Source organism: Aegilops tauschii, chromosome 4, assembly GCF_002575655.3.
Source record: "Aegilops tauschii subsp. strangulata cultivar AL8/78 chromosome 4, Aet v6.0, whole genome shotgun sequence".
Lineage (NCBI taxonomy): Eukaryota > Viridiplantae > Streptophyta > Magnoliopsida > Poales > Poaceae > Aegilops > Aegilops tauschii.
In genome coordinates, this window is record NC_053038.3 from 179,059,800 (window position 1) to 179,131,888 (window position 72,089).

Here is a 72,089-nt window from a genome sequence, read left to right on the forward strand (position 1 = left end):
ACAGGCAACATAGGATAACAGGAGTGCCATGCTGAAATTTGAAACTATTCAGCGTTCGTTTGGCCATTGTATATATTAATTAAGTTTTCTAGGCATTTAATGTAGTCCATAATTCAAATTTGAACTACAAGCACATGCTCCAGTGAAGCAAAATGGGTGGGAAATCGTACATGTGTCATTGGGTGCATGTTTAGGTCTCATTTATGGAATGGGAATGAATTACAAACTTCTCGTCGTCCTGAAACATTGAAAATCTCTGTGTTTAGATCCCAGTAAATCGAAAACTCACCCAAAAAAACATGAAACTTGGCATGGTTTCATGACATGGCACATATATGCCGTGGTAAAAAAATCGTCCAGTTTGAGACAAGGCGCACACATTAATAGCCAACGAAGTCCTTTTGAAAAAATAGCTAACACGTTATATCACAAACGGTTGTATTATATGAACCGTCTGTTCCCGTGACCATTTAAGTGCGGCCACTACTCTGCCAAAATTTAACCATACTCGGTGGTGTGCGTGCAACTGTTTGATTAGACGGGCCGAGCGCGAGAAGTTCGCCGTGCAGGCTCAAGGGGACGCGTGCGAGCAGTCCACAACGTTGGCTAGATGGGACGCGTGCATCCTGTCCACCTCACAGGCTCAACGAGACACGTGCGAGTAGCAAGGCCACCCATGCTCACCGGGAAGCGGGCTTTTTGACCTCCATCCACCAGCCGCCCGCCTCGCTCACAACTTCTCCCTTAATGGCGGCCGAGCCGCTGTTTAACACGCGGTTAATTAAAGCACCTGGATGGAGGGTGTTTGCTTGTGATCCCATGGCAGCATTTGCTTTGTTCGTGTTTTCAACTTGTATTCCGGCCTAATTTAAATTGCCACATAGGGCAACGGATAATACAACGACAAATAAAATGGCAACAGGTAATACGACGACAAATTTACAATGGCGCGGATAATAGTTGTCTTACATATTCCGGATAATTTAAAATGCCACATGCGGCAAAGCCCGGAAGATATGGGGGCAAGAGAAGAAGGAAATCGTAGACTACGATCCGGGTCGCTACTGTCTCTACTCGTCGATGGATCGCTGGGCGACGACATCCTCCAGCTCTTTCTTGAATTCCTCATGACTTTGCTTGAAAGCAGCCACGGATTCCTCCACCTCCTGCTCACGCTCGATCTGGAGCTTCGTCAAGTCACCCATCAGTTCCTCGATGACCGCTATCAGCGTCATCCCCGAGGCACGGCTCTGCTCATGCAGCATCTTCCAGCCGGCGGCCTCCTCCTCCTTCTCGGTGAGCGCCTTCAGGTGCTTCGCATTGTCACCTATGAGTTGCCCGACGAGGCCGGTCGCCTTGTCAACCGAGGCATCGCTGATCTCGAGCAGCTTCATCAAGCCGTCGACCAGCTCCTACTGCTTAATGAGGCCAGCGAGAATGTCGTCGTCACCGTCCAAGGACTTCAGCAACCCCATCTCTTCGCGATCACCGACACGACGAGTGCGCTTGTGAGAGCTCGTTCGAGGGCTCCACGGCGCGTCGGGACATCTCTGTTGCGGCTGCCGCTTCGCGGTGGGACCTCTCTAGTGCTTCCGCGGCCTTGGTCTTTGCTGCCTGGTTATATGTCCACCCAAAACTCCTCCTACCGGTCATGGCGGAAGGACTTCACAGGAAAGACTCATTTTGTGGGTGATGAGGAGAGGAACTGTGAACTAATTTTCGAGTGGGTAGTTTCTATAGCCCGGTGCTAAGTGTGAACAGATTTGCAATTACTTATTTCTTTGTAATCTGCAATGGGACGAGAAACGAGGTCAAAATTTATTGATGGTTCTGGGCCTACAAAGCCCGTTTCTGTTGTTTCTAGCTCATTGCAAACAGTTCTTTTGGATCAACCGTATGCCACACATCGGAAGCCCGGAATGTGGGCCCGCATTCTCAGATGTACGTGTGCATGTCTGCCCACTATCACACATTGTCAAGATATCACCATCGTGTCCTATGGATGCACCGTCGCGCCTTCCACGGGGTGCCAGAAGGTTGACCATGTGATTGCTCACCGTTGAGGCGGCCACAACGCACTCTGCACGCGTCCATCAGTGCGTTTTGCTCGCCATTGAGGCGGCCGCGGCGTGCTCCGCTCTGGCGTCCCTGCACGCGCTTTGCTCACCGTTGAGGCAAATTTACAATGGCAACGGTTAATAATTGTCGTACATATTCAGGATAATTTAAAATGCCACATGCGGCAAGGCCCAAAACACTCACGACCTACATATGCATACAATTATAATAAAATATAAGCTAAAAGGCTGAGCTGGCGGCCTTCCGACGACGGTCTTCTCGGGCTCCATGATCTGCAAAGCACCCTTGTAGCCGTCCATTTGAAGTGTCCCGACCCGCCTCCGCCTACGGAGCTGCTGGCGCTGGGAGGCTCTTGGGGCTGCTGGGCCTCTTCCGGAAGAGCTTGACAGCGTGCAATCGTGCGCATGATATCTCCGCAGAACCACTCCATTTCCATGTCTCTGGCCTGGTAGCAAATTCCGTCCATCACCTGCATCCTCAAGATATCATATTGGCGATGTTCTACTTCGTCGGGGACGTCAACTCGGCCAAGGATGTGCTCAAGCCTGGCCACCACATCATCGGGATTGAGGTTGACATAGCCACCGCGGGCAATGATGAAGCCATAGGCTGCCTATGTCTTGACTGAATCGCAAGGTCCTCTGCCCATTCCTTGCAGGGCACCAGGCTCTCGATGAGCACTGGACACAGCGGCTCTTCTGGGGGTCGTCGATCATGCCGCTGAGCAGCTCTGGATCTTTTGCATGGTGGATGGCAAACTGCTCATCACACCTCCTCTGCAATATGTTGATTGTGTGCCCAAGGACTGTCACACCGATATCGCTACCGATGGGCCATGGTGCCTGCACCGGCCAATGAAGCTCTTGCTCCCGGACCTGCTCCGGCTCGTTCTCCTCGCCGAAGATGTAACGTAGGTAGGGGTCAACATCGAAGCTTTGGTCGTTGCTTGGCATGCTTGGAATAACTAATGGTAGATGGGTGAGAACTAGATCTGCACAGGGTGTCGCGATGATGCGTTGCCGCTTGGGTTATACGCAACAAGCCATTAGCTGGTGCGGGAAACCGATGAGGGAAGAGGCGTGGATTTTACAATTCACCCATGTGGAGCGCAGGAAGCATTTGCTGGAGCGCGGGAAGACTAAGTGGAGCACACACACAACCCGAATACCGTATGCAGTGCCACGTGTTATTTATAACACACGTGTTAACAAAAGGAAATGTATGTGTGACTTACTAATCATCGCACACGAGTACTCGCAGATGCATCGTGTGCGATACTCCTAGCCACCGCAAGCAACCAGTTTGCATTTTTCAAAGTTTTTTGTACGAACAGAATCACATACGAACCAACTACAGTAACCGTTTGTGTTATAATTTCTCATCGCAAACAGTTCATCCGAGTGGGCTGTTTGCTGCGTATCACACACATCTTGTTTACACGAATTGTTTGTGTTCTTTTGGCTCATCTCTGCCGCATATCACACACATCTTGTTAAGTTGAACTGTTTTGTTCTCTTCCCTAATCGAAAACAGTTCCTCTGAGTGAACCGTATGCCGTATATCACACACACCTTGATTTGGCTGACCGTTTCTATTGCATTCCCTAATAGCACACAGTTCATCGGAGCGAACTGTATGCCGTATATCGCACACACATTTATATGGTTGCACGTTTCTGTTGTTCTGCCTCATCACAAACAGTTCTTTTGGATCAATCGTATGCCCCGCATCACACACGTAACTAAAATCTGAACCGTGTTTGATGTCTCCGCCATCGCAAACGTTTTACATCTTTTTGATGGTTTTTTACATCCCCGTTTGCGATTAATGCATCGCACACAGTTTAGTCAAAGGGTCTCTGATCGTAATGTCGCGTTAGCAGCATCCTGCAGTAGTGTCATCTTTTTCATCCAATGAACTCACAGTGTCATCAATTTCTTCTTCCATAGATTTCTGGAAAATTTTATTCTCTTCTTGGACAGCGGAGAATTTCCCAATGAACTCATTGATATCAGCATTATATTCATAATTCTCATAGCAATATTTAAGTATAGCATAATTTTTAGGTCTGTAAACAGCATCATCATAATTTTCACGCTTTTCAAACAAAGATTCAATTTCATAAGCACCCTTAAAAGCAACAAATTCTTCTATTTGTTCCACGTCATAGTAATCATACATACCATTTGCATAATAAGCCAAGGTTTCATTATCATTAAATTTACATGAAAAGGGAAGGTGTGGAGCCTTCATCCTAGAGCAACAAGTATAATCATATCTCAAGCATAAATTCCGAGCATACCAATGTAACATATGAATTTGATCCCATATGAGTTTCCCTTTTTGAGTCAAGCAATAATCCCTAAAGTATTCACGTTGATCCAACGTGTCTCCCATTATCAAGTTGAATGGGGTTTTCTCAGGATTATCAATGTAGTGTTTAATATTTTCCACATAATGAGCATCGAGGGTTTTAGGAGGTTCCTCATGTCCATGAGTAGAAAGCACACCTAATTTTTTTGGAATTTTGTGTTCAATATCCATAACTAAAGATAGAGAACAACTTTGAACAACAAATAAAATCTACTTAGTGATAAAGAAAACAAGCACACACGAGAATATTTACCCCACACTATTGGTCCCCGGCAGTGGCCCCAGAAAAAGGTCTTGATAACCCACAAGTATAGGGGATCAATTGTAGCCTTTCTCGATAAGTAAGAGTGTCGAACCCAATGAGGAGCTAAAGGTAGGACAAATATTCCCTCAAGTTCTATCGACCATCGATACAACTCTACGCACGCTTAACGTTTGCTTTACCGACAAGTATGAAACAAGAAGTACTTTGTAGGTGTGATAATAAAGAACACATAAATAAAATATAGGGGATGTTTAGGTAAAAAAACAACTAAGTTAGTTTTAGTAGAGAGCCTTTTGTCACACAAGAAAGTTATCTGTCCCTAGGAAATCGATAACTAGACTGGTAATCATTATTGCAATTTTATATGAGGGAGAGGCACAAGCTAACATACTTTCTATACTTGGATCATATGAACTAACGATTGGAACTCTAGCAAGCATCTGCAACTACTAAAGATCATTAAGGTAAAACCCAACCATAGAATTAAAGTATCAAGTCCTCTTTACTCCCATACGCAAACAACCTACTTACATGGGTTTGTGCTTCTGTCACTCACGCCACCCACCATAAGAAAATCATGAACATATTGGAAACCCTACACCGGGGATCCCTCATGCTTGCGCGACACAGAGAGCACCATAGGACAACCCCAATTAATAAAACATACAACTCAAACCAATCGCAATCATCAATCAACCCATAGGTCAAAATTGATCTACTCAAACATCATAGGATAGCCATACATCATTGGGAAATAATATATAGCGTTGAGCACCATGTTTAAGTAGAGATTATAGCGGGGAGAATAGGTGTTACACCACTGCATAGATGGGGATTGAGTTGGTGATGACGGCAGTGAAGTTGTTGGTGTAGATCGCCGTCACGATGATGGCCCCGGCGGCGTTCCGACGCCACCAGGAGAGAGGGGGAGAGAGCCCCCCTCCTTCTTCTTCTTCCTTGGCCTCCCCCTAGATGGGAGGAGGGTTTCCCCTCTGGTCCATGTCCTCCACGGTGGCGAAGGGGCGGGAGCCCCTCTGAGATTGGATCTCTCTCTCTGTTTCCTTCTGTTTCTGCACTCCTCTTTTCTGGCCTTTACCGTTTCTTAAATTCCCAGAGATCCGTAACTCGGATTGGGCTGAAATTTTAACACGATTTTTATCCGGATATTAGCTTTCTTGTGGCCGAAGAAGGGCACCAACTTCCTTACGAGGTGGCCACAACCCTCCCAGGTGCGCCCAGGATAGGGGGCACGCCCCTAGGCAGTGGGCACTGGAACTGGCACTGGGCACTCGATCAATATGTTAGTCCAAAAAATAATATAAAAAGTTGCCAAAAGTATATGAAAGTTGTAGAATATTAGCATGAAACAATAAAAAATTATAGATACGACAGAGACGTATCACACTCCTCCATTGCTCCAATTAGTTTTTTCTTTAGTGGATTATATTTTGAATAATTAGCTACTCTTGGTGCTGTTGTAGATGAGCTTGCATGTTGAATTTTTAGAGTTCTAACTAGTTTGAATGCTCAATATAGCCTCTATGCATGCTTATGAGTAGTTGCTATCAATCCTGTGAAGTTTTGTTGACAATTTTTTTGATAGGAATAAGATGAGTTTCTTTAGGAAGTTTGGCTCCAAGAAAAGTGCCAAGGGAGTCATTGGGGAATCATCGGACAACGACCTCCATACTCGAAGAAGGGCGGAGGTGCCGCCGTGCGAATGGCCGCATAACCCCTTTGTGGATGGAGCCGGAATCCATCAATAATTCGCACAATTTGCTGCTAATGCTGGGCTCACTGACTTCATCGCAGTTGAGTGTGAATAATACCATCTCCTTACAAATTCCTTTGTGCAAAATTTTCATTTTCTTAGTAGGAATAACCCCCCTAAGGTGAAGTTTAATTTATATGTTGAAACCTGTCAGATACCACTTATTGATTTTTATGATATATGCTTGATCCCTTCTGACGGGGAAATAAGAGAACCTAGGCCTGTAGATTTTGAGGGCCTTCATCGTACACTGTCAGTGGGAGATGAGAGAGGAGTATCAAGTGTTACCGCCACTAGCTTGCAGTTTCCTTCTGTGCATTATTTTGCTTTATTTATCGCGAAGTGCTTAATTGCTAGAGAGAAGGTCGGTGCACTCAGTGCCCCTAACTTTGCTATTTTACGCCATGCACTATACAGCGATAACACCATTAGCCTCGGGGCTACCGTTGCACGTCGCCTACACCTTAACAAAACCAATGGCAAAATTCATGGCGGTATTTATGCTACTCATTTAGCGAGTCATTTTAACGTTCAGATCCGCCAACATGATTATCTTTTACCCAAGGTTTATTTAGATTACCAGGCGATGACGGATCACCAGTTCACTGATATCAATAAGTCTATTATTAATATTCCTTACAACCTGGTTTTCAGCGTGGATTCCCATGATATTGTTCCATTGCCTGCACCTGCTTTGTTTGATTCTATTGCCAGAGGCAGATATAGGATCATGCCTGAGGACATTATTGCCTACTAGAACGCCCAGGGAGAGGCAGAGGAGGAGCCGCAGGAGTGGGATGCTCAGGTGCCCAATCCACATCACTTCAACATGGGACCATATGGCTACTACGAGTGGTGATTACCAAGCTAGGCCCAAAGCCTCAGCTTGGGGGAGTATGTATAACCACCGACATTACATTCACGTTCACACATTTCATTCCAGTTGTCGGAGTTCACACTTTTTCATTGTAGTATCCGTGCTAGATTTATTTTCTCGCTTTCTTCTTGTGTGTTTGAAAAACTTTGAGAAAACCCAAAAATATTTCCTGCTTCTTTTCGGTTTTTCTTTCTAGTTTCATTAGTTGTAGTATTAAAAAGAAAACCCAAAAAGATTTCTCGCTTCTTATTTTGCTTGTTGGGAGCTTTCCCGTGTAAATAGTTTTTCTTGTTTTTGTTTTTCCTTCTGTAATTTGCTTTCCTCAAGAAAAACTAAAAAGTCCAAAAATATTTCAATGTGTTTCTCTAAATTTCCTTTCTTTTTATTGAGTCATACCTAGGAGAAGACCGCGATGAAAATGTTGAGTGAATCTCATATGCATTATTGTTGATCTAACAAAGATCCCAAATTGCTTCGTCTTTACCTTTTGAATAAAATATTTCTAGATTCTAGCTTAGTCCACGACACTCTTGCACTATTAATATTTTCATATCATTCGGTCCTGCAAGTGAAAGGCAATAATGACGATATTTGATGAATTGGCTGTGGCAGAGAGAAACGGGTATGAACTCAACTTGTTCTGTTTTTGTAAGTATGTTTAACCTATTATCCATGATTCAACATGTTATGATCAAACATGTTTGCAATGACAATTAGAGATTATAGTTTCTCATGCCATGCTTAAGTAGCTAGGAGTGGATAATGATTTATCTTGGATGTCAACATTGTGTTAAAATGATTGTGATATAGTATGATGATATGGTATCCTCCTCTGAATGTTTCAAGTGGCTTGACTTGGAACATGCTCATGCATGTAGTTGAATCAAAACCAACATAGCCTCTATAATATTTATTTTCATGGTGTTCATATCCTACTCATGCTAGTATCCAATGTTCAATATGCATAATGCATGTTCATGACCGTTTTTGCTCTCTAGCTGGCCGATTCCCAACCTATTTGCTAGCTTTCGCCTGTACTAAGTGGGAATACTGCTTGTGCATCAAAATCCTAAAACCAAGTTATTCCAGATGAGTCCACTATATCTACCTATATGCGGTATTACCCTACCGTTCTAAGTAAATTTGCATGTGCCACCTCTACAAACTTCAAATAAATATTTGTTTTTGTGTGCCTGGATTGTTTATAGAATGACAGGGGGTAGTCAGTATCTTCTATGCTAAGCGGGTTATTCTCATGATGAGTGTTTATTCACTTGTCCTTGCACGAGAGGGGCAGTAATAGGGATGCCCAATCCTGAAATCAAAAATTGCAAATAATTAAACAAAAATCCCCCAGGATTGTTGTTGGTATGGACGGTACCCGTGGATTTGGCTAGTCGTGGAGTGTGTTTGTTGGTTGAGGGGGAGTAAACCTTTTCTTTTATCGCTTGGGAACCACCACTAATGTGTTTAGCATGGAAGATATTGATAACTCTCAGTCATGACATAAACAGGAAGGGTGCATTTCCAAAATTTCATTTACCTCTGTCTTAAAATCTGAGCTCTGGCATCGCTGCAAATCCGTGCTTCCCTCTGTGAAGGGAATATCTATTTAATTTTATGTTGAGTCATCACCTTCTCAAATAAGCGCCAAATTTTGAGAGCACTATTGTCATCCTCATGCATTGTGTATAGTTAATGTTCGATGCATCATGACTGGATCTTTTCCAGCAGACGATGTTTAGTCACTGCTTGAACTTTGGAGGTGCTCTGCATTTATGTTTTGCAGTCTCAGAAAGGGCTAGCGAGATAACACTATTGTCATACTATATTACGATTGTTTTGACAAAGTGTTGGAATTTGATATATCTTATTATTGCTCGCTAGTTGATTATGCCATTGATACGATTTAATATAATTTTTAAGAGTTATTGCTGACATGGTTAGTCATGATCTTTGCTGAAAACCTGGGTGCCACTTAGGCTTATTTATGTAAAGAAGAACAAAAGAGTTTGTAAAAGTTTTTCTTTTTCACTTTCGGTTTGTCAACTGAATTGCTTGACGACAAGTAAGGGTTTAAGATTGGGGGAGTTGATACGTCTCCATCGTATCTACTTTTCCTAACGCTTTTGCTCTTGTTTTGGACTCTAATTTGCATGATTTGAAAGAAACTAACCCGGACTAACGCTGTTTTCAGCAGAACTACCATGATATTGTTTTTGTGCAGAAATAAAAGTTCCCGGAATGGAACATAACTTTTTGGAGAATTATTTCAGAATATATAAAAAATACTGGAGCCAAGAACCACCGGAGGGGGGCCTGTTGGGGATATAACTACTGGGTATGACCCGCCCAGGAGGGGCCGGGTCATGCCACTGGCGGCTCAAGATGAAGAGGCCCATAAAGATGTGAAAATAGCGGTTCATATAGCAAGCTTATTGAAGGCCTAAGACCCGGGGATGACTTGAGGCCCACGGTTGTGAGCCGTTGTATATTTAACTTGTACTGTAAGGCAAGCTTAGTTAGATACCGAGCCGGACACGTTTTGTATGAGCCAGCCGGGACTCTGTAAGCCGCTGGGCATCAACCGGTATATAAAGGAGTGACCCGGCGGCGGGTTAACTCAAGAAACAACTGATCGAGAACTAGGTCAAGCGTATCCGCTCCCTGGTAATTGAAACCAAGCAATACAACCTAAAGCAGGAGTAGGCTTTTACCTCGTTGAGAGGGGCCGAACCTGGGTAAACTCTCTGTGTCCTTTGTCCCGTTTAACCCCTTCAAGCTAACCTAGTTGCGATGGCTCCACACCTAAGTCTTTTTGCTAGGGCATCTGCCGTGTTAAGTCCACGATAGTTGGCGCCCACCGTGGGGCCAGCGCACGGTGGTTTCGACTTCTTGAAGGGCAGATTCACAGGGATCAAGGGATACGCCGTCGACCGGATGACCAAAAGCCGTTGTGGCAAGCTCTACATCGACGATGTTGGCTGGGGCCCCGAGGCCGGCTCAATTGAGTACGGGTACCAGGTCCCCTTCGGCGGAATCCACGTCTTCATTGGCAAGATCGGCGAGTCGGGGCCTGAGCCGGACACCTGCACCGACATCGTCGAGACGGCTCAGCGTGCACGACCCGCCAAGGTTCAACCCGCTATGAAGCACGCTTTCGTGGGTTTTATTCAAGGAGTGGATCTTGAGGAAGGATCTGTGTCCGGTGGAGAGACGGCCATCTACTCTGGTGATGAGTCCTCAACCGGCGAGACCGATTCCATGTATCAATTGCAAGATGGTGGGCTTGGGGGCTGTTCTGATGGCGATAGTATTCCGGACCCCTATGAGCCGCCGAACCGGGTATCGATCTTCATGGCTGGTACACAACCAGTGCTCAATTCGACAACTGCTGCGGCCATGACTTCTAGTTCAACAGCAGCGGCCATGACTTCCAGTTCAACAGCTGCGGCGACGACTGGAGCAAGTGGCTATGCGCGCCCGCCGGTCAGGTTCTGACCGAGCTTTTGCGTGCTTTGTCTACTTTAATGGGGGCATAGGTAACCCCGAAGACTCAAGCACGGCATAAAGTGGATGTCGCGAAACTGCGAGATGAGATAGCTCAAGCCAAGGAAGAACTTGCTGCTGAGAACGCTAGGATGGCGGCAGAGCGAGCCGCCTTGGACGCATAGTCACAACGGATTCAGGCAGAGTCGTTCCGGCTCACCTTGGATCAGAAAGCTTCGAACACTGTTATGAGGAGAAGGCACCAAACCCGTCTAGCCACAGAGTTTGAGGCTAGGAACCTTTTCAACACACCTAGAGCAGGAACCAGTGACCCGCCCATGGTAAACCGGGTTGTTGCGGCACCTGCGATCAGAGCACCGGTTCAGCCACGTGCTGCAGACCCGCCTCGTTTGAACTTGACCCCGCCTCAGCAAGTGCCAACACTGTCGGGTCAGTATTCTAACCCTCTAGACAATATGGTCGCTGCGGCTACACGATTGGCGGCTCTCCCTGTTGAAGGCGTGTCACCAGCTGCGATGGAGATACAGAGAGCCGGTGAGCTTCTTCAGACAGCAGTGGCACAACAGGCGGCTTATTCATACAGCCGCGATCGGATTCATTCAACCCCTCGTCAAAGGCGAAGCTACAATTGGCATATTGAGTCGCCAGCGGTTTCAAGCAGTGAGCGGTACCGTAACCAGCCCCATAGGCATGACCCGCGCGTGCAGATAACAATGCTCAAGCTTTGGTGGACCAGGGCAGGGCATGTCGAGAGGCTGAGCTGGCGGCTCAGTTGGCGTCTCAACAACAATCTCCGGTTTACCCATCGGTATCTATGGAGTAACCTCTAGAACCCTTGGTGTGCCGTGCTTAGTGCCGGCTTTGCGTAATGAGCGCTTGCCCAAGGATTTGAAGGGCCCCAGTAAGGTGCCTAATTACATGGCGGATCAGCCCCCAGATTCCTAGATTGAGAGCTATGAGATGGCCATGGAGATTTTGGATGTTAGTGATGTTGCGTGTGCTAAATACTTCACCATGATGTTGGATGGGCCGGCACGCACATGGCTGAAAGGATTGCCCCCTAACTCCATCAGGTCATGGGCTGAATTGAAGACGCGTTTTATCCAAAATTTCAAAGACATGTGCAAGCAGCCTATGTAAATTCCATATTTAGACTCTTGCGTCCAGGGTGAGGGCGAGTCAACAACCAATTGGGTGCGCCGGATCTTGACCGTTATCCACTCATCGCACAGTATCAACGTTGGTTCAGCCGTCCTGATGTTGGAAAAGAATTGTCGGATCCTTCCTCTTAAGCAGAAGCTGGGGCGGCTTAAGCGTCACTACAATGATATGGGAGAGCTCATGGAGGCTCTCGTCAAATACGCTGACTCTGATAGTACTAAGGACCCTGAGTCTGATGAGGAGAAGGCTGGCAAGGGAAAGAAGAACGACAATGCCAAGGGGCTGCAGCACAATACAGCGGGTCAAGGTAACAACGGTAAGCGCAAAGCTGATAGCAGTTCAGACTTTGTGGCTAACACCAATCCGCAGAATAATAATCGGCTGCGCAAGGGGAAGTCATCAGTGCCCCAATTTGGTGGGCCAAAGTTCAACCTAGAAGCAATGATGAATCAGCCTTGCCCAAAGCACGGTATGCAAGAGAAGCCGGCCAACCATCTGTCGAAGGATTGCTTCATCATGAGGGAGTATAGAAATTCCAGTTTTTTCCAGAACAATCATGCCCCGCATGGCGGGTCAGGATCCGTCTCTCATGGACCTGGCTTTGGAGGTGCTCCGGTTTTCAGGGCCAAGGCAGTCAAGGTGGTTTTAATCAGCAATCTAGTCAAGGGAATCAGCAGCAACAGTCTGGTTATCAGAGTAATCCAAAGCAGCTGAATAGTGGTCAATACCATGTGTTCACCATGAGCTTATGCAAACGAGACTAGAAGATTGATAAGCGGGCAGTAAACGCAGTTGAGCCAGCAGTTCCTCGGTACTTGTGATGGTCTGAACATCCTACTGTATGCAGCCGTGAGGATCACCCGCCCCGGGTTGACAATCCGGGTCAATTGGCTTTGGTGGTTGCGCCTCGGGTTGGAGGGTACAAGTTTACTAAGGTGCTCATGGATGGAGGCAGCAGCATCAATACCCTCTACTATGATACTTCTCGCTGAATGAATTTGACTGACAAAGATCTTAAGCCGTCTTCTACTTTTTTCATGGGGTGGTACCTGGTAAGTCGGCGTACCCGATGGGTAAGATAGCTATCGAAGTGGCCTTTGATGATGATCACGATTACAGAGCCGAGACATTGACTTTTGAAGTAGTCAAGATCAAGAGCCCTTATCACGCCTAAATTGGGCGGATGGCTTATGCTAAATTTATGGCAAGGCCTTGTTATGTTTATCTGCAGCTTAAAATGCCGGGTCATAAGGGTACCATCACAGTGCATGGAAACAGGAAGCTAGCCTTGGAATGTGAAGAGCGTGATGCTGCTTATGCTGAGTCTATTTGTGCAACAGAGGAGTTGAAGTTCTACAAAGATAACATTGACCCGGCAGATATGACACCTTTGAAGAAGCCAACCACAGAGAACGACCCCCTTTTTGAAGTTTAAGTTGGCAGATTACACTAAGCTAGTTGAGTTTGTTCCTGGCGATTCATCCAAGCAGTTCAGTATCACTGCTAATATGGATCAGAAACAGGAAAGCGCACTCATCGAGTTCATCCGTGAGAACCGGGACATCTTTGCATGGAAACCTTCACACATGTCAGGTGTACCGAGGGAACTCACTGAGCACACTCTCAATATTGATCCAAAGTTTAAGCCGGTCAAGCAATTCCTTCGTCGTTTTAATGAAGAGAGGCATAAGGCCATTGGTGAAGAAGTGGCCCGGCTCTTGGCGGCTGGGTTCATCATTGAAGTTTTTCATCCTGAGTGGTTGGCTAACCCGGTGCTAGTACTTAAGAAGAATGGCACTTGGCGTATGTGTGTGGATTACACAGACCTTAACAAGGCATGTTCGGCTGACCCTTTTGCTCTCCCTCGTATTGATCACATCATCGATGCTAAGGCGGGTTGTGAGCGTTTGGGTTTTCTGGATGCTTACTCTGGTTATCATCAGACAAGATGGTAGTTAAGGACCAGGACAAGACAACTTTCATCACTCCCTTTGGAGCCATCTTCTATGTGTCTATGCCTTTTGGGCTCAAAAGTGCCTGATACGACTCCAACGTATCTATAATTTTGATTGTTCCATGCTATTATATTATCCACCTAGGATGCTTTATATGCATTTATATGCTATTTTATATGATTTTTCGGACTAACCTATTAACCTAGAGCCCAGTGCCAGTTTCTGTATTTTCCTTGTTTTTGAGTATTGTAGAAAAGGAATACCAAACGGAGTCCAATTGACCTGAAACTTGATGGAGATTATTTTCGGACCAGAAGAAGCCCACGGAGTATCGGAGATGGGCCAGAAGAGTCCCGAGGCACCCACGAGGGTGGGGGCGCGCCCCCCTACCTCGTGGCCGCCTCGGAGACCCCCCCTGACTTGTTCCCGACGCCAAAACCTCTTATATATACCCAAACTTCCAGAACATAACCTAGATTCGAAGTTTCGCCGCCGCAAGCCTCTGTAGCCACCGAAAACCAATCTAGACCTGTTCCGGCACCCTGCCGGAGGGGGGATCCCTCCCAGGTGGCCATCTTCATCATCCCGACGCTCTCCATGATGAGGAGGGAGTAGATCACCCTCGGGGCTCAGGGTATGTACCAGTAGCTATGTGTTTGATCTCTCTCTCTCTCATGTTCTTGATTTGGCACGATCTTGATGTAGTGTGAGCTTTGCTATTATAGTTGGATCTTATGATGTTTCTCCCCCTCTACTCTCTTGTAATGGATTGAGTTTCCCTTTTAAGTTATCTTATCGGATTGAGTCTTTAAGGATTTGAGAACACTTTATGTATGTCTTGCATGTGCTTATCTGTGGCGACAATGGGATATTCACGTGATCTACTTGATGTATGTTTTGGTGATCAACTTGCGGGTTCAGTGACCTTGTGAACTTATGCATAGGGGTTGGCACACGTTTTCGTCTTGACTCTTCGGTAGAAACTTTGGGGCACTCTTTGAAGTTCTTTGTATTGGTTGAATAGATGAATCTAAGATTGCGTGATGCATATCGTATAATCATACTCGTGGATACTTGAGGTGACATTGGAGTATCTAGGTGACATTAGGGTTTTGGTTGATTTGTGTCTTAAGGTGTTATTCTAGTACGAACTCTAGGATAGATCGAACGGAAAGAATAGCTTCGTGTTATTTTACTACAGACTCTTGAATAGATCAATCAGAAAGGATAACTTTGAGGTGGTTTCGTACCCTACAATAATCTATTCGTTTGTTCTCTGCTATTAGTGACTTTTGAGTGACTCTTTGTTGCATGTTGAGGGATAGTTATATGATCCAATTATGTTATTATTGTTGAGAGAACTTGCACTAGTGAAAGTATGAACCCTAGGCCTTGTTTCAACGCATTGCAATATCGTTTTCGCTCATTTTTATCACTTGTTACCTTGCTGTTTTTATAATTTCATATTACAAAAACCTTTATCTACCATCCATATTGCACTTGTATCACCATCTCTTCACCAAACTAGTGCACCTATACAATTTACCATCGTATTGGGTGTGTTGGGGACACAAGAGACTCTTTGTTATTTGGTTGCAGGTTGTTTGAGAGAGACCATCTTCATCCTACGCCTCCCACGGATTGATAACCTTAGGTCATCCACTTGAGGGAAATTTGCTACTGTCCTACAAACCTCTGCACTTGGAGGCCCAACAACGTCTACAAGAAGAAGGTTGTGTAGTAGACGTCAAGCAGTTTTTGGCGCCGTTGCCGGGGAGGTGAGTGCTTGAAGGTATATCTTTAGATCTTGCAATCGAATCTTTTTGTTTCTTGTTTTATCACTAGTTTAGTCTATAAAAGAAAACTACAAAAAAATGGAATTGAGGGTGCCTCATATGCTTCATCTTTTTAATATCTTTCGTGAAAATGATGGGAAGGAAAATTGTGCTCAAGTACTAGAAGAAGAATTACAGAGAATGCTTGGCATAAAATTTGTGAATGATGAGCATGATTGCAATGTTGTTAGTATGAATTCTTTGAATACCCATGATGCTAATGATATGCAAATCCACAAGCTTGGGGATGCTATGTTTGACGAAGATGATATTTTTTGTCCCCCAAGTTTTGATGAGAAAATTTACTATGATGATAGGATGCCTTCTATTTATGATGATTATATTGATGAAAGTGGATTTGGAGAGGTCATGACTTTATTTAGTGATGAATCGACTATTTCAAAAGAGGTTCCAATTTATTATGAGAATAAAGTTGCTATCTATGATGATTATTGTGATGACATGTATGCTATAAAGAATAATTATAACCATGAAACTTGTCATCATGATTTTAGTTTTCAATTGGATTATGCCTCACATGATAATTATTTTGTTGAGTTTGCTCCCACTATTATTCATGAGAAGAAATTTGCTTATGTGGAGAGTAATAAAAATTCTATGGTTGTAGTTCATGAAAAGAATGCTTTATGTGAGGGTTATATTGTTGAATTTATTCATGATGCTACTGAAAATTATTATGAGGGAGGAACATATGCTTGTAGGAATTGCAATAATAGCAAGTTTCCTCTATATATGCTTAAAGTTTTAAAGTTATGCTTGTTTTGCCTTCCTATGCTAGTTGATTATTGTTCTCATAAATTTTTTGTTCACAAAATCCCTATGCATAGGAAGTGGGTTAGACTTAAATGTGCTAGTCATATTCTTCATGATGCTCTCTTTACGTTTCAATTCTTATCTTTTATGTGAGCATCATTGAAATCATCATGCCTAGCTAGGGGCGTTAAACGTTAGCGCTTGTTGGGAGGCAAACCAATTTATTTTTGTCCTTTGCTTTTGCTCCTGTTTAGTAATAAATAATTCATCTAGCCTCTGTTTGGATGTGTTTTTATGTTTTAATTACTGTTTCTGCCAAGTAGAACCAATAGGATCTTCTTGGGTGATAGTTGTTTGATCTTGCTGAAAAAGATAGAAACTTTGGTCTCATGAAAATAATTGTTAAAATTCACCAGAACGTGATAAAATGCTAATTCCTTTTGCAGAAGATCAATATGCAAATTATCCGGGTTGTCCTAGTTTTTCAGAATTTTTGGAGTTCCAGAAGTATTCGAACAAATTAGATTTCTACAGACTGTACTGTTTTTGACAGATTCTGTTTTCTATGTGTTGTTTGCTTATTTTGATGAATCTATGAGTAGTATCAGAGGGTATGAACCATAGAGAAGTTGGAATACAGTAGATATTACACAAATATGAATTTAGAATGAGTTCACTACAGTACCTAAGTGGTGATTTATTTTCTTATACTAACGGAGCTTCTGAGTTTTCTGTTAAGTTTTGTGTTGTGAAGTTTTCAAGTTTTGGGTAAAGATTCGATGGACTATGGAATAAGGAGTGGCAAGAGCCTAAGCTTGGGGATGCCCAAGGCACCCCAAGGTAATATTCAAGGACAACCAAGAGCCTAAGCTTGGGGATGCCACGGATGGCATCCCCTCTTTCGTCTTCGTTCATGGGTAACTTTACTTGGAGCTATATTTTTATTCACCACATGATATGTGTTTTGCTTGGAGCGTCATTTTATTTTATTTTGTTTTGCTTGATGTTTGAATAAAATACCAAGATCTGAAATTCTTAAATGTTAGAGAGTCTTCACATAGTTACATAATTATTCAGCTACTCATTGATCTTCACTTATATTTTTCGGAGTAGTTTGTCGTTTGCTCTCGTGCTTCACTAATATCTTTTTAGAGCACGGTGGTGGTTTTATTTTATAGAAATTATTGATCTCTCATGCTTCACTTATATTATTTTGAGAGTCTTTTAGAACGGCATGGTAATTTGCTTTGGTTATGAAATTAGTCCTAATATGATGGGCATTCAAGATGGGTATAATAAAAACTTTCATATAAAGTGCATTGAATACTATGAGAAGTTTGATACTCGATAATTGTTTTGAGATATGAAGATGGTGATATTAGAGTCGTGCTAGTTGAGTAATTGTGAAATTGAGAAATACTTGTGTTGAGGTTTGCAAGTCCCGTAGCATGCACGTATGGTAACCGTTGTGTGACAAATTTGAAGCATGAGGTGTTCTTTGATTGTCATCCTTATGAGTGGCGGTCGGGGACGAGCGATAGTCTTTTCCTATCAATCTATCCCCCTAGGAGCATGCACATAGTACTTGGTTTTGATGACCTGTAGATTTTTGCAATAAGTATGTGAGTTCTTTATAACTAATGTTGAGTCCATGGATTATACGCACTCTCACCCTTCCATCATTGCTAGCCTCTTCGGTACCGTGCATTGCCCTTTCTCACCTCGAGAGTTGGCGCAAACTTCACCGGTGCATCCAAACCCCGTGATATGATACGCTCTATCACACATAAGCCTCCTTATATCTTCCTCAAAACAACCACCATACCTACGCATTATGGCATTTCCATAGCCATTCCGAGATATATTGCCATGCAACTTTCCACTGCTCCGTTTATGATGACACGCTTCATCATTGTCATATTGCCTAGCATGATCATGTAGTTGACATCGTATTTGTGGCAAAGCCGCCATTCATAATTTTTCATACATGTCACTCTTGATTCATTGCCCATCCCGGTACACCGTCGGAGGAATTCATATAGAGTCATACTTTGTTCTAGTATCGAGTTGTAATCTCTGAGTTGTAAATAAATAGAAGTGTGATGATCATCATTAATAGAGCATTGTCCCGAAAAAAAAGAAAAAAAGGGAAAGGCAAAAAAAGGCCAAATAAAAAAAGAAAAAAGGGAAAGGCCAAAAAAAGAGAAAAAGAAAGTCCAAATAAAAAAAGATAAAAGAGACAATGCTACTATCCTTTTTCCACATTTGTGCTTCAAAGTAGCACCATGATCTTCATGATAGAGAGTCTCTTATTTTGTCACTTTCATATACTAGTGGGAATTTTTCATTATAGAACTTGGCTTGTATATTCCAACAATGGGCTTCCTCAAATGCCCTAGGTCTTCGTGAGCAAGCAAGATGGATGCACACCCACTTAGTTTCTTTTGTTGAGCTTTCATACATTTATAGCTCTAGTGCATCCGTTGCATGGCAATCCCTACTCCTTGCATTGACATCAATTGATGGGCATCTCCATAGCCTGTTGATTAGCGACGTTAATGTGAGACTTTCTCCTTTTTTGTCTTCTCCACACAACCCCCATCATCATATTCTATTCCACCCATAGTGCTATGTCCACGGCTCACGCTCATGTATTGCGTGAAAGTTGAAGAAAGTTTGAGAATACTAAAGGATGAAACAATTGCTTGGCTTGTCATCGGGGTTGTGCATGATGAGAGAATTTTGTTTGACGACGATTGAGCATGGCCAAACTATATGATTTTGTAGGGATGAGCTTTCTTTGGCCATGTTATTTTGATAAGACATAATTGCTTGGTTAGTATGCTTGAAGTATTATTATTTTATGTCAATATTAAACTTTTGTCTTGAATCTTATGGATCTGAATATTCTTGCCACAATAAAGAAGATTTCATTGATAAATATGTTAGGTAGCATTCCACATCAAAAAATCTGTTTTTATCATTTACCTACTCGAGGACGAGCAGGAATTAAGCTTGGGGACGCTTGATACGTCGCCAACGTATCTATAATTTTTTATTGTTCCATGCTATTATATTATCCACCTAGGATGTTTTATATGCATTTATATGCTATTTTATATGATTTTTGGGACTAACCTATTAACCTAGAGCCCAGTGCCAGTTTCTGTTTTTCCTTGTTTTTGAGTATTGCAGAAAAGGAATACCAAACGGAGTCCAATTGACCTAAAACTTGACGGAGATTATTTTTGGACCAGAAGAAGCCCACAGAGTATCGGAGATGGGCCAGAAGAGTCCTGAGGAACCCACGAGGGTGGGGGTGCGCCCTACCCCCAGGGCGCGCCCCCTACCTCGTGGCCGCCTCGGAGACCCCCTGACTTGTTCCCGACGCCAAAACCTCTTATATATACCCAAACTTCCAGAACATAACCTAGATCAGGAGTTCCGCTCCCGCAAGCCTCTGTAGCCACCGAAAACCAATCTAGACCCGTTCCGGCACCCTGCCGGAGGGGGGGATCCCTCTCCGGTGGCCATCTTCATCATCCCAGCGCTCTCCATGACGAGGAGGGAGTAGTTCACCCTCGGGGCTCAGGGTATGTACCAGTAGCTATGTGTTTGATCTCTCTCTCTCTCTCTCATGTTCTTGATTTGGCACGATCTTGATGTATCGCGAGCTTTGCTATTATAGTTGGATTTATGATGTTTCTCCCCCTCTACTCTCTTGTAATGGATTGAGTTTTCCCTTTGAAGTTATCTTATAGGATTGAGTCTTTAAGGATTTGAGAACACTTGATGTATGTCTTGCATGTGCTTATCTGTGGTGACAATCGGATATTCACGTGATCTACTTGATGTATGTTTTGGTGATCAACTTGCGGGTTCAGTGACCTTGTGAACTTATGCATAGGGGTTGGCACACGTTTTCGTCTTGACTCTCCGGTAGAAACTTTGGGGCACTCTTTGAAGTTCTTTGTGTTGGTTGAATAGACGAATCTGAGATTGCGTGATGCATATCGTATAATCATACCCGTGGATACTTGGGGTGACATTGGAGTATCTAGGTGACATTAGGGTTTTGGTTGATTTGTGTCTTAAGGTGTTATTCTAGTACGAACTCTAGGATTGATTGAACGGAAAGAATAGCTTCGTGTTATTTTACTACGGACTCTTGAATAGATCGATCAGAAAGGATAACTTTGAGGTGGTTTCGTACCCTAAAATAATCTCTTCGTTTGTTCTCCGCTATTAGTGACTTTTGAGTGACTCTTTGTTGCATGTTGAGGGATAGTTATATGATCCAATTATGTTATTATTGTTGAGAGAACTTGCACTAGTGAAAGTATGAACCCTAGGCCTTGTTTCAACGCATTGCAATATCATTTTCGCTCACTTTTATCGCTTGTTACCTTGTTGTTTTTGTAATTTCAGATTACAAAAACCTTTATCTATCATCCATATTGCACTTGTATCACCATCTCTTCGCCGAACTAGTGCACCTATACAATTTACCATTGTATTGGGTGTGTTGGGGACACAAGAGACTCTTTATTATTTGGTTGCAGGGTTGTTTGAGAGAGACCATGTTCATCCTACGCCTCCCACGGATTGATAAACCTTAGGTCATCCATTTGAGGGAAATATGCTATTGTCCTACAAACCTCTGCACTTGGAGGCCCAACAACGTCTACAAGAAGAAGGATGTGTAGTAGACATCAGTGCCCAGGCGACTTATCAGCGGTGCGTTCAGAATTTCCTTCATGACCAGATTAGACACATTTGTTCATGCTTATGTGGATGATATTGTTCTGAAATCCAGGAAGAAGGAGACCTTCATAGATGATTTGAAAGAAAGATTTGACAATCTCCGGTTCTACAACATGATGCTTAACCCGGCCAAGTGTGTTTTTGGTGTGCCAGTAGGCAAGCTCTTGGGTTTTTTTTGTTTCCGAAAGAAGCATTGAAGACAACTCAGAGAAAATCAAGGCTATCACTTCTTTGGCTAAGCCGGCGTGTATTAATGACGTCCAGCATCTGGCAGGTTGTATTGCGGCTTTAAGCCGGTTTATAAGCCGTTTGGGCGAAAAGGCTATCCCTCTGTATCAGATGATGAAGAAAACATATCACTTTGTCTGGAGTGATGCTGCCAATCAGGCATTTGACGCATTGAAAAGTAGTTGGCTGAGCCGCCAATCCTTGCAGCTCCTATTGGTAAGGTGTCACGACCGGATTTTCGGGATATTAATTTCCCAGAAAACGGCCTTTGTGCTCACCAGCCCCAAGATTACTGTTAGCTGATGAGGCACCAACTTGATACAAGAATTCCAAGCAAGGTACAAAAATATGTAGTACAAGACCATTGTGGCCTAGGAGTACAACACTTGGTTTCTAGTGGCTGATGGCGGAAGCGGTTTGTGGTTCATCTGCGTCTATGGGACTCCATTTCCCACAAGAACAGCTGACCAGGATAACTCCTATCTTCGCGAGGCTGCTATCGTCGACACGAAGGTTCCGGGGCTGTCACCGCGATACTTATCTCCATGCGCGAAATCTGGCCAAGACAATAGCCAGGGACAAGCCAGTGAGTACGTTTGAATGTACTCGCAAACGTAAAGAACACGGGTATAATATAACGAGGGATAATCATACTCCGAAACATTTTATGATGATAAGTCTGCCATGAAGTAAACGAAAATCTGCGATGCACGCGTGCGGTTAAAAACATGAGTGTGCAATACGGGAGTGAAGATGGAATGCACTGAGCGAGTGTCTGAAAAGACTCCTCGAAAGGTTGCAAATAAAATGACAATGCCGCAGTCGGGCGTCTGAACGACACCGCATAAAGGGCTTATACAAGAAAAATGAATATCAAACATGCCACAGTCGGGCGTCTGAGCGACACCACATAAAGGGCTTATACAAGAAAAATAAATATCAAACATGCCACAGTCGGGCGTCTGAGCGACACCACATAAAGGGCTTATAAATGACGAATAAATATCAATATGCCACAGTCGGGCGTCTGAGCGACACCACATAAAGGGCTTATAAAAGATAAATAAATATCAAACATGCCACGGTCGGGCGTCTGAGCGACACCACATAAAGGGCTTAAAAAGATAAATAAATATCAAACATGCCACAGTCGGGCGTCTGAGCGACACCACATAAAGGACTTATAAAAGATAAATCACAGTGAATATCCAGGAGGTAGAACCATCCCAGGGATACTCAAAAAAATACATAATGTAAATGGTTAGTCCATAATAATAATAAAACATGATCCTCAGATGTCACAGGTCATAAACAAAATCTAGTCTAGCCGTTTCTCCATCCGAAGACCGTCACTGAGTTCTAGCTAATTCGTTCTCCATCCGAATACCGTTACTATGATCTAGTTAGCCGTGTCTCCATCCGAAAACTGTCACTAGATTCTAGTTAAATCGTTCTCCATCCGAATACCGTTACTAGATTCCACTCAGACTGTGGTCCTTACTCATGAACATGGCTATCCAAAAAGATATGACCTCTGCAGAGGGTGTACTCTTTACCCACGAGTAACGGATTTATTTAGCCCATCGGGACTAATTCCGCCTACGGCCTTTTAATTGAAAACACGCCCGACCTGCACACACCAGCTTAACTCACCGGTGTCTGGAATCACCCACGACACCTGCCAAGCAAAACTCTAAGTGGGGAGGCTACAACCTCGACGTAGCATGGGATCAAATTTATATTCGCGCGCTCTAAGGGGTGCCCCCCCTCTCGGTCCCAACCGGAAACACCCATGCCCCCGGACCAAGTGGCATGCCTACCGGAGGCCTCCGGTATCTTCCACTATGGCCTCTCTTGTAACGCCCACGATGCGGCTATATCTCCCACGTGTCGAGGCACGACTTAGAGGCATAACCGCATAGTGGTTTTGTCGCAAGAAGGGTCATCTTCACACAATCCCATGTAATGAACAAGAATGGGATAAAGAGTTGGCTTACAATCGCCACTTCACACAGTACATAAATATCATTCATACATCATCCAAAATACAATCATATAGACCGACTACGGTAAAAATCCAGATGAAAATAAGACAACCCCAAATGCTAGATCCCCGATCGTCCCAACTGGGCTCCACTACTGATCATCAGGAAAAGACACATAGTAACGACCACGTTCCTCGTCGAACTCCCACTTGAGATCGACGCCATCATCTGCACTGGCATCGTCGGCACCTGCAACTGTTTTGGTAGAATCTGTGAGTCACGGGGACTCAGCAATCTCACACCCGCGAGATCAAGACTATTTAAGCTTAAAGGACAAGGAGGTGCAAGAGGTGGAGCTGCAGCGGCAAAACATATATGGTGGCTAACTTGCGCAAATGAGAGCGAGAAGAGAAGCAATGGAACGGACGTCATCTAGCAATGACCAAGAAGTGATCCTGAACACCTACTTACGTCATACATAACACAGACCGTGTTCACCTCCCGACTCCGCCGAGAAGAGACCATCACGGCTACACACGCAGTTGATGTATTTTAATTGGGTCAAGTGACAAGTTATCTACAACCGGACATTAACAAATTCCCATCTGCCTCAAAACCACGGGCACGGCTTTCGAAAGATAATACCTTGCAGGGGTGTCCCAACTTAGCCCATCATAAGCTCTCACGGTCAACGAAGGATAAACCTTCTCCCGGAAAGACCCGATCAGTCTCGGAATCCCGATTTACAAGACATCTCGACAATGGTAAAACAAGACCAGCAAAGCCGCCCGAATGTGCCGACAAATCCCGATAGGAGCTGCACATATCTCGTTCTCAGAGCACACGGATAAGTCAAGCTACGAGTAAAACCAGACCTCGAGTTTCCCCGAGGTGGCCCCGCAGGCTGCTCGGTTCGGACCAACACTCGAAGGAGCACTGACCCGGGGGGGTTAAAATAAGATGACCCTCGGGCTCGCGAAAACCCGGGGGAAAAGGCTTAGGCGGCAATTAGTAAAACCAAAGTTGGGCCTTGCTGGAGGAGTTTTATTCAAGGCGAACTGTCAAGGGGTCCCATAAATCACCCGACCGCGTAAGGAACGCAAACTCAAGGAACATAATCCCGGTATAACAGTAACTAGGGCGGCAAGAGTGGAACAAAACACCAGGCATAAGGCCGAGCCTTCCACCCTTTACCAAATATATATAGATGCATTAATTAAATAAGAGATATTGTGATATCCCAACATATCCATGTTCCGACAGGGAACAAACTTCAACTTCACCTGCAACTAGCAACGCTATAAGAAGGGCTGAGCAAAAGCGGTAACATAGCCACACAACGGTTTGCTAGGAAAGGATGGTTAGGGCTGACATGGCTAAAATGGGAGACATGATATAGCAAGTGATAGGTAGCGGAGCATGGCAATAGAGCGAACAACTAACATAGCAAAGATAGAAGTGATTTCGAGGGGTGGTCATCTTGCCTGCAAGGTTCTCAGAGTTGTCGAAAGCTTGATCCTCGTAAGCGTACTCGACAGGTTCCTCGTTCACGAACTCGTCTCCCGGCTCTACCCAAGACAAGCACACAAACAAACGGAACCACAATCAACAACGAGAAATGCGCAAGCAACATGATGCAAAACATATATGATATGCAAGATATGATATGCGATGCATATGCGTGCTCCGGAAGGAAAATGATGAACATGGCAGTAACTTGGCAAACCAAGCATGCCACTGGAAAGATGAGATGATTTCGGTCGAAATCGATATAAAGATCACCGGAATCGGATGCACGGTTTGCAAATGGCAAGCAAAACAAGAATGACACGAATCTGCGATAAACAGCAAGATAGCACTTAAAATGCAACAAGTAACAATGCTAAAGCACCCCAACATAGCAACAAAGCACATGGAAGTAATCTACAGGAGAAGCTTGACAAAAGATGAACACTGAGCTACGGCTAGTTCACAACATATCAAGCTCAAACAAGCATGGCAAAAGTGCAAAAGATTACAGGTTCACAGACTTGGAGAAAGACTGGGCATGGCATAAAATAGCATCAGGTAGCAATGTTGAGAGCACGAAATCCACATGCTAAAGGAACTTAACATAGCAAAACGAGGCATTGTATTGTTCTACTAAATGCACATGACAAAAGTCCCTTACTGACCATAAGCCAAAAAGGACAAGAAGATATGATGGAAAGCATGTAAACTTAGCAAGTTTCGTTATCAGGTTTCAGACTTAGCGGAAAACAGAGCATGGCAGAAATATTAATATGTAGGCCTCTTTGTGAGCTTGATGCACTCACTACAGAGAAATGCATGACAAACCAACCATACCTACAGCAAGATGGCATGTTTATGAAGTTAACCATGGCAAAAACAATTGCATAGCATGTATGGATCAACTACAATAAACTTGGCAAAAATGCATGTCATGTTAAGAATCTGCCAGAAATATTTTATAGCAAAAGTAGAGCAAAATTGAGTCATGCTATGGTACTCTAAAATTGCAAAAAATTGGAGGACTGGATCAACTACAACTATAGCTACAAAACATCCTTAGTGAACATCTCCAAAATATGCATGGATCTCTCTGAAGCATCAAGTTTACATGGCAACAAAATTACAGCAGACAAAGACTTAGAGAAATCACAAAGTCCCTGAAATCAGAAATATTACGGGGCCTACTTTGCATGCTTGTGCTAGTCACCACAGAGATCACAAAAATACATGTACTACACCACTGGAAAGATGGCATGGCATACTTCAAAACACATGTAGAGCTCATGCTCAAAATATGCACAGAATAAATGATACAAAAATTACAAATCTCCAAGTTCTGATAAGAACCAGAGATTAACAGCAACTAGCCCTCTTCCAACGAAGATTTGGGCATCAAGATGACCTCTAATGAACATGGTGCAAGATGATCAAAATGAAGAGCATCACGAGACGAACAATTTGACATATTACACGCGCGAATCGGAACTACATGCACAGAGTTATAGCATCGGGAACAGAGCAAGATGCTGATGGAATTCTGGGAGAGAAAGTCAACGGGGCATCCATACTAGATCCGATCGAAGGAAGCTACAGGAGCTCGGGCCGACGACCGGGAAGGAGGCGAGGGAGATGGCCGGCGGGGGAGCGGCCGGAGGAGGGGCCGGAGCGGCGCCGGCGGAGGGGCGGCGGGGTCGGCCGGCGGCGGAGAGGCCGCGGCGCGCCGGCGAGTGCGGCGGCGCACGGGAGCCCGAGCGGCGGACGTGGGGCACGGGGCCCGAGGCAGCGACGGCGGGAGGAGACGGGCCGGAGGGCCGGGAGCGGGCCGGCGGGCCTCGGCGGCGGCGCGGGCAGGCGCGCCACGTGGCGGTGCGGGCGGCAGTGGACGTTGTCCGGCGCGGGCGGACGCGTCCGGCGGCGCGGTGGGAAAATTTCTAGGGTTCGTCTGCAGTTGCGTTTTTCGGGATGCCCACATATAAATAGGTAGAGGGAGCTAGGAGACTCCAAATGAGGTGCGGTTTTCGCCCACACGATCGTGATCGAACGACCTAGAGCATGGAAGAGAGTTTGGTGGGTTTTGGGCTGGTTTTAGAGGGGGGTTTTGCTGGATACTCAAATGGACTTTGCGGATGCCCGGTTAACCGTTGGAGTACCAAACGACCTCCGAATGGAACGAAACTTGACCGGTAGTCTCCGGGTGGTATAAGAAGACCACTTGACAAGCCTCGGTCCATTCTGAGAAAGTTTGACACACGCACACGAAAGAAAACAAGAGGGGTGCACCGGAGGAGATAGGAGCGCCGGATTGCAAAACGGACAACGGGGAAATGCTCGGATGCATGAGACGAACACGTATGCAAATGCAATGCACATGATGACATGATAAGAAAATGCAGGACATGACAAAATGCAAAACGAAAGACAAAACCTGACAACGGAGGGAAAACATATCACATAGCCGGAAATGGCAAGAGTTGGAGTTACAAATATGGTAAGTTACATGCGGGGTGTTACAACACTCCACCACTACGAGAGGATCTCGTCCCGAGATCTAGGACTGAAAGAACTCCGGATATTCGGAACGGAGATGGTCCTCGCGTTCCCAGGTGGCTTCCCGGTCGGAATGGTGCGACCACTTCACTTTCAGGAATTTGATAGACTTGTTGCGAGTCTTGCGCTCAGTTTCTTCAAGAATAGCAACTGGGTGCTCATAATAAGACAAATCTTCTTGGAGGTCAATCTCTTCGAAGTTGATAGTGCGCTCAGGCGTCTTGAAGCACTTGCGGAGCTGTGACACGTGGAACACATCGTGCACGTTCGCGAAGTTGGAAGGAAGCTCAAGTTGATAGGCGAGGTCGCCTCTTTTGCCAATGATTTTGAAAGGACCCACGTATCTAGGGGCAAGCTTCCCTTTGATACCGAAGCGACGAGTGCCTTTCATTGGAGAGACGCGGAGGTAGACATGGTCTCCGATCTCGAAAGCCAATTCACGATGCTTACTATCATAGTAACTCTTCTGACGCGATTGCGCGGCTTTGATATTATCACGTATGACTTTACACATTTCTTCAGCTTCAGTGATTAAGTCATTGCCAAGAAGTTGGCGTTCACCAGTCTCTGACCAATTGAGAGGAGTACGGCACTTTCTGCCATAGAGAATCTCGAATGGGGCCTTGCCCGAACTCGCTTGGAAGATGTTGTTGTAGGAGAATTCAGCATAAGGAAGACAATCTTCCCATTTCATGCCAAAGGAAATGACACAAGCTCTGAGCATATCTTCAAGAATTTGATTGACTCGCTCGACTTGGCCACTAGTTTGAGGATGGAAAGCTGTGCTGAAGCGAATGTTTGTGCCCATGGCCTTCTGGAAGGAGTCCCAGAACTTAGAGGTGAAGATGCTTCCACGATCTGAAGAAATCAATTGTGGAATGCCGTGCAAGGAGACAATTCTGGAGGTGTAAAGCTCTGCCAGCTGAGCTGCTGTGATGGATTCTTTGATTGGAAGGAAATGAGCCACTTTAGAAAGCTTGTCGATGACAACGAAGATAGCATCATTTCCGCGCTTGGACTTTGGAAATCCAGTCACGAAGTCCATTTCGATATGATCAAACTTCCATTCCGGAATAGCAAGAGGTTGGAGGAGACCAGCTGGTCGTTGGTGTTCTGCTTTCACTCTTCGGCAGACATCACATTCATTCACGAATTGAGCAATTTCTCGCTTCATTCGAGTCCACCAATACGACTGCTTGAGGTCATGATACATCTTCGTACTTCCAGGATGAATGGACAGGAGAGAATTGTGCGCCTCGTTCATTATGACTTTCCTTAGATCACCTTTAGGAACCACAATCCGGTCCTCGAAGAACAAAGTGTCTCTGTCATCAATGCGATAGCACTTGTATTTGGAAAGACCCTTGTCGATACCACGTTTCACCTTCTTCACCATGGCATCAAGGAGTTGTGCCTCACGAATTTGATCTTCCAAAGTAGGAGATACTATGAGGTTGGCAAGAACGCCTTGAGGAACAACTTGGAGATTCAGCTTGCGGAAAACTTCACAAAGATCCGGTTGGAAAGGCTTGAGAATTAAGCTGTTGCAATAAGCTTTCCTGCTTAAAGCATCTGCAATGACATTTGCCTTTCCTGGAGTATATTCAATACTCGGATTGTACTCTTGAATCATTTCGAGCCATCGAGTCTGCCTGAGGTTGAGGTTGGGCTGAGTGAAGATATACTTGAGACTCTTGTGATCAGTGAAAATGTCCACTTGTCTTCCCAACAAGAGATGTCTCCACGTAATCAATGCATGGACAACTGCCGCCAACTCAAGGTCGTGAGTGGGGTAGTTCTTCTCGTTGGGCTTCAACTGCCGAGAGGTATAGGCCACAACTTTCTTCTCTTGCATTAACACAGCACCGAGACCTTGGAGAGAAGCATCACAGAAAACTTCATACGGCTTGGATTCATCAGGAGGAGTCAAGACAGGAGCTGTGACTAGTTTCTCATTGAGAGTGTTGAAAGCAACGTCACACTCAGGAGACCAGACATACTTCACATGCTTCTGTAGGAGGTTGGAAAGAGGTTTTGCAATCTTGGAGAAATTATCAACGAATCTTCGGCAATAGCTTGCAAGACCCAGAAAACTGCGGAGCTGCTTGACGTTTTGAGGAGGTTCCCAATCCAGAACTGCGGACACCTTCTCGGGGTTAACAGCGATGCCCTTGGCAGAGATGATGTGACCAAGGAAAAGAACTTCATCGAGCCAAAACTCACATATAGAGAACTTCGCATCGAATTGATACTCTCTGAGCTTGTCGAGCACCAATCGCAAATGTTTGGCATGATCCTGCTTATTCTTGGAGAAGACCAAGATATCATCGAGATACACCAGAACGAATTCATTGGTATAGGGGTTGAAGATGAAATTCATCATCCGAGAGAACACCGGAGGAGCATTGACAAGGCCGAAAGACACGACAGTATATTCATAAGAACCAAAGCTTGTTCTGAATGCTGTCTTGGGAATATCTTCTTCACGAATGTGAATCTGATGATAACCCATACGAAGGTCAAGCTTCGAGAATACTTTAGCCCCTTTGAGTTGCTCAAATAGCTCATTGATGTTGGGAAGTGGGTACTTGTTCTTGATTGTCTTCTTGTTCAATGGACGGTAGTCGACACAAAGTCGGTCCGTGCCATCCTTCTTCTTGACAAAAAGAACACCACAACCCCATGGAGAAGAACTCGGTCTGATCAAACCCAGACGCTCTTGTTCATCGAGCTGTTTCTTCAATTCCTTCAGCTCGTTGGGTCCAAGCTTGTATGGACGCTTGCAAACGGGTTCAGTGCCAGGCTCTAGTTCGATAACGAACTCAACTGGCCGATGAGGAGGCATACCCGGAAGCTCTTCTGGAAAGACATCTTGGTACTCGCGAACGACTGGAATTTGAGAGATGGCATCCAATTCGCCCTTCTCATTGAGAGAGAAAAACCGAATGGTTTCATCACGAGCGGCAAAAATAATCACATCCTCAGACGAGTGTGTCAATTGAATTTCCCTGGCAGCACAATCAAGTTGAGCTTTGTGCTTAGAAAGCCAGTCCATCCCGAGAATAAGATCAATATCCGAGTCACCAAGAACAATTGGAGAAGACTGAAATTTATAGTCGCCCATCTTGATGGAAACATCCGGAACCATCATACTAGAACTCAAACGTTTACCCGGAGAAACAACATCCATGGGTTTACTCAGATGAGAACAAGTGAATTCATGCTTGGCAAAAAACGGTCTTGACATGAAACAAAGCGATGCACCAGTATCAAAAAGAACTTTTGCAGGAATATCATTAACTGAGAGATTACCCATTATCACATCAGTAGATTCCTCCGCTTGGGCTGCATTCATCATGTTCACCTTTGCAGACTTTGGATTATGCTTGACCACTGCATTGCTGGAAGATCTGACAGGAGGAGGAGGAGGAAGACGCCTCTGGTTGAAACACTTGTTAGCATAGTGACCTTTCTGCTCACATTTGTTGCAAGTCACCTCTGAGAGTGGACGGTGATAAGGAGCATTGGACTTTGGAGCTTGATTCTGAGACTTGTTCTGATAGCCAAAGTTGGAAGAGTTTGAAGAACCATGGCCACCTTTGTTCTTCTGCTGGTAAGGCTGACGAAACGGAGGAGGAGGAGGCAACCAAAACTTCTGTTGCTTAGCTGTCACAAGTGAGGAAGAAGAAGACTGAACTGCATCTCTGACTCTCTTCTTAGAAGCCTCACACTTGAGCTGAGCAGCCTCTTGCTTCAGTGCTGTATTGTAGAATTGATCAAAGTGAGTAGGCTCAACAAGAACAAGAGCTAACTGCAGATCCTCTTTAAGGCCACCTCTGAAGTGATAGATCATGCTCTTTTCATCAGGAACGTCTTGTTTAGCGAAGCGAGCAAGTTTCTGAAACTGAATGTTGTATTGATACACAGACATGTTTCCTTGCTTGAGATTGCGGAACTCCTCACGCTTGCTCTCGACAACACTTTGTGGAATGTGGTGCGCTTTGAAGTCCCGAAAGAAGTCCTCAGGCCTCCTCTGGAATCTTTGTATTGTTGATACCAATCAGCAGCTTGGTCCTTGAGCTGGAAAGAAGCGAACTTGACATAGTCCTCAGGCCTGACATTGCTACATTCAAAATGCTTGTTGATGTCCACGAGCCAATCATCGGCATCCGTGGCCTCGGCACAGTAGCTGAAAGACTTGGGCTGATTTGCGAGAAACTGGTTGAGAGTGGCAAAGTGGAACTGATTGTTGCCTTGACCTTGATTGCCTTGATTGCCTTGCCCTTGAGTACGTTCTTGCAAGAGTTGCAGAATCATCTGAGCATTGGCGTTGGTGGCTGCCATGATTGCTTGCCATGCCTTCGGAGGTGGAGGTGGTGGCGGAGGGTTCGCTTGACTCCCTTCATTGCGATCCGGATTCTGACGCGTTGGCTGAGCCATCCTGAAGAGGGTGACATCCGTTAGCATCTTGATAGACAAATAGATAAGTAGAATCAACGGATAGAAATTGCAACATATAGTCTTCACAATAAACATTCGAACGAAGATGAACGAATGAATTCCGTAGTAAATCATCACACTTCCATAAGTTGAGAAGCCACTTGAAAAGATATGGAATGAACATATGAATTCGAAGCAACTCGAATACCACAATACAAAATAAAACAAAGTATTGGCTTGCAAAATAAGCTGGAACAAACATATGATAGATATTTCGTCCGAAGTTTTCGTGGTGGGGCCCACACGGGCTCAATCGTACAGCACCATCATGTACAAGGCTGTGCACATGACATACGAAGCGTCCCCGAGTCGGCAAAGCCATGGACTCTTTATGACACAACGAGACCACTATAAAATCAACCGTGGAAAGGCGAACCACTAGACGTCGAACCCCAATCTCATATCATGCATCTGTCGGAAAGATATCCTAAGGCTACTTGAATTCCCACATATAAACACCCGAAACTTTCTGGTTATGCAATCTGGTGTAGGGGATACAGGGGACACAAAATATATCACCCAAACTAACAATCCCTAGATCCAGCTGTATCCATCCGTCAACACATAACCAAGAAACCTTCGGAAATCGTTTACCTCAACCTTCGAAAAACATCCGTTATACAAGTTATGGCAATACTCCCGAACTCCCGCCCCAGTACTGGGTGGCGTCGAGGTGATCTCACCAACAACTGCATAAAAGAGATTTCGATGTCGGCGAAACTCAGGTATTCCAGAACTGCAACGATAAAATTGTGACGACAACACCTCGGAGCTCAACTCCCCGGGACACTGCCACAACCCCTAAATGACAGGAGGCACCAAGAACAATGTTCTCGTCACAAATCCATCGGAACGATTCCAAGATACCCGCGTGATCCTAAATTTTTTTTAGTGAAATCTGAGGAGAGAATAGTCAAAACTTCTACGTCAGGAGACCTCACCAGAGCGACGAAGGGACTGAGGAGTAAAAAGAATCCTACTCACCGATATATATAATCCTAAGACTCAAAACATTTTGTTCTAGACTCAACAACGCCAGCGATTCGATCAAGCAGGGGGCTCCTAAGTCGAGGATGGCTCTGATACCAACTTGTAACGCCCACGATGCGGCTATATCTCCCACGTGTCGAGGCACGACTTAGAGGCATAACCGCATAGTGGTTTTGTCGCAAGAAGGGTCATCTTCACACAATCCCATGTAATGAACAAGAATGGGATAAAGAGTTGGCTTACAATCGCCACTTCACACAGTACATAAATATCATTCATACATCATCCAAAATACAATCATATAGACCGACTACGGTAAAAATCCAGATGAAAATAAGACAACCCCAAATGCTAGATCCCCGATCGTCCCAACTGGGCTCCACTACTGATCATCAGGAAAAGACACATAGTAACGACCACGTTCCTCGTCGAACTCCCACTTGAGATCGACGCCATCATCTGCACTGGCATCGTCGGCACCTGCAACTGTTTTGGTAGAATCTGTGAGTCACGGGGACTCAGCAATCTCACACCCGCGAGATCAAGACTATTTAAGCTTAAAGGACAAGGAGGTGCAAGAGGTGGAGCTGCAGCGGCAAAACATATATGGTGGCTAACTTGCGCAAATGAGAGCGAGAAGAGAAGCAATGGAACGGACGTCATCTAGCAATGACCAAGAAGTGATCCTGAACACCTACTTACGTCATACATAACACAGACCGTGTTCACCTCCCGACTCCGCCGAGAAGAGACCATCACGGCTACACACGCAGTTGATGTATTTTAATTGGGTCAAGTGACAAGTTATCTACAACCGGACATTAACAAATTCCCATCTGCCTCATAACCGCGGGCACGGCTTTCGAAAGATAATACCCTGCAGGGGTGTCCCAACTTAGCCCATCATAAGCTCTCACGGTCAACGAAGGATAAACCTTCTCCCGGAAAGACCCGATCAGTCTCGGAATCCCGATTTACAAGACATCTCGACAATGGTAAAACAAGACCAGCAAAGCCGCCCGAATGTGCCGACAAATCCCGATAGGAGCTGCACATATCTCGTTCTCAGAGCACACGGATAAGTCAAGCTACGAGTAAAACCAGACCTCGAGTTTCCCCGAGGTGGCCCCGCAGGCTGCTCGGTTCGGACCAACACTCGAAGGAGCACTGACCCGGGGGGGTTAAAATAAGATGACCCTCGGGCTCGCGAAAACCCGGGGGAAAAGGCTTAGGCGGCAATTAGTAAAACCAAAGTTGGGCCTTGCTGGAGGAGTTTTATTCAAGGCGAACTGTCAAGGGGTCCCATAAATCACCCGACCGCGTAAGGAACGCAAACTCAAGGAACATAATCCCGGTATAACAGTAACTAGGGCGGCAAGAGTGGAACAAAACACCAGGCATAAGGCCGAGCCTTCCACCCTTTACCAAATATATATAGATGCATTAATTAAATAAGAGATATTGTGATATCCCAACATATCCATGTTCCGACAGGGAACAAACTTCAACTTCACCTGCAACTAGCAACGCTATAAGAAGGGCTGAGCAAAAGCGGTAACATAGCCACACAACGGTTTGCTAGGAAAGGATGGTTAGGGCTGACATGGCTAAAATGGGAGACATGATATAGCAAGTGATAGGTAGCGGAGCATGGCAATAGAGCGAACAACTAACATAGCAAAGATAGAAGTGATTTCGAGGGGTGGTCATCTTGCCTGCAAGGTTCTCAGAGTTGTCGAAAGCTTGATGCTCGTAAGCGTACTCGACAGGTTCCTCGTTCACGAACTCGTCTCCCGGCTCTACCCAAGACAAGAACACAAACAAACGGAACCACAATCAACAACGAGAAATGCGCAAGCAACATGATGCAAAACATATATGATATGCAAGATATGATATGCGATGCATATGCGTGCTCCGGAAGGAAAATGATGAACATGGCAGTAACTTGGTAAACCAAGCATGCCACTGGAAAAGATGAGATGATTTCGGTCGAAATCGATATAAAGATCACCGGAATCGGATGCACGGTTTGCAAATGGCAAGCAAAACAAGAATGACACGAATCTGCGATAAACAGCAAGATAGCACTTAAAATGCAACAAGCAACAATGCTACAGCACCCCAACATAGCAACAAAGCACATGGCAGTATTCTACAGGAGAAGCTTGACAAAAGATGAACACTGAGCTACGGCTAGTTCCCAACATATCAAGCTCAAACAAGCATGGCAAAAGTGCAAAAGATTACAGGTTCACAGACTTGGAGAAAGACTGGGCATGGCATAAAATAGCATCAGGTAGCAATGTTGAGAGCACGAAATCCACATGCTACAGGAACTTAACATAGCAAAACAAGGCATGGTAGTGTTCTACTAAATGCACATGAGAAAAGTCCCTTACTGACGATAAGCCAAAAAGGACCAGAAGATATTGTGGCAAGCATGTAAACATAGCAAGTTTCGTTAACAGGTTTCAGACTTAGCAGAAAAACAGAGCATGGCAGAAATAATAATATGTAGGCCTCTTTGTGAGCTTGATGCACTCACTACAGAGCAACGAATGACAAACCAAGCATACCTACAGCAAGATGGCATGTTTATGAAGTTAACCATGGCAAGAACAATTGCATAGCCTGTATGGATCAACTACAATAAACTTGGCAAAAATGCATGTCATGTTAAGAATCTGCCAGAAATATTTTATAGCAAAAGTAGAGCAAGATTGAGTCATGCTATGGTACTCTAAAATTGCAAACAATTGGAGGAGTGGATCAACTATAACTATATCTACAAAACATCCTTAGTGAACATCTCCAAAATATGCATGGATCTCTCTGAAGCATCAAGTTTACATGGCAACAAAATTACAGCAGACAAAGGAAATCACCAAGTCCCTGAAATCAGAAATATTACGGGGCCTACTTTGCATGTTTGTGCTAGTCACCACAGAGATCACAAAAATACATGGACTACACCACTGGAAAGATGGCATGGCATACTTCAAAACGCATGTAGAGCCCATGCTCAAAAGATGCACAGAATAAATGATACAAAAATGACAAATGTCCAAGTTCTGATAAGAACCAGAGATTAACAGCACCTAGCCCTCTTCCAACAAAGATTTGGGCATCAAGATGACCTCTAATGAACATGATGCAACATGAACAAAGTGAAGAGCATCACGAGACGAACAATTTGACATATTACACGCGCGAATCGGAGCTACATGCACAGAGTTATAGCATCGGGAACAGAGCAAGATGCTGATGGAATTCTGGGACTTGGAAGAAATAACGGGGGGTTCGACAGAAAGTCAACGGGGCATCCATACCAGATCTGATCGAAGGAAGCTACAGGATCTCGGGCCGACGACCGGGAAGGAGGCGAGGGAGATGGCCGGCGGGGGAGCGGCCGGAGGAGGGGCCGGAGCGGCGCCGGCGGAGGCGCTGCGGGGCCGGCCGGCAGCGGAGAGGCCGCGGCGCGCCGGCGAGTGCGGCGGCGCACGGGAGCCCGAGCGGCGGACGCGGGGCACGGGGCCCGAGGCAGCGGCGGCGGGAGGAGACGGGCCGGAGGGCCGGGAGCGGGCCGGCGGGCCTCGGCGGCGGCGCGGGCAGGCGCGCCACGTGGCGGTGCGGGCGGCGGTGGACGTTGTCCGGCGCGGGCGGACGCGTCCGGCGGCGCGGTGGGAAAATTTCTAGGGTTCGTCTGCAGTTGCGTTTTTCGGGATGCCCATATATAAATAGGTAGAGGGAGCTAGGAGACTCCAAATGAGGTGCGGTTTTCGCCCACACGATCGTGATTGAACGGCCTAGAGCATGGAAGAGAGTTTGGTGGGTTTTGGGCTGGTTTTAGAGGGGGTTTTTGCTGGATACTCAAATGGACTTTGCGGATGCCCGGTTAACCGTTGGAGTACCAAACGACCTCCGAATGGAACGAAACTTGACCGGTAGTCTCCGGGTGGTATAAGAAGACCACTTGACAAGCCTCGGTCCATTCCGAGAAAGTTTGACACACGCACACGAAAGAAAACAAGAGGGGTGCACCGGAGGAGATAGGAGCGCCGGATTGCAAAACGGACAACGGGGAAAATGCTCGGATGCATGAGACGAACACGTATGCAAATGCAATGCACATGATGACATGATAAGAAAATGCATGACATGACAAAATGCAAAACGAAAGACAAAACCCGACAACGGAGGGAAAACATATCACATAGCCGGAAATGGCAAGAGTCGGAGTTACAAATATGGCAAGTTACATGCGGGGTGTTACAACACTCCACCACTACGAGAGGATCTCGTCCCGAGATCTAGGACTGAAAGAACTCCGGATATTCGGAACAGAGATGGTCTGTACGGTGTTACAAATATGGCAAGTTACATGCGGGGTGTTACATCTCTGTACGGTGTGTGCTTTGGTAAGGGGTTGACAACTTACTGAACCATACCCCGTCTGCGACACGGACAAGTGGTGGTACCAACAAATAGGGAAGCTACTGATCAAGACTCGACCTACGACCGACTCAGGTGGTCCAAGTATCCTCCAACAATATTACCATTAATGGAATAAATCACCACTCATCAAGCCTCACCATGCCATACCAGACATACTCGTCTCGACGAGGGACTAGGGACGAGCTCGTGTCTACCCAAGACCACGACTTTCCCGGCTTCCTTCCGGTATGCATGAGGACCTCACGAGGATGATCCAAATCACTAGCGTATCCATTGCTGACCACAAAATATCTCCAAAAAGCACTCATGCACGAGACTTTATCATTACATAAAGATAACGCATACTCCAAGTCAAATGGTGTTGTAATCGTATCAGAACACCACAACAAAATATTATGCCAGAGTGCAGAAATGCTTGCCTTCAAGAGTATGCAAAGGATGCACTTTTTGAAAGCTTTCCCTTCTCTCCAAAAATCCTATTTTGAGAAATATTCAAATAACAAGTACTTCAAACACAGTACAAAAAGTTGTCTCAAATATTTTTGAAATAAATCTTAAAATAAACTAGATGATATTTGATAGAGGTAGGAAAAAGAATCAACTCATTTGGAGTTTTATTTTAAAAGTTATAGCCAGTCAAAGATCAGTCAAACCTCTCTTTTTAATAAAACCAGAAAAAAGGAAAATGCTTCGAGGGGAATACGCTTTCGGAGTAGGGGAGACGTACTCAGGACTTTGCGCTATCGCTTAAACAGAGAAGACGGCGCGCGGGTCACTGGCAGTGGGTCCAGAGGGCCCACTGGTCAGGTTTGACCGTTCTTCCCTCCGTCCTCTCTCTCTCTGCCCGAACGGTGGCGGCCTCCGGCGATCGCCGTCAACGAACGGCGGCTCTTCGAGGGCACCTGAGGGCAGTGATGGACCCGCCAGACCTGGGCGGTCCTCCCGGTGGTCGTTGGGCAGGCGGGGGCGGAGTAAGTCACCGGCGGCGAGCTCCGCAGCGAAGAGGGCTACGGGAGTGGAGTGAGTTTTGGGCTCCGGTGGTCTGCGATCGAGGTTGAGTTGTTGGGCAGCTGTGCAACGACAAGGGGAAGCTATTGGTAGCGCTGGTTGGGCGGGGGAGTGGCTGGCCGCGACGTATCGCACCGGGGCTTGGCGGCGGCCGCACTGGCCGGAGACGAGGAAGATGGCCACTTCGGGTCGATCCACTGCTTGGGGAGCGCTAGGAGGGAAGTTTGAGGTCGCCTGAGGTCTTGAACGAGTTCGGGGACCCTTTAAATAGGCGCTCGAGGTTGGACCGCGGCGGCTGAGGATAAGATCGCCGGCGACAGCCGTGTTGTAGCTGCAGGGCGACGTGGCAGCGACGAGCGCGTGCCGACGAGCTTCGGGATAAGACCGAGCTGTTCACGGGGGCAGCTGGCACGTTGGTGTGGTTTGGGCGGCGCCGTCCATGGCAAAGGCTCGCTGCCGACGCCGGCGTGCCACCAAGCGCTCTGCCAGCGGCGCTGTGGGGCGTCAGGGGGTGGCATGGGGAGTGGGCGAGGCTAGTGCGCTGCTCAGCAGGTGAGCAGGGGCCAGGGACGGGTCGCGTCGAGTGCGGCAGTGCGGCACGGCGGCTCAGTGCGCGCGCGTGCAAAACGTGCGCTCTGGGCGTGCCCAGAGCACGCACGGAACCTGCTCGACGAAATGCCAGGGCGGTCTAGAGCACGAGGGTGGGGCTGGCAATAAACAGGACTAGGATAGAGATAGCTAGGAGTTCAGTGGACATGGTTGCTGGGTCATTGGAGCAAGATCACAGTGCAAACTAGGAAACATGCCCAAAACTGACTGTGCACACCAAGTGTTCGACAGAATGCCAAGTGTACTTAGGCAACTCTTGGAGTGGCCAAAATCTCCAGATCAGGGTCTCTTTAGGTGTGGAAGATGAAGGCAAGATCATATGGGCAAAACCAGAAACTTGTAAGTGCAAGTTTTGCAAAACTCCAGTTTTGGACAGAAAGAAAAAGGGTTTATTGCATGCACTTAAAAACCTCCAATGATTCCACTCTCCTGGACTTAAGGGTTTTGAAGGGAGGGCTACAAGTAGGAAAAGGGTCATGGGCACCAGAGCAAAATAAAATAGGGTTGTAGTTCAAATCACCAAACTGGACCAGAATGAAAAAGATGTTGTTTTACTCAAAATTTTCAAAGAACATCACTGGTTTTTTGCATGAAGATGAATTGTATGCATCTACTGATATCTCCAAACACTTGGAATATTTTTTAAAGAAATTTTTAAATAGGTGGCAGTGCAAAAATGCCTACTGGACAAGATTGGAAAAGTTGGTGTAGAGCTCAAAATCTCCAATGGCCAAAAGATATTTTTGCATAAAAGTGATGTGGAAACATCACATGACATCACCAAATTTTGGTGGGAATTTTAAAAGCATTTATCAAATGGTTACAGTGCAAAACAGGCTCCAAATCCAAAAGAAATCATTTTAAAAGAACAAAGCTCTGAGAAAACAAATCCTGCAATTTAAATCCACCGATAAAGAATTGTTTTATTATAGAGAGTATACAAATTCAACAATCCTTTTGGAAAGTTTCCACTTGAGGTAAAAATCCACACAAGTCAAGAGGGTGAATCAAGACAAATGGAAAAGTTTTATTTCCTGGCAAAAAATTTAATTAATAAAACAAGGTCAAAATTTTGGGGTGTCACAACACTACCCCCCTTAAGAAAAATCTCGTCCTCGAGATTTGTTAAAATCTGTTTTAAACAAACATTGCATTTACCAAAAGAAATCCTTCAACTGTGAAAAAACAAAGCGGCTGCAGTGAGAGGGCAATTAGTGGTGAAAAACCACAGTGTGGTACACTGGCGTAGTGTGGAAGAATCCATGGTCGGGGAAAAACGAGATATTTCTACGCGGATACAGTAATTTAGAATAAATTCTAAATTACTAAAATACGCTGGTCGTACCCGAGAGCACAGTGCTCTCTCTGGCTGACTGGTGGACCCGGGGCCCGCTGTCGGCCTCTTCTTCCACCTCTGGCTCTCCCTCTCTCTCGCGCGCTCTCCCGCGCTTCCTCCACCGGCGATGCCTAGCTCGTAGGGCATCTAGGCCGTACCGCGGTAGTGCGCGGCGTGCTAGCTGCCGGGCCAGCGTGCACTCACCTTGCGGGCCAGTGCGTTGTCGGCACTGCTCGCGGACTCGCCTCCGAACACCGGCGATCGAGCGACGATTGGCGCGGGTGGACCTCGCCCACCGTACACCGATCTCGAGCTATAAAATGATCACGGTGCTCCTCTCTTCTTCCTCACACCTGGCCTCGCTTCTACTTCTCCTTCCTTCTCCTTCCTTCTCCTCCATTGCTGTCAGCAGGAGCTCGAGACTAGGCTCTAATGGCGGAGGCGATGCCGGACTGGTATGTGGTCCTGGTGTGTGGAGGTTTGGCGGTGCTGCTGGGGTTCTCCGTGCTCCTGTGCGCGATGATCCTGGATGATCGTCGTGATGCTTCCGCTCGAGTGTTAGCTCTTCGCGGCGGCGGCGATCACGTGGATTAGGCGCGGCATCGAGGGCTAACTGCTGTCGGTGTGCTGGGGCAACTCGTGCCCGAATGATCACTCACAAATCTCTCTCACTGAGACTGTGGTGTCCTCGTGTGTGATCAGTTAGGCGCAAAAATGTGCTCAAGGATTTGTAATAGTGCCCGAGGTCGAGTGGTTGTAGCTGTGAGTCTGCTGTTACGGTGCTGCGTGAATAAAAATCTATGTCGTGAAAAAGGTATACGCAGCAGTGACTCGGGGAAAGAAATCTCATCAAAAACATGTTGTGAGAGAAAATTAATTAAAACAAAACTAACAGCAGTAAAACTGCTCACATAACTGGAACTAAAGAGAATCGGATCCATCGCACAAAATTTGGGAACCACGAACATGCTACAACACATAAATAAAATACTGGGATAAAAAATATACAGCGGTGACGTTTACAAAGAAAACGGCAAAAGGACAGGGTCCTGAGAGAACGCCTCTGGTACTGGGGCACACTCCTCTTCTATCGGGGGAAGCGGGTTGACTAGTCGATGAATGCGCCTCTCCTGGTCAGGCCTCAGTGGTCTGCCAATAGCGATCCGAGGATTTAAATCAGCGAGGCTCTGGAGATAGCCCATTACCCGCTGAGTCAAACGCTCCTGAGCGATAACGTACTGGGCAAGGTTGGCCAGTACTGGATCTCTCTCAATTCGTCCACCGGGAAAAGATGCAACTTCTCCGGGTGCTGCACGACTCGGAAAATAATAGTATCCTCGCTCGCTGGCATAGGGTACCGCGAATCGAAGACGAGCGAGCGCTTCGTACGCAGCAGCTTCTATGGCCATATGCGGAGTCGGCATGGATTTTCCCACGAAGGAAACTTCCGTTGGGTCTTGGTTTGGGTATGCGGGAGGGATGTGCACCACTGCCCAATATTTCGAGGTGGAAGGGGTGATCCTCGATTTGAGCAACTCGTACTGGGGTGGATGGGTGGCACTCATGGTACTGCAGGTAAAGTCCCACAATATCTTGACAAAACTGCCCGGGGTTGTGTCTGGGGTTCTCAGATAAATACCGGGGGTCGGCATGGCAAGGAAATGGTTGCGAGAGTTGTGCACAAGGTGAGGGGTACTCGGCAAGGTCACGAGATGGCCTTTATATAGCTTCGGGGCTGGGTTATCTACCGGGTGGCGGGTAACTGATCGTCGATCCTGTTCTAGGGTCAGAGCCACAGATATACACATCACATAAATGTGACGCCTTACTGTGGGTGCCGACGGGGTTGGTCTTGGTAGCAGCGCCCGAAGTTTTTTAAAAAAAAGCAACTGTACGCCAACGTACATATGCATGGCTACTACTCCAAAATAAGGGCGCTCAAGCAGACAGCATTAAATAAAAGCGATACAAGGCCACACCGTTACAAAGCGTAGGAAAACTAAGGCTCGATACAACTCGAGTGACTTAGTCTACTTCGCTGATGTCTAAGTGGGCTGGCCTGGCGGGTGCCGAGGTTTCTCCACGGGTTTCTCCGTCAGGATTTGCCGGTGGAGGTTGAGGGGCTGCAGGGTCGGGGTAGTGGTGATGACCATCGCGGGGGTTGTTGGCCACAATCCTGTTGGAATGGGTTCCCAAAAGGCGACGAAGCGCTTCTGGTGACACCAAAGTACTATGGTTGATGGCTGGGGCAGACCTCAAGGGATCGATCGGGTGTCCGAACAGCACGACTGGGTTGACGGTGTCGGGCTCCGCTTCTCTTCTCGCCGGGGCTCGGCGAACCAGTTCTCCACAAGCTGCGATCAGATCAAGGGTGACCTGATCGAACAGTTGCTCTAGTGCGCTTATATAGCGCACCAGATGCAATAGTGTAGGATCCGTCTCGTGATCTCCGTTGGCAACCTGGGGCGGCCTACCATACCCGTCACGACTAGGGTAGTAGTAGAACGAGCGACAGTTAACTCTGGGCGACAAGTGCCGGAGTTGAACTATGGCTTCGCGGGCTGCCAGTTGGATGGCTTGTGGCTCAAAGGAAGTTGTCCTTCCGGTGAACCTGTAGGGGCGTTCTGGCGACAGACCCCTACCATAGATGTGCACAGTGGCCCAGTACTGACGGCTCTCACCGTACATGGGTCCCTGGTACACAACATATTCAGGAGGCTCTTCTAATGCATAGTCACGACGGGTGAGGTTTGCGAGCACGGTCACAAAACCTCCAAGGTTGGTCGCTGTGGTCTCATTGTGAACAATGGGGCCAGGCATCGTGGCTTGGTTTGGGGAAAGAGGCTGTGTTGTGTTGAGGCTAGCGTGCCCTTTTTATAGGGAAAGGGGACGGAGTCTTCCTCCGCACGCTTGCGATAGAGACGGGTTGGGTGTCGGTCACTGGCGCGTGATCGATGGGCTAGGCTGATAGGTTGGGCACCGTCCGCCGAAAGGCGTCGGGTCACTATGGGGCTATCTTACGCGGGAAGCTTGACCGGGGTTGGGCTGAGGTCTGGTGGTTTGGTTAACCTAGGTTTATTGACCTGGCTAAGATAGGATTAGCCAATGGTCAGCCTGGCTCTGATACCAAGTCTGTCACGACCGGATTTTCGGGATATTAATTTCCCAGAAAACGGCCTTTGTGCTCACCAGCCCCAGGATTACTGTTAGCTGATGAGGCACCAACTTGATACAAGAATTCCAAGCAAGGTACAAAAATATGTAGTACAAGACCATTGTGGCCTAGGAGTACAACACTTGGTTTCTAGTGGCTGATGGCGGAAGCGGTTTGTGGTTCATCTGCGTCTATGGGACTCCATTTCCCACAAGAACAGCTGACCAGGATAACTCCTATCTTCGCGAGGCTGCTATCGTCGACACGAAGGTTCCGGGGCTGTCACCGCGATACTTATCTCCATGCGCGAAATCTGACCAAGACAATAGCCAGGGACAAGCCAGTGAGTACGTTTGAATGTACTCGCAAACATAAAGAACACGGGTATAATATAACAAGGGATAATCATACTCCGAAACATTTTATGATGATAAGTCTGCCATGAAGTAAACGAAAATCTGCGATGCACGCGTGCGGTTAAAAACATGAGTGTGCAATACGGGAGTGAAGATGGAATGCACTGAGCGAGTGTCTGAAAAGACTCCTCGAAAGGTTGCAAATAAAATGACAATGCCGCAGTCGGGCGTCTGAGCGACACCACATAAAGGGCTTATACAAGAAAAATAAATATCAAACATGCCACAGTCGGGCATCTGAGTGACACCACATAAAGGGCTTATACAAGAAAAATAAATATCAAACATGCCACAGTCGGGCGTCTGAGCGACACCACATAAAGGGCTTATAAATGACGAATAAATATCAATATGCCACAGTCGGGCGTCTGAGCGACACCACATAAAGGGCTTATAAAAGATCAATAAATATCAAACATGCCACGGTCGGGCGTCTGAGCGACACCACATAAAGGGCTTATAAAAGATAAATAAATATCAAACATGCCACAGTCGGGCGTCTGAGCGACACCACATAAAGGGCTTATAAAAGATAAATCACAGTGAATATCCAGGAGGTAGAACCATCCCAGGGATACTCAAAAAAATACATAATGTAAATGGTTAGTCCATAATAATAATAAAACATGATCCTCAGATGTCACAGGTCATAAACAAAATCTAGTCTAGCCGTTTCTCCATCCGAAGACCGTCACTGAGTTCTAGCTAATTCATTCTCCATCCGAATACCGTTACTATGATCTAGTTAGCCGTGTCTCCATCCGAAAACCGTCACTAGATTCTAGTTAAATCGTTCTCCATCCGAATACCGTTACTAGATTCCACTCAGACTGTGGTCCTTACTCATGAACATGGCTATCCAAAAAGATATGACCTCTGCAGAGGGTGTACTCTTTACCCACGAGTAACGGATTTATTTAGCCCATCGGGACTAATTCCGCCTACGGCCTTTTAATTGAAAACACGCCCGACCTGCACACACCAGCTTAACTCACCGGTGTCTGGAATCACCCACGACACCTGCCAAGCAAAACTCTAAGTGGGGAGGCTACAACCTCGACGTAGCATGGGATCAAATTTATATTCGCGCGCTCTAAGGGGTGCCCCCCCTCTCCGTCCCAACCGGAAACTCCCATGCCCCCATACCAAGTGGCATGCCTATCGGAGGCCTCCGGTATCTTCCACTATGGCCTCTCTGTACGGTGTGTGCTTTGGTAAGGGGTTGACAACTTACTGAACCATACCCCGTCTGCGACAGGGACAAGTGGTGGTACCAACAAATAGGGAAGCTACTGATCAAGACTCGACCTACGACCGACTCAGGTGGTCCAAGTATCCTCCAACAATATTACCATTAATGGAATAAATCACCACTCATCAAGCCTCACCATGCCATACCGGACATACTCGTCTCGACGAGGGACTAGGGACGAGCTCGTGTCTACCCAAGACCACGACTTTCCCGGCTTCCTTCCGGTATGCATGAGGAGCTCACGAGGATGATCCAAATCACTAGCGTATCCATTGCTGACCACAAAATATCTCCAAAAAGCACTCATGCACGAGACTTTATCATTACATAAAGATAACGCATACTCCAAGTCAAATGGTGTTGTAATCGTATCAGAACACCACAACAAAATATTATGCCAGAGTGCAGAAATGCTTGCCTTCAAGAGTATGCAAAGGATGCACTTTTTGAAAGCTTTCCCTTCTCTCCAAAAATCCTATTTTGAGAAATATTCAAATAACAAGTACTTCAAACACAGTACAAAAAGTTGTCTCAAATATTTTTGAAATAAATCTTAAAATAAACTAGATGATATTTGAGAGAGGTAGGAAAAAGAATCAACTCATTTGGAGTTTTATTTTAAAAGTTATAGCCAGTCAAAGATCAGTCAAACCTCTCTTTTTAATAAAACCAGAAAAAAGGAAAACGCTTCGAGGGGAATACGCTTTCGGAGTAGGGGAGACGTACTCGGGACTTTGCGCTATCGCTTAAACAGAGAAGACGGCGCGCGGGTCACTGGCAGTGGGTCCAGAGGGCCCACTGGTCAGGTTTGACCGTTCTTCCCTCCCTCCTCTCTCTCTCTGCCCGAACGGTGGCGGCCTCCGGCGATCGCCGTCAACGAACGGCGGCTCTTCGAGGGCACCTGAGGGCAGTGATGGACCCGCCAGACCTGGGCGGTCCTCCCGGTGGTCGTTGGGCAGGCGGGGGCGGAGTAAGTCACCGGCGGCGAGCTCCGCAGCGAAGAGGGCTACGGGAGTGGAGTGAGTTTTGGGCTCCGGTGGTCTGCGATCGAGGTTGAGTTGTTGGGCAGCTGCGCAACGACAAGGGGAAGCTATTGGTGGCGCTGGTTGGGCGGGGGAGTGGCTGGCCGCAACGTATCGCACCGGGGCTTGGCGGCGGCCGCACTAGCCGGAGACGAGGAAGATGGCCACTTCGGGTCGATCCACTGCTTGGGGAGCGCTAGGAAGGAAGTTTGAGGTCGCCTGAGGTCTTGAACGAGTTCGGGGACCCTTTAAATAGGCGCTCAAGGCTGGACCGCGGCGGCTGAGGATAAGATCGCCGGCGACAGCCGTGCTGTAGCTGCAGGGCGACGTGGCGGCGACGAGCGCGTGCCGACGAGCTTCGGGATAAGACCGAGCTGTTCACGGGGGCATCTGGCGCGTTGGTGTGGTTGGGGCGGCGCCGTCCATGGCAGAGGCTTGCTGCCGACGCCGGCGTGCCGCCAAACGCTCTGCCAGCGGCGCTGTGGGGCGTCAGGGGGTGGCGTGGGGAGTGGGTGAGGCTAGTGCGCTGCTCAGCAGGTGAGCAGGGGCCAGGGACGGGTCGCGTCGAGTGCGGCAGTGCGGTGCGGCGGCTCAGTGCGCGCGCGTGCAAAACGTGCGCTCTGGGCGTGCCCAGAGCACGCACGGAACCTGCTCGACGAAATGCCAGGGCGGTCTAGAGCGCGAGGGTGGGACTGGCAATAAACAAGACTAGGATAGAGATAGCTAGGAGTTCAGTGGACATGGTTGCTGGGTCATTGGAGCAAGATCACAGTGCAAACTAGGAAACATGCCCAAAACTGACTGTGCACACCAAGTGTTCGACAGAATGCCAAGTGTACTTAGGCAACTCTTGGAGTGGCCAAAATCTCCAGATCAGGGTCTCTTTAGGTGTGGAAGATGAAGGCAAGATCATATGGGCAAAACCAGATACTTGTTAGTGCAAGTTTTGCAAAACTCCAGTTTTGGACAGAATGAAAAAGGGTTTATTGCATGCACTTAAAAACCTCCAATGAGTCCACTCTCCTGGACTTAAGGGTTTTGAAGGGAGGACTACAAGTAGGAAAAGGGTCATGGGCACCAGAGCAAAATAAAATAGGGTTGTAGTTCAAATCACCAAACTGGACCCGAATGAAAAAGAGGTTGTTTTACTCAAATTTTTCAAAGAACATCACTGGGTTTTTGCATGAAGATGAATTGTATGCATCTACTGATATCTCCAAACACTTGGAATAATTTTTAAAGAAATTTTTAAATAGGTGGCAGTGCAAAAATGCCTACTGGACCAGATTGGAAAAGTTGGTGTAGAGCTCAAAATCTCTAATGGCCAAAAGATTTTTTTGCATAAAAGTGATGTGGAATCATCACATGACATCCCCAAATTTTGGTGGGAAGTTTAAAAGCATTTATCAAATGGTTACAATGCAAAACAGGCTCCAAATCCAAAAGAAATCATTTTAAAAGAACAAAGCTCTGAGAAAACAAATCCTGCAATTTAAATCCACTGATAAAGAATCGTTTTATTATAGAGAGTATACAAATTCAACAATCCTTTTGGAAAGTTTCCACTTGAGGTAAAAATCCACACAAGTCAAGAGGGTGAATCAAGACAAATGGAAAAGTTTTATTTCCTGGCAAAAAATTTAATTAATAAAACAAGGTCAAAATTTTGGGGTGTCACATAAGGAGCCCTTACTGTTATATGTGGCTGCTAATAGCAGAGTCGTCAGTGTGGCGGTTGTTGTGGAAAGGAAAGAATCAGTCAAGGAATATCCGGTTCAGCGGCCGATTTACTATGTCAGTGAGGTACTCATTGAATCTAAGAAGAGATACCCACATTGGCAGAAGATGGTTTATGGAGTGTTCATGGCTAGTCATAAGTTAAAACAATATTTCCTCGGTCATCCCATCACTGTGGTCAGTTCCGCTCCCTTAGGGGATATTATTCAAAACAGAGAAGCCACATGCTGGGTAGCCAAGTGGGCCATTGAGCTTGGACCCCATGGTTTGAAATACATGCCTCGGACAGCTATCAAGTCTCAAGCACTTGTGGATTTCATCAATGACTGGACAGAGCTGCAGATGCCTAAGGAGAAGCTCGATAACACATATTGGACTATTCATTTTGATGGATCTAGACAGTTAGAAGGCTCGGGGGCTGGAGTTATTTGGACTTCCACACGAGGTGATAAATTATGTTATGTCTTGAGGTTGATGTTCCCTTGTACTAACAATGCAGCTGAGTATGAGGCCTTGCTCTATGGTCTTCGAATGGCTAAAGAGATGAATCGAAGTCGGGTAAGGTGCTTTGGTGACTCAGGTTTGGTCACTCAGCAAGTTTTCGGAACTTGGGATTCCAAGGACCCACTCATGGCGGCTTATCGCCGAGAGGTTGGTGCTATTGCCGATCATTTTAAGGGTTATCAAGTGGAACATGTTGATGGTAGGAAAAATGAGAAGGTTGATGCTTTAAGCCGGCTGGGATCCCAGCGTAAGCTGGTACCACCTAATGTTTTCCTTGATATTTTGAATAACCCTTCTGTTAAATTGCCTACGGATGAGGATCTTGCAATCCTGACCCAGAGGCGTAGTTGGTGGTGGCTCTTCATGCTATCCCTGATTGGATAGTTCCATATTTGGCTTATATGACCCGCGGTGAGTTGCCTGAGGATGAAACTTTGGCCAGGCAGATAACCCGGTGGTCTAAGTCGATGACTATTGTCAATGGCGAGTTGCACCGATGCAGTGTCACACGGGGGTTTTAGCGTTGTGTTTCTCCTGAGGAGGGTCGTGAGATTCTATGAGAGATTCCTGAAGGAGATTGTGTCCATCATGCCGGCTCTAAGTCTCTCGTGGCTAAGGCTTTTCGTCATGGGTTTTATTGGCTGACGGCTCATGCTGATGCAGAGGATTTGGTTAGAAAGTGTGATGGTTGTCAGAAATTTTCAAGACGAGCTCATGTGCCGACTCAAGAACTGAGGATGATTCCAATTACTTGGCCGTTTGCAGTCTGGGGGCTGGATATGGTTGGACCTTTTAAAAGATCCAAGGACAAAAAGAGTCACCTCCTGTAGGCGGTTGACAAGTTTACAAAGTGGGTTGAGTCAGAGCCAATCAGCAAGTGTGATGCGACAACGGTGATTAAATTCATCAAAAAGGTGATTTTCCGTTTTGGTTACCCTCACAGCATTATAACTGATAATGGTACTAATCTGTCCAAGTGTGCTATGAAAGAATGCTGTCAATGCGAGCATATTCGCCTAGATGTATCATCAGTGGCTCACCCCCAGTCCAATGGTCAAGCTGAAAGAGCCAATCAAGAAATCTTGAGGGGCATAAAACCTCAGATTATGGTCCCTTTCCAGAGGACGCCGGGTTGTTGGGTTGAGGAGTTACCCTTAGTGCTTTGGAGTATTAATACTACCCCCAACAGATCCACGGGTTATACGCCTTTCTTCATGGTTTACGGAGCGAGGCGGTTCTCCCTAGTGACATCCGTCATGACTCGCCCCGTGTGGAGGCTTATGTTGAAGCTGATAATGAAACAACACGCCAGGATGGTCTTGTCCTTTTGGATGAGGAGCGTGACCTTGTAGCGGCTCGTTCGGCGATTTACCAGCAAGATCTGTGTCATTATCATAGCCGCCGGGTTAAAACCCGGACCTTTCAAGAAGGTGACTTGGTGCTCCAGCTCATCCAGGATCAAACAGACATGCACAAGTTGTCCCCACCTTGGGAAGGGCCCTTTGTGGTCAGCAAAAAATCTAAACAACGGGTCATACTACCTCATTGATATTTGAGAGCACAAGGACTCACGCAAGTCTGAGGAGGAGACCTGCCGGCCTTGGAACATTGCTCATCTTCGGCCTTATTACACCTGAGCCACTGGCTCTTGTGCTGTACATATTTTCATCCATGTATATATTGTGATCAAGTATAATAAAGCCAGCATCCCTGATAATTCAGGGCCTCTGTCATTTCATTTCTGAGTATTTGAGTCTTTATTGTCACTTCATAAGATCACTTGGGGGCTTCCTACTCATTGAGCATAGCTGTGACTACCCTGTTCATCCGGCTTGTACGCCTTGATAAAAATTACTTGGGGGCTTCCTGCTCATTGACCATAGCTGTGACTACCCTCTTGATCCGGCTTGCACGCCTTGATAAAAATTACTTGGGGGCTTCCCACTCATTGAGCATAGCTGTGACTACCCTACTGATCCGGCTTGTACGCCTTGATTGCAAATCACTTGGGGGCTTCCTGTTCACTGAACATAGCTTTATTTACCCTTTTGATCGGCTTGGACGCCAGGTGTATTCACCAAAAATCCAGGTTATCCTGCCTTTGTATGTCTGCCACTCCGTCCAGGTAATCCTGGAATGACTCGCCATACTCTTGGCAGTCAATTTTATAAAGTCTCTGAACTTGTCAAAGTTAAAACGGTGATTGGTCATGTGAGGCCCAGCTTACAGGTTTGAATTAAGGATTAACCCAGTGGTTGTGCGGCCCTTGAATGGCACTTGATATTGAGGCTTGGCAGCCTATGAAGGCCTTGTTTTGTCTAATTTGTATTTGCTTTGAACATTTTTTGGTTCATCTTTTGTACCATATTGACATATGGCTTAAAAATGATTCAGGCCATGTAGCCTTGATCCTTATGACTCATATTTGAGTATATCTAGAGTTTTGATAAGCAGGCCTGGCTTTGGACGATAAGTCTCCAGTATGTTTTGATTATGCACTTTGGGCGTTGTGCTCTAAGTCTTTGGGCTGTTACCCTTGCTGCATATGGAGTGGTAAGCCGGTAGTACGAACAAATTTCACAGGTATGTTATTTACTTGTTATATGGATATGCGAAGTTTTGATAACCCACCCTGGTTATGGACTATACAATCACCAGTAAACTTTATATGGGACATTATGACCCGCCCTGGGGTAAACCACCAGGCCACATGTTATCTGCTTGTGTGCAGGGAATATGATAAACATGGTCTGCATGTTTGATGATATTATAAGCATAGGTAGCAGATCTTGAACATTAGATCGGCGGTTCAAAAGTGTTATGCAAATAAAACGTGCACGATGGCATGACAAATCATTGTTTTTACTAGCCTATTACATGGCTCCGCGAGCCCAAATGATTAAGCGTTTTTCAAGCAAAGTACAGTGATGCAGATTAAGAACCGCCCCATGGATCAACTCTCCTGATCTTGGCGCGTTAAGGCTTCCGGGTCATCCTGCGCCGGTTCTTCTTCTTCTTCCGTCGTCTGGAAGTTAGGCGATGACCAATTGATGCCAGTCCAGGCTTGAAACTCAGCTTCATTATCGATAAGTTCAGACGGATCAATTTCAGGAGCAAAAGTATGCTTACGGATTGGAGGGATAAGATCCACAACATCGTAAGCCGGCGTCTTCATTTTTGAATTATCTGCTGCATAAGCCGCCTAATATCTCGACAGGTTAGTTTCTTCGCCGAGTTTACTCACCAGCGGACGCATCTCTTTCACGCAAGCAGCAAAGTCCTTTTGATCAAAAGGAGACCCGTCCTCTTTGAATGGGGCAGCCAGTAGCCAGCTCGGCCGGGTCTAATTCTGCCTGCCACGCCTTCACCCGACTCAAGCCCGTAATGGCACCGGCTCTAGCAGCTGACCGCTTGATTTCTTCAATTCTTGTGGGCAGGACAGAAAGCTTGTTTAAAACATCCCTGATAAGAGATGGTGCTTGCTTGGTGTGCGAGATGGTGACTATTGTGCGCTGAGCACCTGTATATAATTGCTCCACCAGCGTATAAACTGCCTTGATATTTATTAGCATATCTTGGCCAAGATTGGTACTCCTGGGGCCTGTTCGACCAAATACACAGTTAAGTCACCGAGCGGCTTACAAAGTTGAGCATTGGAATTGATCACAATATCTAAGTATTACTTACCAAAAATAGCTGCAGTCATCTGTGTAATATGACGTTTTAAGCCGGTAAGTTCTGCAGTGACCTCTTGCAAAGAAGCTTCAGTGTTTTCTGCTCTCTACACCAAGACAGTCTTTTCTTCAGCCTAGACGGCTCTCTCTGCATCAAACCCGGTTTTAAGCTTTTCCGTCTCATCCAAGCTAAATTTGAACTTGGAGTCAGCCTTCCGGGTCTCATCCTCTTGCAGTTCGAGACGGGTCTTTAAATCAGCCAATTGACATTGAAATTGAGTTGAGGCCTCCTATAAGCAAGAGGTTGAACAATTATCAGCAGCTATGTCATAGTATAATACAAAAAAGTCCCAAGCCCTTTGCAAGCAATAGCACTTGGCACTTGGGGGCTAATGGGTGCAGAAGTTTCTTTTATAAAGCAGTGGCAGACAAATCCGGTTCATCTTTTTCAAAGATAACCCTGGCTGTGAGGGCTATGAGGTGAAATTTTATTCGGAAGATAATTTAACTGATCCGGCTCATCTTTTTTCAAGGCAAGTCGGTTCATGGGGGCTATGGCTCGAAGTTATTACTATGATATAATGGTTGAAGTCTTTGCCATAGTCACTAGAATCTTTCCTATGACTAAGACTTGGGGGCTGAAGGAATATATCTTAAAAAGACGAAGCAAAAGTTTGTACCTCATATTTCTGGTGCATTTGTTTGGCCATGTCAATCTCAAGATCACGGCTAGTGTGCACTTGACTGAGGTAGCTGGAGAGTACTTCACTGATGCCCAGATGAGATTAATTGGCCATATCAAACTTGACCTTGCGCCTCTCAATCAATTCGTCCTTGGCAGAGTGTTTAGCCAAGATAGTGGGATTCCCAGGCTCTTGGAAGCCAGAGCCAGTGATCAGAAAATCTTCAATACTTTGTTCAGAAGGCTTGATTGGGCTTAGCACCCAAAGGGTCAATATTCACGTGGTCGATGGAGGCGCCAGGGTTCTCCGGTGGCGGGTCATCAACAATTTCCTCCGGGTGTTGCACGGAGGCTTCAGATACTGGTGCTTGCTTTTCCGGCTCATGAACTTTGGGATCTTCGACCGGTTTATTTGTTTTTGCCTTCTTTCTAGGCTTTGCAATCCCACTGCAAGAAAAGGTTGAAGAGCTCAGTATATGTGTAGAAATGTGAAATAACAAAGACAAAAGTTATTACCCAGGGGCAGTCTTGGAAGCCAGCAGCTGGGTCTGAGATGAGTCGCCAGAGGAGGAATGAGAAGTCCCCTGATAATTCGAGCCGGAAGGGTTAAGTGGTTGGCGAATAAGACCCGCCTTTGGATAAAAAGAGTTTGAATGCTGAGGCACCTCTTTTCGGCGCATGCATGGGGCTGGTGTATTGGGTAACCCGGAGGATAGCTCTCCGCCTCTACTAGTCCGAGTTCTGCGTCGGTTCTCATGCTGTTGTTGCTTCAAAATAAATTTGGGATCCAAGTAAGGTAAGGGGTGAGAAAACCTTACTTTTTGTGTTACTTATCGAATTTTCTGTCTTGGCAAAGGCTCTGAGTCGGAGGAAATAATAGTTACCTCTTCATCACCCGCCTGGCTGGTTTCCGCGTCGTCCTGATAGCAATCAGTGTCAATAGATAATTGAAAAAATAGCCAAGAGAATCAAGGTCTACCTCCGACTCATCATCATCATCTAAATTAAACAGTTCCGAGGTGGTTGATTTCTTCTTATTCTTCTTCAGGTCTTTGGTCTTATCCCTGGCTTTCTTGGCCGCTTTCTCGTCATACTTCTTGTTCCAAAAGGCAGATCTAGCCTGTATAAGTCACAGGAAGGTAAGGGATATGCAGATCATATAAAAATTGAGCAAAATAAATGGATTGGAGAACTTACATCTGGTGGTGGGTTATGTTTGCAAAAGGGATTCAAACCCACTTTGCTGCAGCTCTCGAAGATTTCCCCAAGAAGGGTCTTGGTCATGTCATTGATTACTTTATCAGTCAAACATATTTGGAAGTGGCACTGCGGATCTTTGACATCACCGGTGTGTGTGCACATTAAGCCGTGGCCGGCGGCTCAAAGGTATAACCCTCCAAGTGACCCAGCAATGGACCATGTCGACGCTGGTCAACCCATTGGCCAGCAATGCTCTAACCTTTGAAAAGGTAGGCATATATTTGGCTCGTTCAACGGTGGTAAGCCGATCTGGAAGAGGGTGCTTTGGGCTGAGCCGGCGGTCACGATAACTGAAGGAAATATGCCCTAGAGGCAATAATAAAGTATTATATATTTCCTTATATCATGATAAATGTTTATTATTCATGCTAGAATTGTATTAACCGGAAACATAATACATGTGTGAATACATAGACAAACAGAGTGTCACTAGTATGCCTCTACTTGACTAGCTCGTTAATCAAAGATGGTTATGTTTCCTAGCCATAGACATCAGTTGTCATTTGATTAACGAGATCACCTCATTAGGAGAATGACGTGATTGACTTGACCCATTCCGTTAGCTTAGCACCCGATCGTTTAGTATGTTGCTATTGCTTTCTTCATGACTTATACATGTTCCTCTGACTATGAGATTATGCAACTCCCGTTTATCGGAGGAACACTTTGTGTGCTACCAAACGTCACAACGTAAATGGGTGATTATAAAGGTGCTCTACAGGTGTCTCCAAAGTTACTTGTTGGGTTGGCGTATTTCGAGATTAGGATTTGTCACTCCGATTGTCGGAGAGGTATCTCTGGGCCCACTCGGTAATGCACATCACTATAAGCCTTGCAAGCATTGTGACTAATGAGTTAGTTGCGGGATGGTGTATTACGGAACGAGTAAAGAAACTTGCCAGTAACGAGATTGAACTAGGTATCGAGATACCGACGATCGAATCTCGGGCAAGTAACATACCGATGACAAAGGGAACAACGTATGTTGTTATGCGGTCTGACCGATAAAAATCTTCGTAGAATATGTGGGAGCCAATATGGGCATCCAGGTCCCGCTATTGGTTATTGACCGGAGAGGTGTCTCGGTCATGTCTACATAGTTCTCGAACCCGAAGGGTCCGCACGCTTAACGTTACGATGACAGTTTTATTGAGTTTTGATGTACCGAAGGAGTTCGGAGTCCCGGATGAGATCGGGGACATGACGAGGAGTCTCGAAATGGCCAAGACGTAAAGATCGATATATTGGACGACTATATTCGGACTTCGGAAAGGTTCCGAGTGATTCGGGTATTTTTGGAGTACCGGAGAGTTACAGGAATTCGTATTGGGCCTTAATGGGCCATATGGGAAAGGAGGGAAAGACCTCAAAGGGTGGCCGCACCCCTCCCCATGGGCTAGTCCGAATTGGACTAGGGAGGGGGGCAACCCCTTCCTTCTTTCTCCTTTCCCCTTCCCTTCTCCTACTCCCACAAGGAAAGGAGGAGTCCTACTCCCGGTGGGAGTAGGACTCCCCCCTTGGGCGCGCCACCTCCCCTTGGCCGGCCCTCTTCCCCTTGCTCCTTTATATACGGGGGCAGGGGGCACCCCATAGACACACTTGATATACGATATTTTAGCCGTGTGCGGTGCCCCCCTCCACCATATTACACCTCAATAATACAGTTGCGGAGCTTAGGCGAAGCCCTGCGTCGGTGGAACATCATCATCGTCACCACGCCGTCGTGCTGACGAAACTCTCCCTCAACACTCGGCTGGATCGGAGTTCAAGGGACTTCATCGAGCTGAACGTGTGTAGAACTCGGAGGTGCCGTGCGTTCGGTACTTGATCGGTCGGATCGTGAAGACGTACGACTACATCAACCGCGTTGTGATAACGCTTCCGCTGTCGGTCTATGAGGGTACGTGGACAACACTCTCCCCTCTCTTTGCTATGCATCACCATGATCTTGCGTGTGCGTAGGAATTTTTTTGAAATTACTACGTTCCCCAACAATAACCCGGCAAAGGACTTTCTTCACCTAGAGATGTGTCTTGGCAGTAGAACCAAGTTTGATTCGAGTCCTTAGGATGACTTGGAAGCATAGCAGAAGGAAAAATGGCGTATCTTCGCTGCCGAATCGAGACTCCCCCAAGCTCTAAGTTGGGCCCGTCGGTGAACTCTTTCTGGCGGTTCAGGTAAAAGTACTCTCTGAAGAGTTCAATACTGGGTTCTTCTTGAAGATACACTTCGCAGAAGACATGGAAATTGCAGGTATTTGAAACGGAATTGGGCCCGATGTCTTGAGGATGGAGTTGAAAGAAATGCAGAACATCACGGAAGAATTTTGACCCGAGCGGTGAGAAGCCCCGGTTTATGTGATCAGTAAAACAATAACCTCATTTTCCTTTGGCTGAGGTCTAGCTTCATCTAGTTTGGAACACGCCAGTGAATGACATTCTTTGACAAGATGCCTGTTTTGACATAGTCATCAAGCATTTCTTCTATGACGATTGAAGGGACCCAGTCGCAAGAAGTGACGGTCTTAGTCATGATTGCGGGGCACGGCCTAAAAGTGATGAATTAATGCATGGTTAAACCGGCAAGGTCTAGCCGGGTTATGTCAACATTAATTGGCAATGCAAAAGGGGATTCAAAGTTAAGCCGGCAGGTACTTGGCGGGTTACAAGTTATCCTTTAAACCGCCATGAAGGCCTAATGGCTACAGATCCGGAGCGGAGCAAAATTTTACTAAGTGCTGGAGAAACATGTTTTACAAGGTTTGCTTATGATTTCGGATCTGTGGCGGCCCCGGAAAATAAAAGTAATTCCTGAATTTAAAGGCTATGGCAGTATAAGAACTCACAAGCTCGGATCGAAGTTCAGTCAAAGGGGAGTAACTGCGGTTGAGAAATGATGCAAAACTAGTGCCACACAATCTCTATATTATTTTCAGATCAAAACTATTCGTTTCAGAGGAGAAGCATGAAGAACGGTGAAGAACACCGACAAACAAAGTGAAAACCCTAGTGCAGATCTGTTAGGGAGTGAAGTTCGAACTTACTAATGCTGATGAACAGTGGTGGGACGCCGCCTTTCTCTGGTCCAATCAGGTTGATGCAGCGGCCGGTGTGGTCGTTGCTGAAGGAGGACGGCAGCGGCGGGGCTCGATAGCAGTGAGTGTCGATGTAAAAACCGGCGGATCTCGGGTAGGGGGTCCCAAACTGTGCGTCTAAGGTCGATGGTAACAGGAGACGGAGGACACGATGTTTACCCAGGTTCGGGCCCTCTCTATGGAGGTAATACCCTACTTCCTGATTGATTGATCTTGATGAATATGAGTATTACAAGAGTTGATCTACCACGAGATCGAGATGGCTAAACCCTAAAAGCCTAGCCTGTATGACTATGGTAATGAGTCTCTCTCTCCGGACTAAGTCCTCCGGTTTATATAGACACCGGGAGGATCTAGGGTTACACAAGGTCGGTTACAAAGAAATGAATCTACATATTCGGTCACCAAGCTTGCCTTCCACGCCAAGGAGAGTCACATCCGGACACGAGTGCAGTCTACGGTCTTCGTATCTTTACAGCCCATCAGTCCGTCCCATGGCTAACAGGCCGGACGCCCGAGGACCCCTTAGTCCAGGACTCCCTCAGTAGCCCCCGAACCAGGCTTCAATGAGGAGGTGTTTGGTGCGCAGATTGTCTTCAGCATTCCAAGGCGGGTTCCTCCTCCGACGACTTCCAAGTAATGTATTCGGCTTTCAATTCAATGTTGCACCCCTCGGCTTTTGTGCATCGATGACTTCATCTTCCACATGTCGGGCGAATGCGGACGGACAGGGTATTTTTTTGCAAATAACACCCCGATCATGCAAGAAAGAGCGTCTATTTACAGAGATTGGGTCTCAGATCCATTCGGCACCACGCGGAGAAAATCCTCAGAGATTGCCAGGAAAGACCATTCCAACATGGCTAGCATTCCCAGCTCCTCCTCCCGTTCCGACCCGGGGAAAGGCGAGTGGGAGAGGTGCTCCGTGTCCCACCGTCAATTGGCGAAGTTGCAAACACAGGGATTTCTCCCCCACTACTGGAATCAGCTTCTTTGCCGTCCGCCATGGCGGACAGCAAAGGCTTGGTTCACGGACGGCAAAACTCTTTGCCGTCCGCTAGCGGACGGCAAACCGTCCGGATGAACACATGCCAGCAAAGTCCTTCTTTGCCGTCCGCTTCCCAGAAACGGACGGCAAAAGATTATGTCGTCCGCCATCCGAGGCCAGCAGATGAAAAAGACTACGGACGGCAGTGCGGTGGCGTGAGAGCTGTTAGGGGTTTAACGGCGCTCTTTGCCGTCCGCCAACAGACGGCAAAGAGCTCACCTAGGCAGAACTGGGACGCTGCCACGTGTGCAGCTATGCCGTCCGCCGGCAGATGGCAAAGAGGTATGAATCTTTGTCGTCTGCTGGCTGACGGCATAGCTGGTCACTTTGACGTCTGCCAGCAGACGGCAAAATGACCAAATAGGCAGCCAGTGTTCCCAGTTTGCACAGGTGACTGCCACGTGTCCTCTTTGCCGTCTGCTAGCGGACGGCAAAGAGGCTACATATCCCCTGATTTTATTTTAATCCATTTAATTTGATAGGGTTTCAAACACAGATATACATGCATACATATGGAACATATCCAACAACATATAACAGCAAGTCCAACATCATATTTCATCAAATCCAACAACATATATATCCAACATCATATTTCATCAAATCCAACATAGTTCAACAAAGTCCAACATATCCATATATACATGCATAACCAGAAACTAGTTTCCAACAACATATCCATGCATACATATTGAACATAATCAGAATAGTACACTCCATGAATCCAAGCTTCCTCGTGTAAAGCAAATCTGCAAATTGGAAAGATGAAATTTAGAAGAAGAAGACTAGTTAGAAGAAGAAGAAGAAGAGTAGTAGTTAGAAGAAGAAGTAGTAGTAGAAGAAGATTTTTTTTCTTCTCTTTCTTTTTCTCCTCTCCTCTTCTTTATCTTCTTCTTCTTCTAACTAAGGTAGGTAAAAAATGTCATTTTATTGCTAAGCTAGGTAAAAATGCTAAGTGTAGGTCATTTTAGAGCTAAGGTAGGTAAATAGGTCATTTTGGAGCTTAGTAAGGTTATTATGTCATTTTCGAGGAAAATAAGCTAAGTCTATATCATTTTGGAGCTAACAAAGATTATCATGCCATTTTTTACCTAAGTATGCTAAGTACGTCATAAATGAACTGAATAAGCTAAGTATAGCTTATTTTTTATCTAACTTAGGTAATTATGCCATTTAGAAGGAAAGTAAGCTAAGTATCCATTTGTAAAGCAAAACACTAGAGAAAATTTACCCTCATCACAACAAATGTGATGAAGATCGCAGCTAAGGTAACAATTGATCCAACGGCATAATGATACCAAGCCTCATTATCAATGGCATATTTTCTAATCTTCTTAAGCTTCAGGCGCATTGCATCCATATTCAAGCGCATTGCAGTCATCTTCATCTTGTGATCATCGATGGCATCGGCAACATACAACTCCAATGTCATCTTCTCTTCTTCAATTCTTTTAATTTTTTCTCTCGAATACTCATTTTCTTTTTCAACTAGATTTAACTTCTCGACAAGAGGGTCCGTTTGAAATTCCAGTTCACATACCTCCTAGATTAAAATATCTCTATGTGAACTTGATGGCCATAATTTGCATAAATGCAAAATGCAACAAATAGTTATGAAAGAGAATTTACCACATCCGAATCATAAAGCGGGCGAGGGCCGACCGGGACGGAAATCAAGACCATGGCACTATGTATAAGAAACAATCATGCAAAGTAAGAAAATTATAAATACCAACTATATAAATCATACAATTCATACAAATAACTATATAAATCAAGTACAACATAAAAAATTGAATACCTAATAATCATTATCGGTAATGACGTGCTCGTCATCATCATTAATAAAAGCATCATCATCATCACTATCGGTAATGACATGCTCATCATCATCATTAATAAATGCATCATCATGTGGAAGGCCACCTTTACGTAATCGTTCAAGCATTGACAGGTCATCTGCAGCAGTAACTTCTTCTTCTTCCGGCTCTTCTTGCTCCGGCTCAGGGGTGAAGTCGGATTCACTATCGTTGTCTACTTCAATGTTCTGGGGTGGAGTAGAGCGGTTCTTGAAACGTTTTTTGGAAAGACGTGTTTCTTGGAAGAATTCTCCTTCATCATATGTGTCCTCGTTAATGTGAGGTTCATAATCCTTTTCATTGTGGGGAGGTGGTCTAACACGTGGCGGCACTTCATAAACGACGTCCCAACCACTGAGATTTGGATCACTTTGATAGGCCCACGGTAGATAGAAAACTTGGGTTGACTGTTGAGCCGTAATATAGACATCGGGAACATCCAAATGGGTGCTTTGTTTGATTTCGACTAGCCCTATATGTTCATGAGTCCTTCTTGTCTCCCTCGGCTGGAACCAATAACATCTGAAGACTATGACGTTTGGTGGGTTTTCACCATAGAATTCAAGTTCATAAATTGCTTCAACTCTTCCATAATACTCGATACCTCCTTCGCCGATAGCAGAGACACAACAATTTGTAGACTTTCGGTCGGCCATAGATAGCTCTTTGCCATAGGTACGAAAGCGATACCCGTTGATGTCGTATTTGTCAAATGAACGGACCTTATAGTCAAAACCATTAGCTACTTGTCTCAATTCGGCATCCATAATATCTGAATTAGCATACAAGTTTAATACGAAAGGATTGTTGCATTAGTCGCAAATTAGCCAAAGAAAAGAAAGGGTCTAATGGAAATTACCGTTTTTTTGAACCAAGAGATGAAACCGGGATATCCGGCTCCTTGTTTTGCCAGAAGCTCATACCCTTTGACGGAATCCTTTTGGATCACCGCTCCATATGAGAATATGGCGACGTATCGACTGCATCAAATATCCAAGAATAAGAGAAGTTCAAAGGAATTAGAAGTTGTGAAACAATGTACCGAGATCTTACTCGATGTACGGCCGCACTTCTGTTAGGTTGTTGAAGAGATACAGTGAAATGGTCCGCCATTCTTCAACATCCAACCTTACTGGTTTCCAACCACTGGCTGGTGCGAGATTCCCTTTCAATAGGCTGAGGTTGGATTGACCCTTTTGAGGTTCGTCAGCATTATACCGAGGCTTCGGATTATGCAAATGACGATTTTTGGCTTCGTAGTGTGCTGTCACAAAGTTTGCCGCCTCCTCAGTGATGAATGCCTCCGCCATCGATGCTTCTATTCTACGTTTATTTTTACATTTTGCTCGAAGCGTCTTCTGCATCCTCTCAGTTGAGTAGCACCAACGATTTTGCACCGGCCCCCCAATCGTGCCTCGGTCGGGAGATGCAAAATCAAGTGTTGCATTGGATTAAAGAAGCTTGGCGGAAAGATCTTCTCTAACTGGTAGATCAAGTCCGGCGCCAACTATTTCATTTCTTCTAGGAGGCCAGGCGATAGTTCTTTCGCACAAAGAACACGGAAGAAATAGCTCAGCTCTGCCAGTACTAGCCATTCATCCTCATGGATGAAGCCACGCAACATCACCGGCATTATCCGCTCAATCCATATGTGCCAATCATGACTTTTTAGACCAGATATTTTCAATTTTTGAAGACTCGCTCCCCTCTTTAGATTTGCTGCATACCCATCGGGGAACATCAACTGCATTTTCACCCACAAAATAATTTCCTTCATAGCTGGCCTTCCAAGATTGAACCATGCCTTTCACTTCGTCCAGTTGATCCCCTTTCCTTTTGGTTCTTTCATGTTTTGTAACAGTCTATCACATAGCTCCTCTTGATCGACTCTAGCCTTAGCATTATCCTTTGATTTCCCCTCTATGCCGAACAATGTACCAAAAATGGCTTCAGTGATATTCTTTTCAGTGTGCATCACGTCGATGTTGTGTGGGCAAAGGAGGTCTTTGAAGTAAGGCAGATCCCAGAAGCATGTCTTGTTAGTCCAGGCGTGTTCCTTATTATACCCCTTGAAATACCCTGGACGCTCTGGATCTGGCTCGAGAGTGTTTAACTGATCTAGGATCTATTGGCTTGTCAACGCAGGTGGTGCAGAGTGTTTGACAACTCTACCTTTGATGAAGTTCTTCTTGTCTTTCCTGCACTTACGGCCAGGATGTAGAAATGGTCTATGCAAGTTGAAGCAACTATACTTGCGCCCTGCCGTCAGCCAACGAAACTCAAGAGCTCCCTTGCATGTGGGGCACGGGAACCTTCCATGCACACACCAGCCAACGAATAGCGCATACACCGGCAAGTCATGCGTCGAGTACATGTACCAGGCACGCATTATGAAGTTCTGTTTGCTAAAGGCGTCGTATGTCTTGAACCCATTATCCCAAGCTTCTTGCAATTTGTCCTTAAGCGGATGCATGTACACATTCATATTCTTCCCCGGATAGTTGGGCCCTGGAATTATCAACGTCAGGAAAATATTCTTTCGTTGCATAATCTGCCCGGGGGGAGATTGAGTGGAATGACAAACACGGGCCAACAGATGTATGGGGCTGCCATCTGACCAAACACACTGAACCCATCTGTGCTGATGGTGACTCGAGGATGCCTTGGATCTGCCGTTTTTTCCTTATGTAATGCATCGAAGCGCTTCCACGCTTCACCATCCGATGTGTGCACCATCATCACATTCCCATCTGCATCTAGTTCGGTTCTTTTGCCCGATTTGTGCCATGTCATCTGTCTGGCTGTCTCTTCGACCATGAAAATACGTTGAAGTCTTGGTACAATTGGCATATACCGAAGAACATTAACGGGTATTTTGGTCTGCGTCTTCTCACCCATATCGTTGTCTACCACAACATACCTGGATGAATTGCAAATGGGACAATAGTTCAAGTCCTCATACTGAAGCCTAAATAAGACACATCCTTTCTCACAGGCATGTATCTTCTCATAGGGCATCTTAAGAGCACGGAGGATTTTGTCTGACTGGTACAGGTTTGGAGGTAGCACATGGCCTTTGGGTAGAAATCGTCCGAATACCGACATCATCGCTTCGTAGCATTCTCTGCCCAAGTTGAATTGAGCCTTCAAAGCCATTATTTGTGAGATGGCATCCAGCTGACAAAGCTCGGTGTGCTCGTGGAGAGGACGTTTTGAGGACTCCAACATTTCAGTGAAGGCCTTCGCAGATTCCTCGATCTCCTCATCCGAGTCCTGAGCATCGTCATAGTCTTGCACCATGTCTGCGGTCCCGGTACCATGCTCGTCGGTGCGACGATGAACCTCGGCTCTGGCACGTTGGGCAGACTCACCATGTAATGTCCAGATCGTGTAACTAGGCGTAAAACCAAACTTCTGTAGGTCTTTCCTCATTTGAAGCTTGTCCCTCTTTTTATAGTTGTCGCAACGGGCACAGGGGCACCAGCTAAATTCCTGGCCATTTGCAAATGCGGCTCTAACAAACCCCTTGGTTTTTGTTAACCATTCCTTAGTCCAAACTTTCTGACTAGTGTAACCAGTGTACATCGATGCACGATCACTCATATTGACTTCCTACTGGACACACAAGAAATATATACATAATTAAGCAAACCATATCCATCAGTTAATGGAGTTTGTCAGTTTTATTACGTCCATGCAACCTACATGCTAATAGGTAAAGATAGGTCCTAATCCCACCCGAGTATGTGTAGATCGGGTTCGTTTTCCCATGCTCTGCTCCGGTTCCGACGCAAAATTTCGGCAGCACCTCCCCGTTGTTCTCCTGATACACGTCTCGGCAATAAGCAGAGAGAATGTGTACCTGGAGAACAACAGGGAGGCACTGACGAAATTCTGCATCGGATCCGGAGCTGAGCATATGGGAAAACGAACCCAATCTACACATACTCGGGTTGTCCATGGATAACGTTGGACAATTCGAAAGAATCACGATTATAAATATGCAAATGCATGCATATTTATAGATGTAACCCTTTCGAACAGGAGACGCATAGTGGTTACGCATACTGATGATTGACACCTATAGCTAGCAAGTTTCATCGGGAGATGTTATTTGTGCTCACCAACGAACGCAGGGGCGGAGCTCGTCGAACACTAGACCCTCGCAGCGACGAAATAACTACACATTTAAATCCAAAGACGAGTAACATAGCGACCCCCTAACCCGCTTGTCCCCGGGTAAACTAAATAGCAACTACCATCGGTGCAAGTTACATGAGGCGGTCGGCGTTGAACACTAGATCCACATCCCACAAGTGAAGCCGTCGCCCGGCGTCCCGCAACAATAGTTCTGGTGGCCGATGACGGTCGAACACCTTGGCGAATTTGTCTGGCAGCCTCTGCGATGAGGATTAAACCCAAGTTTTGAAATTTCAAACAACCAAATCGACTTGAGTCAGTTTGGGTGTTTCAAGTTTCAACGCTTGCCTTTTAATCTTCATTGCAGAGGCTGCCAGACAAATTCGCAGTGGTGTTCCACCACCATCGACACCGAGAACAGTTGCTTTCGGACGCCGGACGTCGGCGTCACTTGTGGGACGTGGATGTAGTATTCGACACTGACGGCAACATGTACCTCGCACCGACGATACTTGCTATTTAGGGTTCCATCGACACCGAGGAACCCCCTAACTCGCTCGTCCCCGGGCGCCCTCTTTTCCTACTTCTTTTTTTCATCTTCAACTTCTACTTCTTTTTTTCATCTTCTTCTTCTACTACTACTTATTGGTCTTTTTTCTTCTTCTTCCTCTTCTTCTTTTTCTTTTTTTTCATCTTTCTTGATTATTCCTAAAAACAGGAAAAAAAACCTAAACAAAACTATAAACTAAATGTAACCTAAAATAAATTAAATTAACCTAAACTAAACTAAATAACCTAAACTAAACAAATATAAACTAAATCTAAAAAACAGAAGAAAAAAAACTCACCACGATGAAGGGCGGGGCGGCGGCGGGGCAGGGCCGGGAGGTGCGGCCGGGTGGTGCGGTGCGGCCGGGCGGCGGCGGCTCGGGACGGGGGCGGGGTGGTGCGGGGCGGCCGGCGACTCGGGACGGGGGCGGTGCGGCCGGGAGGGCGGGGCATAGCGGCCGGCGGCGGCGGCTCGTCTGGGCGGCGACGGCTCGGGACGGGCGGGGGGGGGGGGGCGGCTCAGGCGCGGCCGGGCGGGCGGGGCGGCCGGCGGCGGCGGCTCGGCTAGGCGGGGCGGGCGGCGGCGCGGCCGGGCGGTGGCAGGGGTGAGGGGTCGGGGCGGCTCGGGCAGGGAGAGAGAGGGAATGGACAGATCGGGCGCGGCCCCTTATCTGCTAGGTCACAGCTCTTTGCCGTCTGCCAACAAACGGCAAAGAGCGTACCTAGTGGGGTGGGGCCGGGGGGAAACGGATGTAACGGCCATCTTCGTTGCCGTCCGCTGGCGGACGGCAAAGATGTTTTGCCATCAGCCAGGGGACGACAAAGAAGATGGCCGTTAGTTCGCCCCGGTACGCCCACGACCCACCCTCTTTGCCGTCAGCTAGCGGACGGCAAAGATATGGTGATGGCAAATCCATCCTTTGTCGTCCGCTGTCTCTTTGCCGTCAGTTTTCCGGTGGCTGATGGCAAAGCCTTTCTTTGCCGTCAGCTAGCGGACGGCAAAGAACTAGCAGACGGCAAAGAAGTGGATTCCAGTAGTGCCCCCTGCGGATCTGGTCCCTGTTCGAGCAGGGTTGGCTTCCTTCAACGGCAAAACCCAGTCGGAGGATTTCCCCAATCCATCTGCAGGGGAACGAGTGTACTTCGTCCCCTATCTGCTGAGGGGCGTGGGATTTCCAATTCACCCATTCCTCCGAGGGCTTCTGGAGTATTATGGCCTCCAACTACACAATTTTACCCCAGCCTCCATCCTGCACATTGCGGGTTATGTCGCTTTATGCGAACTATTCCTGGGTTGTGAGGCCCATTTTGATCTATAGAGAAGGTTGTTTTGTCTTGTCCCGCGCAACCACGAGGGGTCGATATTTGAAGTGGGCGGGGCCAAAATATTTGAAGTGGGATGCGGCAGGAAAGGTCCGGACACCCCTGCCGCCCTAGCCAAAATATTGGCCGAACTATTCAAGGGTGAGGAAGAGGAGTTCCTGCGCATCACGCACAGAGAAGGATATTTTATGTACAGTCCTCCTAGATGGGTAAGCCCCCAATTCTTCTGCTCTTCTCATTCCCCTCCCTGAACTTCGTTCAATGAATATTAACCCGTCCATTTATAACAGCACTGGCGAAAGATTTCCGAGGGGCTTCACAGCCCCGCCCCGCAGCCCGAGGGCCACAATCAGGACCTTGACCCCGGATTCGAAGAGGATCCGGATATATTTGTGGTGCTCGAGAATGGGACGTTTTATCAAACGAGCTATGACGGCACAGAGGTGGCCATCATCGCCGACTATCCCGGTCTTCTCCCTGCTTCTCATGTAAGTAATCAGGAGACACTTTGTCCGAGAGAGTTTTCTTATTCTTCCTCACTCACCGCACCATCCTGTGCTCAGAAGGGGAGGTGTTTGGCGCGTCGTGCTACCCCAGGGGCATCTCCAGAGAGAGTGGCTCCCGCGTCGGGCAGGTCTTCGAAGAGGAAGGCAAACAGAGATACGGTCGGGCCTTCCTTGAAGAGGTATGGGTTCGCAACTATGCTCTTTTTAGCAGTCGCGTCCAACTGTGACTCATATGTTCATTTTGTATCAGGAAAAAGGTTCGACGGACTGTGTCCGGGGACCCGACCAATCGTACTCCTAATAACCATGATTCGGTCCCAGCCGAAGAGACGGGGCCCGATATGGGAGTGGCGCCGGACTTTCCTTCTGTCGAGGGTTCAGAAAATATGTCCGTCACCAATTCGGAAGTGGAGAGCGCCATGAATCACCGGCGCCGGAGGGCCGTTTTAGGAAATCTCCGTTTCTCAAAAGAGGCATTCGGTGCCTTCAGCTCGGCTGATGGATACATCCGAGCTGCTCGAGATGGGCTTAACAGAGCCACCGAGCAACATTTGAAAGATATGCAGGTAAGTTTACCTTGTCCGAATTTGATAACCATGTGCCCGTAGCCCCCGAGACTTGAAGCAGTTGGGACAAATGTTTTAAGGATCGTTGTATAACCAGGTTCTTACGGAGAAGAACGACCTGCTAGCCCAAGAGCTAGAGCAGTGCCGGACACAGCTAACTGCTGCTACCACCGAACTGGAAAAGTTCAAGAAGGTGTCCTCTGGTAATATTTCCCTCCATCGAGAAACAAAAAATGATATGCCAGCTGTATTGAAACTGCTGCTTGTCTCATAACAGGGTCATCGGACCAACTGGGAGAGGAACTGAAGGCCGCTCAAACGAGCTAAAAAGAGGCGAAGAGACAACATGCCGCAGGCGAGCGCGTTCTGACCCGAGTCAGAGAGGAGAAAAACAAACTCCAGGATTAGAACACCAAACTGGGCGAAGAACTGAAAGATGTGTGAGCCCAGCTAGCCGACTCCGTGAAGGAGAACAAAAAGCTGGGAGGCGGCATATTCAGTATGTGGTTGAATTTATCTTATAACAGTTTGGAGGTAAAATTAGTTGATATAGCTATGATTGCAGGTATGTTGACGGGCCGTCCCGAAGAGGAGGTGTCCGGATCATCAAGTGATCTTCTGCAAGGGTTGTCGCAGTTGCATGAGCAAGCTCGACAGGCAATGCGGAGTGTAACCAAGGCCTTATGGCCATCCGCCTCCCATCCAGGGAGTATGGAGAAGCTTGTAGAGCTATTCAAGGGAGCGCGGCGGCGTATCCGACTATGGAAGATATCGGCCTGCCGAGAGGGTGCGCGAGAGGCCTGGGCCATGGTAAAACGCGGTATACCAAGCTGGATCAGAATCACATGGCCTGAGTCGGACTGCTAGAGTCAAATGGGGAAGAAATTCCCGTTAGTTTAGTATATGACCAAGTAGAAGTGGCAACTAGATATTCCCAACAAGATTGTAAGTTAGACCGCCTGTTGGACGGTATAGAGGAGGAAATTTTTAAGTCCTAAGTGACTATGTACTTTCCTTCTAGCTGGATTGTAAAACGATTGTCATGGCCGACCTTTTCACTTTGACTTCTCGACCCGAAGGTACGGAGTGTTTTCCGAATACCTGAGCGGCAAAATAAACCGGGGTATGCACGAAAACCAGCGTAGGGGTCATAGTTGCTTGAACAGACAAGTTGTATCCCGCTAGTTATGTTATATTACATTAAAATTGTAAGAAACATCTTCCAGAGAGAATAGTTTCGTTAAGGGTTCCTTTCCCTGGGTGTGCATGCATCGATGTGCATGTCCGGACTGTGATGAAGAAATCACAATGTGTATAGCTTCTAGGGGTTCACGAAGGAACAAATGCAAAAACACCTTTAGTTCACCGACCGAATATTCCCTTAAGAACGCTAGGTTCGGCTTCACCCAGTCTGAGGTACACATCTGGATGACCCGGTAGTAACAATCGCAGAAGTGCTCCCTTTATGCCCTAGCCGAACTAACGGGAACGTAGGGCATAAGCACAGGAGCCAGGCAACCCAACTTGGCCAAAACTTAAGTCATATCGATGCATATAATGGCGAAGAAAAGGTACATATGGGAGAAAACGCATATGTGATGTGCTTGATGCTCGAAAAAATAATAATAGCAAGCTTCTGTCCAAGAAGCCCCCAGGTATAATAGACGTACATACTTGAAGATGTATGCGTCGGGGTGTACGGTCTAACCGCACGAAAGTGTAACGCCCCGAGACCGACGCTTCAGAAGACTTCCATATTTCGTGATCGCCGTGTGTTTCATTTGTGCTTGCTCTTTTATTTTTGCATTGCATCATGTCATTTAATTTTTAAAACCCAACTAAGTAAATTGCATGGATCTTCGATCCATTTAAATCGAGGGAAATGCACATGGTGACTTCTCTTTATAACATATCCTCCCAATATTAGGGAGCTATATTAAATATTTCTTAATTTGGAAATCTCCATAACACACTTGCAAATAATCCCAATGCCTTTGTTATCTTAATTCTCGGTCTCCAATCTTGCCATATATTCTTTCATCATATTCCGGAGCTCCACCAAAAATCCAAACATTTTTGGACCTTCCCAACCCTCACTTCCTATTCAAATCATTTGTATTTAAATCAAATGAGTTTGAATTCAAATCTTTGAATCATGGCCTTTTCTATTTTCTCGGGACAAGCACATTTTTGTGAGTCCGGAGAAATTATCCGCGGGTCCAACATCTTTCCCTAACCCTCTCTTTCTTTTCTTCTCTCTATTTCTTTCCTGCTAGAATGTTTAAAAGAGGTAGAGAGAGAGATGGAGCTGCTCCAGGCCGGCCCATCCTATTTTTCCCTAAGGCCCATCTGCTAGGCCCAGCCTCCCACACCTGCTCTTAACCCTAGCCTCCCTACATCGATCCCCATCTCCCCCATCGATCCCTTCCTCCCTCATGTGCGTGCGCCGTCAGAGAGAGACAGGGAGAGAGTAGCGCCGCTCCTCGTCCCCGATCCCCTCTGCCTCCTCCTCGCACCACCGCGCTAAACCCCTCTTCTCCTTCCCGAGGCCACCGCCGGCGCCCCGAGCTCTCCGCTCCGCCGTGCCTCCTCCCCTCCACAGGCCCCATCTCATGGCGCCCCTTCACCTTGCGCGAACCGCACGGCCGCCGACCATGGAGGCCACCGTGCCGGCCCTCAAGCGCGTCGGCCGTGCTCCTCCCCCGCCGCCCACCGTGACTGCCTCCGCCGCCATGGAACGCTATCGCTTCCCCGAGCTCCTCCTCAAGCTCCCTTCTGCGCCCGACCATGCCACCGTCCTCCGTGACGTTGGCCTCCTCCTCGACCACGTCCCTGCCGGTCCTCCTTGCTCCGCGTCAAGTCTGCCCGCCATGCCCCATTGCACCTCGGCCTCAACCGAGGAGGATGAGCAGCGCTGCTGCCTGCTCGAACCGCCCGCACGCGCGCCCCTCGCATTGACCGCGTCCAGCTCCATGCCCGAGCGAGCACGCTCCTCTTCTCGATGCCCAGCGTCGCCCAAGTCTCCTATGTTGATGTCGCTGGACACCGAGTACCAATCATCGCGTTTCATTTCGTCTATGTCAAGGCCGAGAGGGCGCCAGGATAGCAAGTAACACGACGTCGACGACCCTCAAGTTCAACTACCGGCGACCCCGAACATCTACGGAACATGAACGACTACTTCCTCTTCGACTCATGAACGACTACTTCCACTACGACCGTCCCGAGAACGTCTACTTCCTCTACATTGCACCGAACCTGAACCGTCCCGTTTGCACGCTTCGAAGGTATAACTGCCGAGACATTGACCCGTGGATGAATGCATGTGTTGTATGAGATGCATGTTTGGATGTTGTATCCGCCCGTGAACGTTAGTTGTTCCCGCGTTTGACACCGCCGTTGACCCGTGGGAACCCAGTAGCCGGGAGCACCCCACCATCTCTTGCGTGTTCCACACATCCGCACATTTCTCTTTTGCACCGGTATCTCAATCGAGTTACTGGAACCGATATGTTGTCGTGGCATCATTTTCGGATTCGTTGACGTGGCACCCTTTTCTTCCACCACGGTGACAAATGCTTCATAACATGCTCATGTCAACATTTTCATAAAATTGCATAAAACTTGCATATGTCATCCGCATCATTTTAACAACATTTAAAATTCTTGTTTGCTTTAAATTGCTAAATATGCATATGGGGATTTTCCGGAATTGTTATTTGTTATATTCCGGCCTCATTTAAACTTGCCTCAATAGTTAGTTTCCATATGCTTCACCCCTTGCCATGTTTAACAACATTTAATATTGTTGGGTACATAACCGAGAGAGAACTAAATAATTGATGTGGTGTTTTGTCAATATGCAACTCGTTGCATATTGAGCTCCACTTAAATTTGTAGTATCGTTTGTGCACTTTGCCATGCCATGCCTCATTAAACCGGACATGCATCATACTTGTTTGTGCATCATGCCATGTTTATGTGATGGTTGTTTACCATGTTGTTTTGCTTCTTTCCGGGTTGCTTCTTTCGTTAGCTTCGGTTTCATTCCGGAGTCGTGAGGATTCGTTCGACTACGTCCGTTTGTCTTCTTCATGGACTCGTTCCTCTTCCTAGCGGGATTTCAGGCAAGATGACCATACCCTCGAAATCACTTCTATCTTTGCTTGCTAGTTGTTCGCTCTATTGCTATGCCGCGCTACCTACCACTTTCTATATCATGCCTCCCTTATTGCCATGTCAAGCCTCTAACCATCCTTCCCTAGCAAACCGTTGTTTGGCTATGTTACCGCTTTTGCTCAGCCCCTCTTATAGCGTTGTTAGTTGCAGGTGAAGATGAAGTTTGTTCCATGTTGGAACATGGATATGTTGGGATATCACAATATCTCTTATCTTAATTAATGCATCTACATACTTGGCAAAGGGTGGAAAGCTCGGCCTTATGCCTAGTGTTTTGTTCCACTCTTGCCGCCCTAGTTTCCATCATACCGGTGTTATGTTCCTTGATTTTGCGTTCCTTACGCGGTTGGGTGATTTATGGGACCCCCTTGACAGTTCGCTTTGAATCAAACTCCTCCAGCAAGGCCCAACCTTGGTTTTACCATTTGCCTACCTAAGCCTTTTTCCCTTGGGTTCTGCAGACTCAAGGGTCATCTTTATATTAACCCCCCGGGCCAGTGCTCCTCTGAGTGTTGGTCCAAACTAGAGCACCGTGCGGGACCATCCCTTGGCAACTTGGGTTACGTCAGTACCTGTACGCTTAGCTT